This window comes from Neltuma alba, unplaced genomic scaffold (assembly GCF_004799145.2).
Source record: "Neltuma alba isolate B1F8T4 unplaced genomic scaffold, ASM479914v2 tig00010370_pilon, whole genome shotgun sequence".
Lineage (NCBI taxonomy): Eukaryota > Viridiplantae > Streptophyta > Magnoliopsida > Fabales > Fabaceae > Neltuma > Neltuma alba.
In genome coordinates this window covers 687,992-760,080 of record NW_021635275.1, presented here as the reverse complement: position 1 = coordinate 760,080, position 72,089 = coordinate 687,992, and the positions used below count along the sequence as shown (strand labels likewise).

Below are 72,089 nucleotides of genomic sequence, written 5' to 3'. Positions count from 1 at the left end.
GAATGGAATTGCATCTGTCAAAACACAGTGTTAATTAGTAGATTGCTAATAGGTGAGTTTGGTAGGAGTGAACAATGTCAATTAACTTGCTAGTAAGATTGTTATGAGACAAGTTTAGATGGGTAAGATTATGAAGAACTCCTATCTCAATTGGAATGGTACTTATCAAACCCATTGCAGTAAGTGTCAAATCTTCTCGGTTGGGAAATGTAGTGACGTTGAGATCTGCTAGCTGATGGTATTTTGGAGTAATCATTGGTCGATCAATTCCAATAACATTTCCAAATTGATCGCAATATATCTCTTCCCAGTGACAAGGGTCTGAGGAGTTATAGGCACTATGGCTAAAATCCCACCATTTGGTGTGAGGCAGAGTAAGTTTTTCCTCTTCTATCATATTGGCCTTAGCTGCACCATTAATCTGCACGAAGGAAGCTATAGCAAAGCATGATAATAAAATTCACACCCATCTTTCTTTAATTTTGTTTGCACAGAGTGATGATCACACGATGAATGCAGCCGCAGGGTACCTTTATACAGACAAAAGCTTAACTATCATGGCTCTAGAAGTATTGTTTCCGTGTCAATGTTGTCCAATGACAGAATAATAAAGACACAGAAAATGAGTTGTAACGCTTTATTGGAACTATAAGACCAATTTACTTACATGTACGGCTGTAGTACCAAATGTAAGTCACTTACAAGGAGAAGCTTTAGTCCTAAATGTAAGTCACTTAAGTCCTCATTTACTTTCAGATTATTTTGCATAATCTCCTTCCTCCCGGGAAAGGAAAAAAAAAAAAGAAGAGAAAAACTGGCACGCTATCCTTTAAGAAGATGACTTATGCTTAAAAATCTTATCCTTTAATTTGAGTCTTTATATGTAAATGGGAAGAAAGTTGAAAGCAGAGCGTGTCCCAGGACAACCAAAAAACGTGTTTATGCTTTTTTTTAGCATTATTGTGGGTGATTGAGAGAGGGGTGCTTATGTGTTGGTTCTTTTAATTTCATATTAAAGATCATATGCCTTTGCAACTTCTTTTTTAACATTTATAGAAGCTTGTTTCCACTTTTAAAATTTAGTAACTTCTGATATCTCATTCAAGGTAAGAAAAACTTCAAAAAAGTTCCATAGTGGATTATTCTTTGGTGAGTGAAAATCATTGGTGCTAAGAAGCACACATACGCTCTCTCTTTGGTTCTAAATATACACAAAATTATATTGAAGGGTTTGCTTTAATCCTAGATATGATGTAATATCATTATTCATTCTGTCTCACAAATTCATAATTATTTTTCCAAACAATCATATTTACACAAATTTACTGGATGCAAGTGATAATCAAATGCGACAGAGGCAGAGAGTCTTTAATATATATATATATATATATATATATAGACATAAAAGATTGGTATGGAAAGACGAAAGTCGAACGATCTTATCCCACAGCAACCATATAAACATGCTTACACTTTTTCTTTATCATTGTTGTGTGGTTAAACGATATATAGTGCCTTCTTTTAATTTGATAGCAAAAAGCATATAACTTTGCAACCCCTTTTTAATACTTTATTATGAAGACTTTTGCTTTAATAAAATGTAGTAACCTTTTTTTCTATTCTGAAAAATAAGAAAGAATTCAAAAGTTATATTATCAACGTGTAAGATGTCCAAAAGCAAATGCAGTGAACATAAACATAACTTGTGAGTTCGGCACAATTGAATCAATATTCGAAATCATATGTGGAACGCTTTTAATATCATTCAAGCTTGTTGAAGTTTTTTGGTACCTATTACAAAGATAAAGAAAGAGCAGCAAGATCCAGGAACAAGTACAAAAGTTCATCAATTTATGACTATATTTATTTGGGAAAGGAAAAGTTGGCCGAAATGAGTAGTAAAATACTATTTTGATCCTTAATATAAGACCTATTTAACTAATTTGATTAAATTAAGAAAGTAAAGAAAGTCAATTAATTATAAGAAATATGACATATTTTTCCTAAAACACCATAATCATTTTTCTTAATATCCTCCCTTCCTTACTTACTTGATTATGGCTGAGGAAGTATCATAGGGGTAATTTAAGAAAAATTGATAAATGTGATAAATAAGTTTTATATTTAGGACCAAAATTAATTTAACAATTAGGTCCTATATTAAGGACCAGAGGAGTATTATTGGATAATATGCATGGTCAATATTAGAGTCTTCAATCTTTCAAGACACATGACAAATTAAATTAGAGAAATATACTTATCCCTGCTGTTTAAAAATTAAGATAGGATTGAAAATTAAAACTCCATATATCGTTAAGGTCAAAGTTCTTCGAGAATGTTTAAATTGAGATAATTGACTAAAGTATAAGATGTGAGATACCCCAATTGAATAGTACAAGACCAGTTAGATGTTTACTTTGATCCAAGTTATAAAATATCAATCTATTTTATCTCTCGTATTTATTTTTTTTCCCTAAAGTAGTGGTAATTATATTGCATATGCTAAAAGGTTTCATTAAAAGGCAGATCCCATACATGCGATTAACAAGAATAATATAGGAAAGACAATATTTATTTATTATAAACAACTAACTTAACTAATTTTTTTAATATATGTAAATTAGTTATTTGACTTTTAAATTAAGGAGGGGAGGTACTACCACCTGCCTTTAATATGAGAGCTAGTTAACTAATTTGAGTGGAATAAGAAAATTATTTAAATTAGTTGTTTGTAATAAATAGCTGTTATCTTTTTCTAAAATACCCTTGCTAATCATAGGTATTAACTATAACTATCATTTGATGAAACTTTTAACATATGAAACTATTACAAGGACTATATTGGAAAAAATAAATACATATAAGAGACAATATGGATTAGGATTTTGTATTTAAAACAAAATTAAATGTCAAACTAGCTTTTATATCAACTACTGGATATATACTAGTACAAAAATAGTCTATTGGTACCATACAATTGGAGCTGGAATACGTGAACTTTCAAAGATGCATAGTAAATTCGCATAAAATGGATGACAATTAGAAAATGTCTAAATTTTTTCTCCTTCCAATACTAGAAAAAAGACTTTTAACGTCGCAAAATAACGGCGGTTAAGCAGAAAAACGACGTGGAAAAAAAGGCGGTGGTATTTTTGTAAATAAAATGAAGAGGGGCTACACTTTCCACGGCGGTTTTTAATAAAACCGCCGTGGAAAGTCTTTTTAATGACGGTTCTTTGTGTTCTTATCCCTCCCGCGGCGCTCAAGTTGCTTCACTTTCTTTCTCATTTCTTCAGTGCGCCGTGGTCCCCCTCTGCCCCACCACTGAAAAACTGCCATTACCGGCCATTCCCACCACTATCCCACCGTTTAAACTCCTCCATTGAGCTTGTGGTGCCTTGCCGCCGTCCACTACCGTTCGAACGCCTCTCATTTCGCCTCATTCTTGCTCAGTCGTGGTCCCCTCCGTCCCACCACCGAAAACCGGTCATACCCCACACTATCCCACCGTTGAAACTCCTGCATTGAGCTTGTGGTGCGTCCGCCACCGTCGCCGCCGTTCGAAAGCCCTCATTTCGCGTTTGAATCTTCTCTGCTCTCTATGAGTATCCTCTTCTTTCATTCTTTTCAATTTTTCTTGTTTTATTGAATATTTTGGCCATGAAAATCTGTTATATATGAAATGGGTTTGTTAGTTTTACATTATGATTGGCTTGTATTGTTCATTTTGCATTTTTTATGTGGTTGAATTGTTGATTGGTGTTGATTGGTGGGTATTGGATGTGATAAAACCTTAATTCCTTCTTATATACTGTATTAGAAACATGTTTAAATGTTTGGAGTTGACTAGTTGTGAAGTTTTTAAATTTTTTTTATAATTTTTTGATATTTATTTCGAATTTTTGGTAATTTTCTTGTAATAAATATAAGAATTTAGTAATAAATAATATGTTTGTTATTTTGTGTTTTTTTTTCTTCGTTATGAATTTTGATTAATAGTAAAGTGTTGTTTAAATAATCTGTAGAACAATGGATCGTAGTTGAATGAAAGGTAAGAGAATTAGCAAGGAATATGAGAATGGGGTTGAAAAGTTTCTTGAGTTTGCTCAGAGAAATGCCCCTAGTAAAAGAGATGGATTGTACTATTGTCCTTGTGTCAAATGTTTAAATAATAGTCGACGGAGTATTTTTGAGATAAAAGAGCATCTTATCTGTGATGGGATAAATTTGAGGTATACAAATTGGATATGGCATGGAGAAATTAGAAAGACTACACTGTCTGCAAATGAGAAGGTTGTGAATGAAGAATTTGGTGATAGAATTTCGGATATGTTTCGTGATATAAGGTCTGAATCCTTTACACAGTTTTCTTCCACCTTTGAAACTTTGTGTAGTGATGCAGAGACACCTTTATACCCGGAGTGCAAAGATGATTACACAAGATTGACAACCGTATTGAAACTGATGAATTTGAAGGCAAGAAATGGTTGGACCGATGCTAGTTTTACGAAATTGCTTGAATTGCTGAGTGATATTCTTCCCAAAAGGAATTCACTTCCGAAACGAATGTATGAGGCAAAAAAGATTTTGTGTCCGATGGGTTTGGAATATGAGAAGATACATGCGTGTCCTAATGACTGCATATTATTCAGAAATGATTATGAAGGGTTGAATAAGTGCCCTAAATATGGGACTTCAAGATACAAAATGAAGAAAGATGATGGTGATTATAATGAGATGACCAAAGGTTCTCCTTCAAAGGTTCTGTGGTATCTTCCAATAATACCACGATTTAAGCGTCTATTTGCTAATGCCACAGATGCAAAGAACTTGAGATGGCATTTTGATGAGAAAATATGTGATGGAAAGCTTCGTTACCCAGCAGATTCTCCTCAATGGAAAACAATAGATCAAAAATTTTCTCAATTTAGTGGCGAGCCAAGAAACCTTCGGCTAGGGCTTTGTACGGATGGAATTAACCCATATGGTAATCTTAGTAGCACACACAGTGCTTGGCTAGTACTCCTCGTAATTTGCAACTTGCCTCCTTGGTTATGTATGAAAAGAAAGTATATCATGCTATCTTTGATGATCTCGGGGCCAAAACAACCGGGAAACGATATCAATGTGTATTTGGCACCTTTGATTGAGGATCTGAAGAAATTATGGGAGGAAGGTGTTGATGTGTTTGATGTATATAAACAAGAGACCTTCAATTTACGTGCCATGATCTTCACCACGATAAATGACTTTCCAGCATATGGAAATTTGTCAGGATACAGTGTTAAGGGGCATAAAGCATGCTCGATATGCGAAGAAGGCACCCACTATATGCAACTTAAACATGGCAGGAAGACAGTATACCTTGGTCACAGAAGGTTTCTTAGTCGGTATCACCCTTACTGTAGATTGAAAAAGGCATTTAATGTCTCACAAGAATATGAAATGGCTCCAAGACTATTAACTGGAGAAGAAGTTTATCAGCGGGTTGAGGGAATTAATGTGGTCTTCGGTAAGAAGAAGAAGAAGAAGAAGAAGACGGTCGGTGAGAGAAATATATGGAAAAAAGATCTGTCTTTTTTGATCTTCCATATTGGCAAAGTCTTGATGTGTATAGTCTAGATGTGATGCATGTGGAGAAGAATGTATGTGAGAGCCTTGTTGGTACACTTTTGCATATAAGTAGAAAGACTAAAGATGGAATCAATACAAGATGAGACTTAGTCGAAATTGGAATAAGAAATGTCCTTCACCCACAAGAAAGAGATGGTAAGAAGGCTTATTTACATCCAGTTGCGCACACATTATCAAAAGAAGAGAAAAGAAGTTTCTGTGGTTTTGTCAATAGTATTAAGGTGCCACAAGGTTATTCTTCTAACTTAAGCAAACTTATTTCAATGCAAGATTTGAAGATAACGAGAATGAAGTCTCATGATTGTCATGTGTTGATGCAACAATTACTTCCACTTGCTATTCGAGGCATTATGAAAACCGATGTGAGAAATACTATTACAAGACTTTGTATTTTTTAGTGCCATTTGTAGCAAAGTCATTGATCCTGCTGAGTTGGATAAATTAGAAAATGAAGGTTATGTGATCCTCTCTCAATTGGAAATGCATTTTCCTCCATCATTTTTTGATATTATGGTCCACTTGATAGCTCATCTTGTACAAGAGATAAGACTTTGTGGTCCTGTGTGTTTAAGATGGATGTACCCTTTTGAGAGATACATGAAAATCCTAAAAGGGTACTCTAAGAATCCTTATCGGCCTGAAGCATCAATTGTTGAGAGATATGTAGCTGAGGAGGTAGTTGAGTTTTGTAACACATATCTTGATAGGGTAAAGGCAGTTGGTCTTCCTCAATCTCGACATGATCAGGGGAGAAGAAGCAAGGGAACACGGGGTGTCATAGTGAGGTCTATGTCAAGAGAAGTTCTAATGCAGGCACATCTATACATTTTAAACAACACGGATGAAGTTTTGCCTTACTTAAATGCTCACAAGAATATGCTGAGGAACTTGAATCCAAGAAAGAGTGATATGCAATTAGCTAATGAATATAATAAGTCATTTGCAGAGTGGTTCAAGCGAGAAGTGTTAAAAGATGGCAATCCTTTTGAGACAATACAGAGGCTAGCTGTAGGGCCTTCTTTTGAGGTTTTGTGTTGGGGTGGATATGATATAAATGGTTATTCTTTTTACACAAAAATCCAAGACGATAAGAGTACTATGCAGAATAGTGGGGTGATGGTAGTAGTAGAAGCCATGCATTTTGCTAGTTCTAAAGACAGAAACCCAATGTTGGCGGCAATGTCCTATTATGGAATAATAGAAGAGATATGGGAGGTTAGTTATACCAAGTTTAAAGTTCCCGTCTTCAAATGTAAGTGGGTTAGTAATGCTGTGCAAGTGGATGAAGAATTTGGATTTGTTTCGGTCGATCTTGAGAGGTTTGGATATGGAGACGAGCCATTTATTTTGGCAAGTCAAACAAAACAAGTGTTCTTCATTCCCGATCTAGCAAAAAAGAAATTGTTTATCGTGCTTCAAGGTAAAAGGCAAGGAGTTGGTGGAGATGATGGTGACTTAGAGCTTAATCTTGATGAAACCCCGCCTTTCACAGCTACTCGACCTAAAGCAGTTGAATTAATTTGGTAGATGATGACTATGCTGTTAGAGATGATCATTGTGAAGGAATTTGGGAGGATAATCGTTGTAAGCCTCAAATGAATTCTTTGATTTTTTTTTTGCTAAATATACTTAATAATATAATGTTTTATATTAATTGATATTTTTTATTCTTACATTTATTAATTCATTGTTCTTTAAACAGGAAATGGACGGATCCGGTCAACAGGGTTCTGGTGACGACAACTCTTTTACTAGCCGGAGAAAGGGTAGAGGGCCAACCCATATGAGGCATTTAGCTTTACATGATGAGAGCACACAGCCTATGAGGATTACAGTGGAGTTTGATGATGATCTGAAGCCTATAGGAAAGGATGGGGCTCAATTTACTAGTTATGTGGGTTATCTCGCACGCAGTAAGATTAGCATTGACATTCCTAGCTGGAAGAAGGTGGAAAAAGATTTGAAGAAAAACCTTTGGGAGGATATATTGGTATATTGTGCATTATTTTCTCTACTTGTTTCAATTATAGTTGCTTATTTACTTTATAACTCTATGCTATTATTGTATTGCAGCTAACATTTGATATTCCTGCCACTAAGCAAATGAGAGACCGTCTGTTGAAGCAAATTGATGAACGGTGGAGGGATTTTAAGTCCACGCTTACAAAACATTATATTAATGGAAAAAGAAAGGGTGAGCATCCTAAGGAACAATATTCATTTATTAGTGAAGAGGCATAGGAGAATTTTGTGAAGCAATGTGAAGACCCTGCATTTTAGGTTTGGTTTCTTCAAACTTAATTTTTAATCAGGTCATATTTTATTTAACTAAACTAATTTTGTCGATTTGGTTTCATTGTCATAGGCATTGAGTCAGAAGAACGAACAAATATCTGAGCAGAATGTATACCCACATACCATGTCTCAGGGTATGGTGGGTTGGAAAGAAGTATGATAGAGGAACGACTGAAGAATGCACAGATGGCTGCTGCTTCAGATCCTACTGGCTACATGCCACCTATTGAGCGTCCTTCTCGCCAAGAAAAATGGAAGGCGGCAAGGATTAAAAAGGGTCAATACATTACTCCACAGTCTGCTGCTGTTGCTGAGAGGATTGTAAGTAATATTTAAGAATTATGCTTCATTAATTGTTTTTTTTCAATTATCTTAAATTGAATTTGTTGCTTTAATGATATAGGATACACTTGAGGAGCAATTATCTCAAGGTACATTCATCTCTCAAGGACGGATGGATATCTTAGCCACTGCTATTGGAAAGGCTGACCATCCCGAAAGAGTCTGAGGAACCCCTAAAGGGATTGGTATTAAAGAATTTTTTGGCTCTGCTTCATGAAGAAGCACTAGATCATCCTCTGCTAACATGGTATCTAAAGAGGAGCTCGACCAACGACTACAGGAAGAAACAGAGAGAGTTCGAGCTGAACTAAGTCAACAACACATGGCAGAGATGCAAAAGATACATGACGAATTCGATGCCAAGTTTCAACAGACTCTGATGATGATGGGTACGAGTGGATTCCAGATGCCCCGAGTATCTGAACCTTCCCAGGTAATAATCACACATCTTTTAAATCTTCTAAAGATTCATTTGATCCATTTAAACTTATTTAATGTTTCTTAACTAATTTCATATTATGTTTTAGGGTTCACCTGTGATAAAAAGCGGGAAGGGCAGTAATAATCAGACACAGCCACTGACAGTGTCTGACCCTGACCCTAGCCCTGACCCTGTCGAAGACAATGGGATGTCGTGTTCTCTCTATGTGGATTATGAAAATTCACCTGTTCATGTTGCTAGTGGTCGAGCATTTATGGGCACAACGATTCACGGCAACAAAATTCCGAGCAATCAAGCAAGGGTGACAGTAGAGAGGATTGTTCGTGGTCAGGGGGTACACCAGTGCCCAATCCTACTGATGAGGTTCGACTCTTGGCCCAAGCTAAAGGACATTTCATTTTGTGGCCAAAGAGACTTATTGCAAAGCCAATGGTGAAGAAGGCGGCAGCAAAGAAGGCCACAACGAGCGCATCATCTGATCCTGTACTCTTGCCTCTTCCTGGTGATGTTGCGCTTATGTATTCAGTTTGGAGGTTCTTCATTCCATGGTGCCAAACATGGATAAGCCTGTGACTTTCAAGATGCCGTTGGGGGTTGTGGGTTCAGATATAACATACGACTTCACCATTGACAAGAGGGACCTCGTTCAGTTCCTCAACTTTGAGGAGCTTGATATAGCTTTCATGCAGCCGCTATTTTGTAAGTTACAATATCATTTTCTTATTACATATTATACTTCATGCATGTCCTAATGTTTTTTACTTGAACAACAGGCACTTTAATCAAATCTGTCGAAAGAGGACTTGAAGGAACATATGGCTTTATGTGTCCTCAAAGGGTGCAGAAAGAATTTAATACTGTGGAAGCAAGGTCAATCTACATTATGACCACAATGACTCAGACCAGAAAGCTAATATATTTTGCACCTTACGTGGAAGGGTAAGTGTATTATTGTATTTGAGATATACAAGTTGTATGTGTCGGGTTATAATTAACATGGTTTGCCTTTTGCAGTTATCATTGGACTCTAATTGTTTGTGCCCCTTTTGACAACAAAGTTTACTGGTTCGATTCACTCTGTGGAAGTCCATCCGAAGAAACCAAAGATGTCATCGACATGTTAGTTTTTATTTATATATTTATTACTTATGAAGTTTATACAAGCATGCTCTAATATCATTTTCTCTTATAATGTTGATAGGGCTTTTCATACTTTTAATGTTGTGGCGATTAAACAAAATAGACAAGCACCAACATGGATTCTTCCAAAGGTATATGTTGTTTTGAACTAACTTTTAAACATTTTTGGATGAATTAAAGTTAATGTTTATAATCAATAATGTCTAATATTCAAATTTTATATCTTATTTTTTTAGTACCGTTGTCAACAAGGACATGTTGAGTGTGGATATTATGTCATCCGCTACATGAATGACATAATTGAGACAGGAACGACTGAGAAATTAGACGAGGTAAAGATGAGTTACGTTGCATGACGTTCTTCAATTCATTTCATATTTTTGACTAAGTTTACTATGTTATTTTTTATTAACAGATATTTCAAAATACTGCGCCATATCTCATGGATGACATCAACTTGATGAGGGACACTTTGTCAACAACATTGGTAGAAAAAATTGAAATTTAGCTTTCAAATAGATAAGTTATTTCTCAAAAAATTCATTGTTAGATGTTTTCTCTCAGTTCCCTCTCATATGTACATGTTCATGATTTCCATTGTATAGAGAAGTAGTTACTTCTATTTCAGAATTGTTGGACCTAGCCAATACGTGTTCCTTGGTCTTAATTAACCACCTAGTTCTATTATATTGGCCGGTTCCCTATTTTTAAATGGTGTAAAAGAAATTTCAATGCTGTATATATATCAACTAGCTAGTTGATCTTGTTCTGCATGATCTGCACTGCCTACATTTATTTGGAACTATAAACTGCAGGGTGGTAAAAGTGAAAATCAAGCAGAATTTTTTTAAAAAAATGTATTTTTAATGGCGGTTATATATATAACCGCCGTTAAAATAATATTCCACGGCAATTTATTTATAAACTGCCATTGAAAGTCAAATTTCAACGGTGGTTTTTATTTTAACTGCCATGGAAAATTGATTTTCCACGGTAGTCATATGTAAAACCGTCGTGGAAAATCAATTTTCCACGGCGGTTATATAGAAACCCCCGTGGAAAATCACCTTCCACGACGGTTCAAAACCGCCGTGTTTTCTTTACCTTTCAACATCGCCTTTATCAACTTCGCCTTCAAAACCGCCATGAAAAGCCACTTTTAACCGCCGTGAAAAACCTTTTTTCTGGTAGTGTTGCTTTTATAAAATCAACACCCTCCGTTATCTCCATTTTAATATCTACTATTCACAACATAATCTGTCCTTCCCTTTTATAGGTCCATTTGAGCCTGAATTTGACTCTTTACGGGAAAATCTTCGGAGAAGACTGATGATTTTGGCTATGGTGGGATGCTTCTTGAACTAATAATAACTGGACAGAGGGCTTTCCTCTTGCATGATAGAGCTTGTGCACTCATTTGAGTATGAGACTTTTTAAATTAATTGACATGCTCGAACTCTTTCGACATGCTACCACTTAATTTATTTTGAGAAACATCAACTTCTATTAAATTCATCAAATTGAAAATTGAAGAAGGGATAACACCTGTTATAAGTAAATTTGGGTACAAATGAAAGTTGTTGAGATTTGTCACAAAACCTGAGGTTATAGGAGAATAACTGCACCTGTAATGTAAGGCTGTTATAAGATAAGTCTGATTGATTGAGATTCTAAAGAGCTCTTATATGAGTTGGAATGATACCTGTCAAGGACAATCATTTGAGTTGCAAATTACATGTTCTATGTTATTTCTGATCAAATAAAAATTTAAGGTGGTAGGAGTGGAAGGCAACACACCAATAAGCTAAGGTTGTTGTAAGACAAGTCCAATTGATGGAGATTCTGAAGAGCTCCTATCTAAGTTGGAATAATACCTTTCGAAACTAGTCATTTGAGTTGCAAGTTATTTCTAATCAAATAAAAATTAAGGTAGTAAGAGTGGAAGGTAACACACCTGTAAGGTTATTATAAAACAAGTCTAAATGAATGATATTTTGAAGAGCTCCAATCTGAGTTGGAATGATACCTCTAAACCCCATTCCCTAAAAATTGAAATATACTATAGTTTTTGTAATGCAATGAATAAATTTGAGCACACATAAGTTTTTGATATTTGTCATGAAACCCAATGTACAGGGAATGGCTCTAACTAGATTGTTTCTATTCAAATTGAGCATGGTTAGAAGGTAAATAAGATTATTGCAAGGCAAGTGTAAATATTAATTTTGGACTATTAAGTGAAGTGTTCCAACTTGAATTAGAATGGTACCTGTTATCCCTATTCTACCAAGATTCAAATATTCTAGTTTTCTAATGCAATGAAGTTGAGATATGTTAGTCGAGGTTGCTATGAATGGATTCTTGGTCGGTCAATTGAAATTATATTTCCAAAAAGATTGCATGTTATGCCATGCCAATCACAATGGTATTTGGAGCCACTACGGCTGATGTCACACCATTTGCTTGCAAGTAGTGCGTCCTTCTCCTCTACGGAGACCACATAGTGGCGACATTGACGAACAAAATAATGGCATCACAAGATAATAATAATTAATGGAAATGATCATCAAATGAGTGCAAAATTTTTATATATTGGAAGGTTGGCTATTATTATTATTATTATTATTATAGAAGAAAGTTTAATTTAGTTAGGTGTCTCAAGGCTCAAAAAACATTTGCAATGGTATTTACAAATTGTCTACTAACAAGGTATTCACATTAGTAGCGGGATTTGAACTGACATTTGGTTGTTATTATAATCATGTGTTTAAATGATGACAAAAGCTTACCGTCAATTTATAAGTTCCTTGAAAGAGTTTCTCACATTACAACAAAAAGCTTGTTTGTTCTTGATCTTTATTATTTTTGGTTGATTTATGCAGCATTCAATATTATTTTTTATTATATTTGAATTGCTCATATCATAAAGCATAAAAAGGACTTCTGACACTAAGCAAGCTAGGTATTTTAATTTTTTTAAAACATGTCTTTAATTTTAATTTTTTTTCTTTTTGGATGATGAGGATGAAAAGTAACTTACTTGAAAAAATATTGTTACAAGAAAAGTTTAGATAAGTGAGATGTTGAAGATCTTCTATTTGGCTCAGAATAGTACCTATTGAAACAACTTCCTATGAGTCATAAATATATTCTGTTATTTCTGATCAAATAAAAATTGAGGGTAGTAAAAGTGGAAGAGAAGTCACCAATAAGGTTGTTATGAAACAGGTCTAAATGCTTGAGATTTTGAAGAGCTCCTATTTGTGTTGAAATAGTACCTGTCGATAACCTATTCTATTAAGTTATAGAGGTAAATAAAACATTTGAATATTGAATGAATTTGCAAGGTGAGAGTGGAAACTACATATTGACTAGTAAGATTGTTATTAGACAAGTCCAAATCTATAAGATTATGAAGAGCTCCAATTTGATTTTGAATGGTACCTATCAAACCTGTCTTAGAAATTAAAGTCTCAAATATTGTAGGTTGGGAAATGCAGTAAGGTTGAGATTAGCTAGCTGAGGGTGCTGTGCAATGATCACAAGAGGTTAGATTTCAGTGACGCTTCCAAATTCACTGCAAGACATCTCTTCCTAGAGACAAGTTAGGGCCTAAGAAGCTGTGGGCACTATCGCTGAAATTCCACCACTTGGTATGAAGCAGAGCACGTTTTCTCCTCTTCTATCATATTGGCCACAGTTGCACCATTAATATGGAATCAAGTTACGACAAAGCATGATAAAAATACCACTCTCACCATACCCATCTTCAATTCATTTGTTTACAAAAACTGATCACAAAATGAGTGCACCCATAAAGTCTTTATATATATAGAGGAACATCAAAATGACAAGAGCTTAACTACCACATGGCTTTGTAGGTACTGATACGCACTTTTTATTATTAATCACTCTAGTTATTAACTGATAGTGTGTTTATCATCATCATCATATTTAAATTATTCATATAATAGATTTTTAGAAATGAGTTTTAGATGTCCAAAGAACCACACTTAAATCAAGTTTCTTATACCCGTTATGTCAAGTTTTCCAATCACTCATAGTTATGTGTTCTATTTTTGAAATATTAGCATTTGATATTATTTAATCCTAATAAAAATAAAACACATGGCTATGCATGATTGTCATGGATTAAGTACCAGAAGTAGTATATATAATCCTAATGATGTCCCTCCAATTATCATGTTTTGGCTAAAATTGCCAACCAAACAATATGTAAATGGGAAGAAAGTTTAAGCCCTAAATACCCATTTACTTAAAAAAAAACTTATTAAATCAGATTATTTTGGATAATCTCCTATCTTCTAAAAAAAAATAGCGTGTTATTCTTTAAGAAGAGGATTTGTACTTCAAAAAAAAAGTAGCGTGTTATTCTTTAAGGAGAGGATTTGTACTTAAAAATCTTATCCTTTAAATCTTTATATGCGAATGGGAAGAAATTTGATTGATTTTGTCCCATAACAACGAAAAAACATGTTTACGCTTTTTCTTTATCATTGCGGTTGATTGATACAGGGGGCTTATCTATTGGTCCTTTTAATTTCATATTGAAACATACATATAGCTTTGCAAATTATTTCTGTTTGTTTATAAATTTAGTAACTTCTGCTTTTTCTTTCTAAAAAAGTTAAGAAAGAATTCAAAAGTTCCATAGTGGATTTTATGTTTTTTTTTTAATTATAATGGACAATGACAATGCTATCTTTGATTAATTTTGCTTGAGGATTATTCTTGAAACCCTTAAAATATTAATAAATAAGAATCGTTTTGGCCTCCCCTCACACACACAAACACACACATGTAAGTTGCTTCTAATTAATTCACTGGAACCAAGATAAGTTGAAACAATAAAATTTGTCTTAAATTGAATCATTTTCATTATGGCTCCTTACCAACACTATCATTAAATACTACTTCCTTTGATCCTTAGTATAAGAGTTATTTTGGGTTATTGAGTTTGGTCATAAATATATGACCTCAATCAACTTTGCTTTCCAAATCTATAATGTTTTATCTAAAATATCTCTATTGATTATAAGGATTCTCATCAAGAAATAGTTTTGATATACATGATTAAATATGGTATTTTATGGAACTCAGCACATATTTGTTACAATTAACGAACTTAACTAATATTTTTAATTTTCTCAAATCAGTCATGTAACTCTTATATTATGGACTGGAATTAGTATATCTTGAATCATTATGCAAGGCAATAACATATGTTCAACATGAAAGAAAGATATTAAAAACATCTACATCTTGAAATCAAAGTTAACACTATTTTTGGCAATCCATAAGGGGTAGAGCCCACAATTTTACGCCAATGGAAAGATTCTACATACTCTACAATATGAAAACTACTCCATAGGGATACACACCTGTAGTCCCCTTGATATTTTTCACATGCAATTTTATCTTATCAAGTAAAATTTAAAGAGGGGAGTTTTTTTCCCGTCTAATGTATTCTGGGAAATGTGAATAAAAATAAGCTTGCAATAAAAATGATTAATGAGTGGATTTCAAGTCCTGCAAGCAAAGTGTTTCTGCTACAAATTTAAATCATCTTGTGCAAATGTAGACATTAAGTTTCTGTATATCTATAATGAAGTGTAAGCTCATGGTCATTATGGAATCTAGTGATCTTCCAAATAACCATCTAGAAAGAGGCAACCCTGTCAATGGCTCTATTCAATTGTTTACTCCCCTCGGATTGGTGCAAGGGATTTTGTTTATTTCTTATCATTATTGATGAGGGTTTAGGGTTATAATAGTCACTCTGTTAATCACTCTATTTCACTTATAATAGTTTCAGAGATAGTCCTCATTTAAGACCAATAGACCTTACGCCTGGACCAGTTTTGCAACTAGCTGCCAGGTTTATTGATGTCTAGTTTTGATAATAATTTAAATTGTTATAAGAACTACTCTAACTTAAAGCTCTAGTTAGAGAGCAGATCTTCTCATGTCGTGCACAAGCCTATTGAGAGGTTGAAAAGTAAACCGAATAGGTTTACATTACAACTACATTAAATTGTCACTAAACACAACTTTCTCTGAGTTTTCTTGTTACAAGACTGCTTAAGAGGACCTCACATGCTGCAGAGGAGGGCATTGCTTGAAACTTACTTTGGTCAACTTAATTGATGCTTCTTGAACTTGTAACAATATGGACAGAGGGCTTTCGATCTATCACGACTTGCAAATGATGGTGATGATGATGTTATGTTACTTGATTGGGTATGATACTTTTTAACTAAATTAGTCGTGGACAAGTTTGATGAATTCTGATTGAGTTTCTATTCCGCAACTAATGGCTTCAAATTTTGATAATTAAATGTATGGAATCATTATAATTCAATTTCAATATATTATTATTTTAATGCAATAAGGTTATGCAAAACTTGACATGTATAGAATTTTTTAAACGGATAAATATTAGCTACAAGGCATTAAACATACGACAAACTTAAAAACCATACTTCGAAGCAAATCGTTAAAGGATTCCCTTGAGGTACTACTGAAAAAACCTCTTCTCAATTAATACATAATTATAAAACTATTTTTAAGATGATAACCATAGTTAAAAAAGAATTGAATTAGAATGTTAAAGTACTATTATGGTTATAAAGAGTTTGTCTTATTCTGAAAACATTTTAAGAGGCTCAAGATACATAAAATACCTATAAGTTTAACCACACGTACAACAAGGACTCAGGGCATAGTAATTACCCACAAGCCCAATATAAACATTCATCCCACAAAGACTTAGGGTATAAGAAACACAAGGTGATCAGCCCAATCCATAAGTCATACACATAAGAGTAACACATATAGCAAGGTCTTATGGCCTCCAATCATTTTAACAGCATACCATCAAATACAATAATCCAACAACCAAACCAAAAAAAGTATATGTCAATAAAATCATGGGCCCTCATATGGCAATATACATAACATTATATGCCTAAACCAAAAGAGGACTATTAGACTGTACCAGTCTATGCCTTTGGTTGCTTCCCTTCGCTCCAAGCCAAACCAGATGGCTCTCCTAAAAAGCATTAATGAATAATAGGATGAGACATAAAGTCCTAGTAACCAAGCATTAATTTAAGATATATACAAGTAGGATGGCAAGTTGGTAAAGTAGTGCTTAAATATAATTTAAGTAATAAATGATACTTTAATAGATACAATCACATGAAAGGAGTATGTCTAACCTTCCACAACACAATTCATACAAAAGTACACATATGCAATAACACAATGAAATATGCCATTCCATCACCATACTCCTCCTTAAGACTCATTGACAAGGACCTGGGCTTTTTGTGCTAAGTAACCCGGCCGAAGATCATCCCACTCCATCAAGCAACAGGCCCCCTCCTACATCTACACCGCCTAAAAATAGACTATAGTGCAAGAAGTGTCTATCCAAGATCTTGTTCTTAATTCCAAGCCAAGGAAAAGGAAGAACTAAAGGGGTCTCACAAAAAGGCCAAACACTATGATCAATAGTGTAAGCATGTTGCGCAGACTTCAAGAACAATTATCCTCCACATAACATAATTCCAACCTCCACATATGAACCCCATGTATAATCACAATATAAATTAAAAATATCATAGTTCTTTAAAGTAAGATGATATAATTTCAAACAAATTACACCACATTTTCATTTTATTTAATAGCATAATATCAGTATATCAAATTTAGCACCACAAGAAAACATAATTCCCAATAAAATACAACTCAGGTATTATTAAATTGACATACTTCCTACTTCACCAAAATTTGTCATATAAGAAAATACCTTGCTTTATTCATAGACATACTTTCACAAATTAATTTGAGAAAATAAATGTATAGTAAACACCTTACAATCCAAAGCATGTATATAAAATAAATTAACTCTAGTTACTTCTACTCCAAGCTTAATTTCACATCTTGAGAAATAAGAGCACAAATTACAAACTCTAAAATACAAGATAATCTATAAATAATATAGATACAATTTAATATACATACAAATAAATAACTTAAATTACATAGGATTTATTATTATTAATATATCTACATATATTTACTACCCAAAAATTCTTATTTCAAATAACAATTTTTCTCTACCCAAATAACTCATTCAAATTATATATATAACTATTTTTATCTAACATTGTAAAATTCTCAATTTATAACTTAAGTTTCCAAGTTCAAATTTTTTTCTAATAACATATCCTTAACCAATTTCACATCTTAAACTGATTAGAATCTTAATAATATACTAAATAATCTAAATAAGTTATTTAACTTAAATTTAATTGGTCAAAACATTCTATATCTCTTGAATAATGCATTTTTCAACTAAAATCTTAAACAACCTAAATAAATTATTTAACTTAATTTTAATCGGTATAAATATGGTATATATCATAAATAATAGATTTTTCAGCAAAATAAATTTGATTTTAAATACCAAAAGTAATAAATGGACAAATCTAAACCTACTACTTATTTACCTCTAAATTTCTATGGTAATCTATTGTCAAAACTCAATACTTACTCTATACCCAAATCCCAAAATTTTCTTTAAACATTATAATGATACTAGTAATATAAAGCTCTAAATATATAGAAAATATTCATAAAGAAAATTTAATAAAAAGAAGTACTTTTATGTACCTAAATGATCAACAAAGCTTGTACTACCTCTGGTCCTAATTATAAGACCCAGTTGACTTATTTGAGGAGATTAAGGAAGTAAGTTAAGTTAGTTATTTGTAATAAATAAGTGTTATCATTCCTAAAATATCCTTGTTAATTAAGTGTATTGGTTAAAACTATAATTATTAGAAGGACTATCTTGAAAAAAAATGCATAAATATAAGAGACAAAATGGATTGGGGTCTTATAATTAGGACCAAACAAAAAGTCAAATGGGGTCTTATATTAAGGACCGGACGTAGTATTACTTTTCAAAATGCTAGTACTTTTCTACTTATCTCTCATTCTCTGTTTCTCTAATTCTTGTTCTCTCTCTTTCTCTCTGCATACACCTCATTTCTTATCTCATCATCCTTCCTTATTTATCTTTCAACTTCAAACGTTTCCTCTTCATTTTCCTTCTTTAATAAATGACATTTGCCCCAAATTCTTCTTCTTCTTTAATGCTTACAGCTTTTCCATCGAATTCGATGGAATAGATGGATTTTTTTTAATAATAAAATATTATTATTTATAATGATAAAATATCATTTTTTTTGAAATAATAATAATTTTTTATTAAGATATATTTAGGATGTTACAAGTACCAAGCAAACATAAGCTGAATCTTCGAGCTTCATACTACATTATTTACACATCTTGATTCACTAAATGATGGATTGCGATATTATTGAAAGGAATGGCTAATGGTAGGTTAGAGGATGAAAGCCTTTGAGACACTAGTTGCATTGATGGCCGAGATTGGGGAGATGGATTCAAGCATGCTAATGCTATTGCTACCAAAAGAGTTACATCCCGTGCATCTTTTCGTGATGGCAGTGGGATACGTGGGTCTACCACATCTTTTAGCCAAATGCTTTCATAACATGTCTTTGACAAAGACAATATCAAATCTCCAGGATGTCTTCCCATGATTGTTTCCAATGTCATCACTCCGAAACTATAAACATCACATTTTTCAGTTACAACTAAAGTGTATGCAAGCTCTGCAATAGAGAAAAATATAAAGAAGTTATGTAATTGCCTAGAGATAAGTAATTGTAAAAAAAGATACAACACAACAAGAGAAGTAGTACAGAATCAAAAAAGTTGACCTGGAGCAATGTAACCATAAGTACCAACTAGAAGAGTTTGGTTAGATGCATCTGGATCAATGATTCTAGCTGTGCCAAAGTCAGATAGAAAAGCATCCATGTTTGAGTTTAACAACACATTACCACTTGTTATGTCTCGATGGATAATTGGAGGAGCACAACCATGATGCATGTAGAACAAAGCATTTGCTATTCCTTTGATGGCATTCACTCTTTTGCTCCAATCCAACTCTTTAGCATCATCATCATTATTCAACACATAAAAAAGGCTTCCTCTTTCCATGTATTCATAGATGAGGAACATGCATTGATGATGTAAACAAAAACCATGAAGCTTTACAATATTGCGATGTCGAATTTCACTCAACATCTTTACTTCATTGTGAAAACTCTTGGCAAAAGATGTGTTTCCATATTCTCTTCTATGAAGCTTTTTCAATGCTACAATTTTGCCACTTGGAAGTTGTGCCCTATAAACACTTCCATAGGCACCAGTTCCAATACAATATTTAATGTCAAAGTCCTCTGTTGCATCAATTATATCTTCAAATGCAATTTTTCCATCGTAGTTCCATATGGAAAGCAAATCTCTATTTTTGGCTTCTCTTGTCTCACTTATGGATTTCTTGTTCTTTTTTAATGATTTAAATAAGATGAAACCCACAACAAATGTGATCACAAGAAAAATGATCAAAGGAACAATGATTGTCAACAAAGAATTTGAGCCTTTATGTATCTTCTCTGGCCAAAGCAATTCTGTATCACCATTTAAAAAGTCATGAGAAAAAGAACCATAAAATTCACTTGGAACATAGCCACTGAGAAGATTGTATGACAAATTGATGTACTTTAGCACACCAAGTTATCTAGGTATGCTACTAATGATACTATTGTAGCTCAAGTCAATGCGACATAAGGGTGGACAACTACATAAACTAGATAGTAATATTCCATTGGATTTGTTGTGAATAAAGTTACCATCAAAATCAAAGTAATCATTCAAAATATATGATATGTTTCCACTTAGATAATTTTGGAAGACATCTACAATATAAGTGGGATATTTGAAATTGCCTAATTGTTCTAGTATGCCACCACTTAATTGATTTTGAGAAACATCAAAATGTCGCAAATATCCCAAATTGAAAACCAAAGAAGGGATGTCACCTGCAGTTAACAAATTTGACTATAAATAGAAGTTGTGGAGATTTGTTATAAAATCCAAAGTTGAAAGAATGGCTCTAACTATTTTCTTGGTTTTACTCAAATCTAGCGATTCTAAATAAGGATGGCAAGGGTGGAAGGTAGAAAACATGTAAGATAGCTGCAAGACAAGTCCAAATAATTGAAATTTTAAAGAGCTTTTATCTATGATGGAATGATCCCTGTCAATAGAGGTATTAGGTTGTGTGAAGGTAAATACAATATTTCAAAATTTTGTCAATTTGCAAGGTAAGAGTAGAAATGAAAGATAGATAACTCACCAGTAAAATTGTTACAAGACAAGTTCAGATGAATGTGATATTGAAGATCTTCTATCGATGATGGAATGATCCCTGTCAATAGAAGTATTAGATTGTGGGGAGGTAAATACAATATTTCAAAATTTAGTAAATTTACAAGGTAAGAATAGAAATGGAAGATATATAACTCACCAATAAGAATATTAAAAGACAAGCCTAAATAAGTGAGATTTTGAAGAGCTTCTATCTATGATGGAATAATCCCTGAATTTAACATATATCTGTGTCTAAACATAAATTTATCTGAATTTTCTTCTTACAAGACTGCTTAACTAGACCTCACATGTTGCCCAACCATTTGTTTTCATACTCATATATATCATACTAATGCTATAGGAATGATGAGAGTGGGTTGGGAGTTATTCTATCCACATCAATATAATTTCCTTTATTCCTTTTGTGGACGAAAAGTATACAAGGTTGAACAAATATGGGTTAGAAAAGTGATAGGGGAATAATAAAGGAATATACTCACCAATTCTTGATAAAAGCATGGCACCATGTTTACGAGGTATCCTTATTTATCTACTCTAAACCTCTTTATTGAATTTTCCAAGAAGATGAACAAGTTAGCATTGATTGTGTCTTATAACATACACTCTAATTTTTTTTTTTGAATTTACTAGGAAGATGAACTAGTTAGCATTGCTTGTGTCTTGTAACAATTTTAATAGTAAGTTGAACTGCAAATGTGTTGTGCGTTATTTGAAATCTAAATAGAGTAAATTTGAACTGTGAGAGTAGAAGGATCATAACTCACTAATAATATAGTTGTAAGACAAGTCTAGATAAGTGAGATTTGGAAAGCGCCAGTTTGAGTTGGAATGGCACCTATCGAAGCTAGTCATTTGAGTTGTAAAGGTATTGGAGCTTATTTCTTATCAAATAAAAATTAAGGGTGAATTCGCTCTATTAAATTATCAAGGTTAATAAAACTTGAGCAAATTTGCAAGATGAGAGTGAAATGTGCATAACTTACCACTAAGATTGTTGTTAGACAAGTTCAAAGAGATAAGACTATGAAGAAGTCCAATTTGAGTTGGAATGGTACCTGTCAGAGCCAGTTATTTGAGTTCAAATGTGTATTCTACATAATTTCTTATTAAGATTAACATATTATATTAAGTTATAGATGTAATTACAAATCTAAATTGAGCAAATTTGTGAGATGAGAGTGAAAGGTGCATAACATACCAATAATATTGTTGTAAGACAAGTCTAGATATATGAGACTTAAAAGATCTCCAATTTGAGTTGGAATGGTACCTATCAAAGCTAGTCATTTGAGTTGTGGTCTTGGAGCCTATTTCTTCTCAAATAAAAATTGAGGATGAATTTGCTTTATTAAGTTATCGAGGTAAATAAAACTTGAGCAAATTTACAAGATGAGAGTGAAAGGTGCATAACTCACCAATAATATTGTTATGAGACAAGTATAGATGAGTAAGACTTGAAAGAGCTCCAATTTGATGTGGAATTTTACCTATCGAAGCCAATTATTTGAGTTGAAAATGTAATGGAGCTTATTACTTATGAAATAAAAATTGATGATGAATTTGCTCTATTAAGTTATAGATGTAAATAGAACATGAGCAAATTTGCAAGATGAGAGCGAAAGGTGCATAACTCACCAATAATATTGTTGTGAGACAAGTCTAGATAAGTGAGACTTGCAAGAGCTTCAATTTGAGGTGGAATGGTACCTATCGAAGCCAATTATTTGAGTTGAAAATGTATTGGAGCTTATTACTTATGAAATAAAAATTAAGGATGAATTTGCTCTATTAAGTTATAAAGATCAATAGAACTTAAGCAAATTTGCAAGATGAGAGTGAAAGGTGCATAACTCACCACTAAGATTGTTGTTAGACAAGTGCAAAGAGATAAGACTATGAAGAAGTCCAATTTGAGTTGGAATGGTACCTGTCAGAGCCAGTTATTTGAGTTCAAATATGTATTCTACATAATTTCTTATTAAGGTTAACATATTCTATTAAGTTATAGATGTAATTACAAATCTAAATTGAGGAAATTTGTGAGATGAGAGTGAAAGGTGCATAACATACCAATAATATTGTTGCAAGACAAGTATAGATAAGTGAGACTTGCAAGAGCTTCAATTTGAGGTGGAATTGTACCTATCAAAGCCAATTATTTGAGTTGAAAATGCATTGGAGCTTATTACTTATCAAATAAAAATTAAGGATGATTTGCTCTATTAAGTTATAAAGATAAATAGAACTTAAGCAAATTTGCAAGATGAGAGTGAAAGGTGCATAACTCACCACTAAGATTGTTGTTAGACAAGTGCAAAGAGATAAGACTATGAAGAAGTCCAATTTGAGTTGGAATGGTACCTGTCAGAGCCAGTTATTTGAGTTCAAATGTGTATTCTACATAATTTCTTATTAAGGTTAACATATTCTATTAAGTTATAGATGTAATTACAAATCTAAATTGAGGAAATTTGTGAGATGAGAGTGAAAGGTGCATAACATACCAATAATATTGTTGGAAGACAAGTATAGATGTGTGAGACTTGAAAGATCTCCAATTTGAGTTGGAATGGTACCTGTCAAAGCTAGTCATTTGAGTTGTGGTCTTGGAGCCTATTTCTTCTCAAATAAAAATCGAGGTTGAATTTGCTCTATTAAGTTATCGAGGTAAATAAAACTTGAGCAAATTTGCAAGATGAGAGTGAAAGGTGCATAACTCACCACTAAGATTGTTGTTAGACAAGTACAAAGAGATAAGACTTTGAAGAAGTCCAATTTGAGTTGGAATGGTACCTGTCAGAGCCAGTTATTTGAGTTCAAATGTGTATTCTACATAATTTCTTATTAAGGTTAACATATTCTATTAAGTTATAGATGTAATTACAAATCTAAATTGAGGAAATTTGTGAGATGAGAGTGAAAGGTGCATAACATACCAATAATATTGTTGGAAGACAAGTCTAGATATTTGAGACTTGAAAGATCTCCAATTTGAGGTGGAATTGTACCTATCAAAGCCAATTATTTGAGTTGAAAATGCATTGGAGCTTATTACTTATCAAATAAAAATTAAGGATGAATTTGCTCTATTAAGTTATAAAGATAAATAGAACTTAAGCAAATTTGTAAGATGAGAGTGAAAGGTGCATAACTCACCACTAAGATTGTTGTTAGACAAGTGCAAAGAGATAAGACTATGAAGAAGTCCAATTTGAGTTGGAATGGTACCTGTCAGAGCCAGTTATTTGAGTTCAAATGTGTATTCTACATAATTTCTTATTAAGGTTAACATATTCTATTAAGTTATAGATGTAATTACAAATCTAAATTGAGCAAATTTGAGAGATGGGAGTCATAGGTACATAACTCACCAATAATATTATTGTAACACAACTGTAGAAAAAAGAGATTTCTAAGGGCTCCAATTTGAATTGGAATGGTACCTGTCGAAGCTAGTCATTTGAGTTGAAAATATATTGGAACTTATTTCTTATCAAATAAAAATTGAGGATGAATTTGCTTTATTAAGTTGTAGAGGTAAATATAACTTGAGCAAATTTTCAAGATGAGAGTGAAAGGTGCATAACTCACCAGTAATATTATTGCCATATAAGAATAGATATTTGAGATTTGGAAGACGTCCAATTTGAGTTGGAATGGTACCTGTATTGAAGCTTATTTGTTATCAAGTAAAAATTGAGGGTGAATTTGCTTTATTAAGTTATAGAGGTAATCAGAACTTGAGCAAATTTGCAAGAGGGGAATGAGAGGTGCATAACTCACCACTAATATAATTATCAGACAAGTCTAGATAAGTGAGACTTGAAAGAGTTTCAATTTGAGGTGGAATGGTACCTATTGAAACTAATTATTTGAGTTGAAAATGTATTGGAGCTTATTACTTATCAAATAAAAATTGAAGATAAATTTGATCTATCAAGTTATAGAGATAAATAGAACTTGAACAAATTTGCAAGATGAGAGTGATAGGTGCATAACTCACCAGTAATATTGTTTCCACACAAGTCTAGCCAAGTGAGATTTGAAAGACTTTCAATTTGAGTTGGAATGGTACCTGTATTGGAGCTTATTTCTTATCAAATAAAAATTGAAGATGAATTTGATCTATCAAGTTATAGAGGTAAATAGAACCTGAACATATTTACAAGATGAGAGTGAAAGGTGCATAACTCACCATTAATATTGTTTCCACGCAAGATTAGCAAAGTGAGATTTGAAAGACCTTCAATTTGAGTTGGAATACTACCTGTATTGGAGCTTATTTCTTATCAAATAAAAATTGAGGATGAATTTTTTCGACTAAGTTATAGAAGTAAATAGAACTTGAGCAAATTTACAAAATGAGGGTAAAATGTGTACAACTCACCATTCAGATTATTGTTAGACAAGCACAAAGAGATAAGACTATGAAAAAGTCTAATTTGAGTTGGAATGGTACCTATCAAAGCTAGTCATTTGAGTTCAAATGTGTGTTCTATGTAATTTCTTACCAACGTTAGCATATTCTGTTAAGTTATATATGTAAATACAAATATAAATTGAGCAAATTTGTGAGATGAGAGTAAAAGGTGCATAACTCACCAATAATATTGTTGTTAGACAAGTCTACATAAGTGAGACTTGCAAGAGCTTCAATTTGAGGTGGAATGGTACCTATCGAAGCCAATTATTTGAGTTGAAAATATAATGGAGCTTATTACTTATGAAATAAAAATTGATGATGAATTTGCTCTATTAAGTTATTGAGGTAAATAAAACTTGAGCAAATTTGCAAGATGAGAGTGGAAGGTGCATAACTCACCAATAATATTGTTATCAGACAAGTATAGATGAGTAAGACTTGAAAGAGCTCCAATTTGATGTGGAATTTTACCTATCAAAGCCAATTATTTGAGTTGAAAATGTAATGGAGCTTATTATTTATGAAATAAAAATTGATGATGAATTTGCTCTATTAAGTTGTAGATGTAAATAGAACATGAGCAAATTTGCAAGATGAGAGCAAAAGGTGCATAACTCACCAGTAATATTGTTGTGAGACAAGTCTAGATAAGTGAGACTTGCAAGAGCTTCAATTTGAGGTGGAATGGTACCTATCGAAGCCAATTATTTGAGTTGAAAATGTATTGGAGCTTATTACTTATGAAATAAAATTGAGGATGAATTTGCTCTATCGAGTTATAGATGTAAATAGAACATGAACAAATTTTCAAGATGAGAGTAAAAGGTGCATAACTCACCAATAATATTGTTGTGAGACAAGTCTAGATAAGTGAGACTTGCAAGAGCTTCAATTTGAGGTGGAATGGTACCTATCGAAGTCAATTATTTGAGTTGAAAATGTATTGAACCTTATTACTTATGAAATAAAACTTGAGAATGAATTTGCTCTATGAAGTTGTAGATGTAAATAGAACTTGAGCAAATTTGCAAGATGAGAGCGAAAGGTGCATAACTCACTAATAATATTGTTGTTAAACAAGCCTAGATAAGTGAGACTTGCAAGAGCTTCAATTTGAAGTGGAATGGTACCTATCGAAGCCAATTGTTTGAGTTGAAAATATAATGGAGCTTATTACTTATGAAATAAAAATTGATGATGAATTTGCTCTATTAAGTTGTAGATGTAAATAGAACTTGAGCAAATTTGCACGATGAGAGCAAAAGGTGCATAACTCACCAGTAATATTGTTGTCAGACAAGTTAGATAAGTGAGACTTGCAAGAGCTTCAATTTGAGGTGGAATGGTACCTATCGAAGCCAATTATTTGAGTTGAAAATGTGTTGGAGCTTATTACTTATGAAATAAAAATTGAGGATGAATTTGCTCTATCAAGTTATAGATGTAAATAGAACATGAGCAAATTTTCAAGATGAGAGTGAAAGGTGCATAACTCACCAATAATATTGTTGTGAGACAAGTCTAGATAAGTGAGACTTGCAAGAGCTTCAATTTGAGGTGGAATGGTACCTATCGAAGCCAATTATTTGAGTTGAAAATGTATTGGAGCTTATTACTTAAGAAATAATAATTGAGGATGAATTTGCTCTATTAAGTTATAGATGTAAATAGAACATGAGCAATTTTGCAAGATGAGAGTGAAAGGTGCGTAACTCACCATTAAGATTGTTTCTAGACAAGTTCAAAGAGATAAGACTATGAAGAAGTCCAATTTGAGTTGGAATGGTACCTGTCAAAGCTAGTCATTTGAGTTCAAATGTTTGTTCTACGTAATTTCTTACCAAGGTTAACATATTCTATTAAGTTAGAGATGTCAATATAAATATAAATTGAGTAAATTTGCGAGATGAGAGTGATAGGTGCATATCTCACCAATAATCTTGTTGTAAGACAAGTCTACGTAAGTGAGATTTGGAAGAGCTCCAATTTGAGTTGGAATGATACCTATCAAAACCAATTATTTGAGTTGAAAATGTATTGGAGCTTATTACTTATGAAATAAAAATTGAGGATGAATTTACTCTATTAAGTTATAAATGTAAATGGAACATGAGCAAATTTGCAAGATGAGAGTAAAAGTGCATAACTCACCAAGAATATTGTTGTGAGACAAGTCTAGATAAGTGAGACTTGCAAGAGCTTCAATTTGAGGTGGAATGGTACCTATCGAAGCCAATTATTTGAGTTGAAAATGTAATGGAGCTTATTACTTATGAAATAAAAATTGAGAATGAATTTGCTCCATTAAATTATAGATGTAAATAGAACATGAGCAAATTTACAAGATGAGAGTGAAAGGTGCATAACTCACCATTAAGATTGTTTCTAGACAAGTTCAAAGAGATAAGACTATGAAGAAGTCCAATTGGAGTTGGAATGGTACCTGTCAGAACTAGTCATTTGAGTTCAAATGTGTGTTATACGTAATTTCTTACCAAGGTTTACATATTCTATTTAAGTTATAGATGTAAATACAAATCTAAATTCAGCAAATTTGCAAGATGAGAGTGAAAGGTACATAACTCGCTAATAATATTGTTGTAAGACATGTATAGGTAGGTGAGATTTGGAAGAGCTACAATTTGAGTTGGAATGATATGGTCAAAGCTAGTCATTTGAGTTACAAATGTGTTCTACATTATTTCTTATCAAAAAAGGAATTTTAGAGCAATCGTGGATCTCCTCTTTTCCAAGTATTTTTGCATTACCATTAAAAATGTAGTGTGACCATTGAGAAAATTGTATCGCAAACTGATTTATGTATTTCAGCTTTAATTTCCTTGTTTTCTAAGATCCTATTTGAATTGGAATCATACCTATCAATCCTATTTCTCTAAGATCCAATTCTATGAAATTAGTAAATGCAGTGAAGTTGAGATCTACTACCTAGGGCTGGCTTGAAAAATGGGTCCATAGATGGGTGTTATCCAAATAACACTTCCATTATCATTACAATATACTCACAAGGGTCGTCTGAAGAGTTTGTAAATATTCCACCAGTTGATCAGAGGGAGTAATATATATTTTGACCGGTGGTTTTAATTTGATATCACAAAACTCACAACTTTACCACTTCTTTTCTACGTTCTAGACACCTTTTGTAAGCTATCGTCAACGTCAAAGTTGCAGTATGCCTCACGACAAAATGACATAACCATAACGTGTGTGATGGGAAGAGGGGATTTCATTGATTTTTTTTTGTTGACAAAACCATGTCAGGTAATTTTTAAATATTAAAAACTTTAATCAATTTTAAGTAAATTTTTAAATTTAGACAAAGTTGTTAATAAAGCCTTATAAAAAGAATCAAATGTAGCAATACATGCTGGAGAATTAATGGATAAATATAGCTAACCCCTTATGCAGGGCATTCAGTTTGGAAATCTGGGCCGTTCAAAATAAAATTGAACGATCTAAGATTAAATCTAATTTTATTTTTATGTTTTAAATAATTTTATATTTCTATCTGTGCAAAAATTTAAAATAGAAATAATATCTTAATTATTCACATTTTCATGAAAATAATTTAAATCATTGGTTAAAAAACTATAAATTTAAATAGTTAAAACTATAATTGTTCATAATGTCATTGTAGTGATGAGGATAATGGTGATCATCCCTGCAATAGGCACTTAAACTAGTTCTTATTGCAAGTGTCCTGATAAAACTTGCGAGCAAACATTTGGGACATCCAAGACCCGATAGCTTAGCTACAAAAAAATTAGCTTGGTTTAGTCTCTTCTATTAATTTTGCCTCCTCCTATTTTGTATTTTTCTAAAATTCCAGAAAAAGGAAGTGATAGATCATCAATATTTTAAAAACCGGATAACCGAAGTTCACAAACATAGTTCTCCTAATCCAACTGATGCATAAAAGTTCACCGGTAGGAGCTAGAATAAATGTCAACTTGCCAGTATATGAGTGAGTTTTGGTAATTTACTAGCAAGATTGTTTTGAAATAATAATGGAAGATTTTGAAGAGTTTCTATCTATGTTGGAATGGTACTTGTCAATAGATGTATTAAATTGTGTGGAGGTAAAAATAACATTTTAAAATTGACAGAGTTTTGCAAGGTAAGAGTGAAAGCAAAAGCTATATAACTCACCAGTAAGATTATTATTAAGCTTGAGATTATAAAGACTAGCTATCTGAGTTGGAATAGTACCTATCAAACCCATTTCATGAAGACCCAAATGTTGTAGGTTGGGAAATGCAGTGAAGTTTAGATCTGCTAGCCGAGGGTCCTTTGGAGTGATCATTGGCTGACTCATCTCAATAACGCTTCCAAATTCATTGCAATACATGCCTTTCCAATCACAAGGGTCTGAGAAGTTATCACTAAGATCCCACCATTTGGTCTGAAGCAGAGCTCGTTTCTCCTCTTCTATCATATTTATCTGCTGGGAGCAAGATATCTCAAAGCATAGTAACAATACCAATATCATCACACCCATCTTCCTTTAATTATGTTTGCGCAAAGTGGTGATCACACAATAATGAATGCACCCATCATAGAGTCTTTATATAGACAAAAGCTTAATTACCATGGCTTTGCAAGTATGTTGTTTCCACGTCAATGTCGTCCAATGACACCGCGTAATAAAAGACAGAGAAAACCGTTGGCAAAATAAATAATTAAAACAAAGAAAACGAGTTGCACATACGCGGGGCCGCCTTCTTGGGATGAAATTATCATTATATTCTCAACCGCCCAAGTCAATATCAAAGTCTTCCTCACCTGTACTCACCTGTCGGTTTTTTTTTTTTTTTAAAACCAGCACACCTGTCGGTTTACTTATTACGTGCAAATAGATAAAGAGAAATAGAGAAGCAAAATCAAAGTTAACTCATAAATTTACTTAAAAAAATAACAATAATACTTTCCGGCATTGTTCTTATTAAATTGGAAGATATCGATGCTTTAGATTTGCAAGGGACTACATATTTTCAAGCGGGACTAAATTGGAAAAAAAAACATTAATATCCTAAGTGAGCTTATATTTTGGGATGGGAAAGATTAAATAAGTTGTACAGGTTGGATGCCCCCCAGTGATGTGGTAGATACTTATCTGAAGGACTTAGTGAACTTAGTGAACATTTCTTACCCACGTTTTTGTTTTGTTGATGAATATAAGTTTATAAGGCTTTTTGCCCCGTTTCTTACAAGAAAAGAGTATTTGAAATAATTGGAATTGTAATTAGTTGAAAAAACATTCGAATTGTAATTACTGTTAGTAAAATTATAGAATGACAATTAATACAACTAATCATCATTAGTTAATGAAAGATTCAAAATGATAACCAAAATTAGCATCGAAGCCGATTTAGGAAGCTTGTTATTCTAATAAGGAAAGCTGAATGCATTTACTTCCCATAATAAAAAATAGTAGAAGAAAGAAATAAACGTGTTTGAGCTTTTTCTTTTTTTAAAAGGAGTGTTTAGTTTACTTAAAAAACACTTTTAAAAAGTAAGACACAAGTCTATATAAAACTCTTTTCACATTATTACCTCATATATGGTATTGATTTTCACCAAAACACTTTATTAATCAATGTAGTCGGCTCATTCACATGGCCTTTCAATATATATATTGCTGCGTTTTTTAATTAAAAAAAATCTATTTTGGTGCTTTTTATTTTGTTGGCAAAAATTACATAATTTTACGCTTTTTTCCTAGATTTTAAAGACCCCCTTTTGTATATAAGGCACCGTCGACGTCAAAATGGCTTGAGCAGCGTACGCCTCCTCAAGATAAATGGACATAATCATAACGTGTGTGATGAGAAGACTTGATTTGGTTGATATTTTTATTTATTTATTTTTTGACTAAAATTATTTGAGATAATTTTAGAATTTTAAAATCTTCAAGTAATTTTAGGCAATTTTTTTTATTGACACCCTTTGCCACATAATTATTTTTAACGCTATTAAGCCATATCAGCACAGTTAATTATTAGTAGCATGAGTTTAAACTACAAGGATCCAAATCCTAAAAGATAAACTCCAACGACCTTAGTTAAGCTTATTAAGTTTAATTGATACTACAAGGAGTAGTCTGCCCTTAGCATTTATTTTTTGTTTTTTTGTCTTTATACCATGTTATTGATAAAGCCTTATAAAAAGACCATTAAAAGCCCAATAACTCAGCCATCAAATTAGATTAATCTTTACTGTTTGTTTGGAATGGTGATGCTTCATTTAAAAAACATTCTTTTATTAAGATTCACATAATACAAAATAAATATATAAGAAAAGTTTCGTTTCGTCTTACATAAATTTGCTTATAAGTATTTAACCAAACAGGGCATTAGCCTACTCTTCACATCCTCCTGTTTTGCTTTTTTTTTTTTTTTTCAGATTTCCTGTATTTTCTTATTCTTAATGCAGTTTTGATTTTCACTAATGCTAGACAAAATTAAAGATTGTTTTTGTTGTTGTTATTAGTGGCGTCACCTCCTCCTCCTAAATCCTTCATAATCATATTACACACATGCACACACACACACACATATATATATGTATAGGTGCCAAAAGTGTCAAGTATGTCGCAATTTGGCAATCTCTATGCCATTTGAGTATGACATTTTTCTTAATCAGTTATGTACATGCAAGTTTATTAAATTATTATTGAGTTTATATTTGATGCTTCTACGTACAGATTCCATATAATGCCAGAAAGGTTGGAGGCATTCCGCCAGTTGCCCTAATGCAGAGCATGTTTTTGTTTCTCCTCAGCTATCATGGTAGTGGCAATAATGGGGAAGAAAGGAGCAGCATGGCATAATAGTAATATCACAGTGCTCATTGTTTGTGTGGTGCACAAGATAGTGGAGAGGTTCGGCCTTTATATAGGAAGATGGTTTAATAATAAAAAAGTTTGTTTTGATTTGTCCTTTTCAAGACAAATGCTTAAAATAATTACTTTATAAAAAGCAACAGATATTCTTTTATCAATAACTATTCTTTTAATAAAATTTTACAAATTAATTATTTAATTTTTATGTTTAAAAGAAATATAAATTTTTAAAGAGTTAATATACAAATTTGTCTCGGAAGTTTTAACTCATGAACACTAAGCGTCTGAAAGCTTTTTTTTATTATATATTCATCCTGAAAGTTTAAAATCTTAACAAATTTGTCTCATACTGTTAAAAATATTAACGGTCAATATTACTATTTAACCAATCAACATTAGTGTTTTAACAGTGGGAAAAAATTGTTATGATTTTACACTTTCGAGGCAAATTTTATATATAAAAAAAGAAACTTTCTATTGTCTGAAAACTTACTGAACAAATTTGTACTTTATATGACTTTACTAACAAGATGTTAATTGAGGCAGTAGTGGTCTCACTTATTTGAAAAAAATACAAATTCAAATTTCAGAAACTGTACTTATTAAAAAATTATTCCTTATATGACTCTTGGCCCATCTTAAGTGTAATGTAACTTGAGAATATACTAATTCCGCCTAACTTCTTAAATGATTCTAAAGACGTGTGTTAAGTGATAAATTAACTATGAGGGCTATGAAAAAATAAAAACAGGGAAAAAAAATGATAAATAAAACGTGTTGTTGGGACAGCCCGCCCTATTGGCATTCAATGATCAGTCTCAATCAACAAGTCAATGTACAACAAAGTCTTCCCATGTAGGGGCACTCCTCGGTCAGAAAAATTTACTAACCTTTTTCTACGTTTTGTTAAAGACGCATTTAACGAGTCATCGTCAACGTCAAAGTCACCGGAGCGTGTATGGCTCACGAGGAGCGGACGTAATAATCATAACGTGTGCGTTGGTGCTGGGCGGCCCGCCCTATTAGAATTCAATTATCATTCCCACTCACCAAGTCAATGTACTCTTTTTGTTTTTAATATAAAATCTATTTAACTAATTTGATTAGATTAAGAAAGTTAAGTAAGTTAGTTAATTATAAGAAATGTGACATGTTTTTCTTAAAACACCGTAATCATTTTTCTTAATACCTCATTTCTCTCTTCTGTTTGATTATAGTTGAGGGAGTATCTATAAAAATAATTTAAAAAAAATTGATAAATATAAAAAAATGAGTCTTATATTTAATATCAAAATTAAATCAATAATTAAGTTTTATATTAAAAATCACAAGGGTACTATAAAATCTTCCCTTGCAGTGGCACTCCTCTGTCAGAAAAATTTGCTCGCCTTTTTCTACGTTTTGTTAAAGAGGCATTTAATGAGTGATCGTCAACGTCAACGTCACTGTAGCGTGTATGGCTTAGAAGGAGCGGACGTAATAATTATAACGTGGACGTTGGTGCTGGGGCCGCCCACCCTATTGGAATTCAATTATCATTCTCAATCACTAAGGGTCCGTTTGGCTGGGCTTCTAAAGAGCTTATAAGTAGCTTAAAATCAGCATAAGTCTGATTGGTGTTAAGCTCCTGTTTGGTTGGGCTTGGAAAAAAAAGTAGCTTATGGAATTTAAGCTACTGAATGCACGATCTGGCCCAAGCTGATTTTTGTAGCTTATTGAATCAGATAAGCTCTTATTCTCCTCCCATTATTCTCTCACTCCTTTCATTATTCTCTTATTGTTCATTCTCTTTTTTCGACCAGAGCTCATTAAACCCATGACCCATCTTTGCAGTTGGCTCTGTCGCCTCCTTGCCAGAAGCTCCGTCGCGTCTGCCTTGTGAGCTTAAGAGCAAACTCCTCTTCATGATTCAGGGCGTCGATCATGGTTTGGGGGTCGATTGTATTTTTTCTCCCAATTCTGTGATTAAGTTTTTTGACTAGCAGTTCAATGATGAAGTTAAACTGTTAAAAGTCAAGATCTTTTAGAAAAGTTTTTCTCCATATCATGCGATGAATTTTTGTTTGGGGAGAAAATCAATAAAACACGTATTGTCATGTAAGTCACTCAGATGCCACATGGATGATTTTTGTCAAAAGTTTGCCTAGTCAACAAAATACAATAATTTTTTATAATTTCTCTAATATTTGAAAATTTAATTTACTCATTCAATTTCATTTTTTCATATTAAATTAATTTAGATTTATTGTATTATATAAAATTATTTTTTTATTACGTTCCAGTTTATATTTACAAATTTTTTTATGATTTCTCTAAAGTTTTAAAATTTAATTCATTCATTAAATTTGACTTCTTCATATTAAATTATTTTAATTTCATTATATTATGTGAAATCATTTTTTTAATCATGTTTCATTATTTACTAAAACTCATATTTATTTTGTTCATTTTACAGTCAAACCTACTTTTACTCAACCATAATCCAAACACTTTTTTACCAATTTCACTTTTGCAAACTAGCTTTTCTGAACTCTAATCCAAACACAATTCAGCTTATCCAATTTAGCTTTTATCTAATTTCACTTCTCCATAAGCTACTTTTTCAATAAGCTATTTTTCCAATCGCTGATCTAAACGGACCCTAAGTCAATATACTATGAAGTCTTCGCTTATAGTTATACTCATCTTATCTTATTTATTAAAAAAAATCCTATTTATAAAGTATTTTATTAAATTTTTAATATAAATATACTATTTTACTTTTTATTTATTATAGTATAAACAGTTATTTTTTAAAAAATGTATACATTAAATAGAAATAAAATTGAAAAATTATTATATTTTACAAAAATGTTAATGTGATTTAAGATTTTTCTTAATTTGTAAAAAATATACTGAAAATGTCTTGTAAATAAAAATTACCAGCAAACATTTGAAGCATCCAAAACCCGATAACTTAGCTATAAAAAATTAGCTTGGTTTTCAATCTCTTCTATTAATTTTGCCTCCTCTTACTTTGTATTTTTCTGAAATTCTAGAAAAAGGAAGTGATAGATCATCAATATTTTAAAAACCGGATAACCAACATTCAAAAACATAGTTCTCCTAGTCCCACTGATGCACCAAAGGTCGCCGACAGAAGCTAGAATAAAAGTTAACTTGTCAGTACATGAGTGAGTTTTGGTAAGAGTAAGTGTTAATTAATTTACTAGCAAGAATGTTTTGAAACAAATAATGGTAAGATTTTGAAAGGCTCCTATCTACATTAGAATGGTACTTGTCAATAGATGTATTAGATTGTGTGGACATAAATATGACATTTTAAAATTGACTGAGTTTTGCAAGGTAAGAGTGAAAGCATAAGCTATTCAACTTACTAGTAAGATTATTATGAAACAAGTACAAATGCCTGAGATTATGGCGAGTTGCTATCTAAGTTGGAATAGTGCCTATCAAACCCATTTCATGAAGACCCAAATATTGTAGGTTGGGAAATGCAATGAGGTTTAGATCTGCTAGCCGAGGGTCCTTTGAAGTGATCATTGACTAAGTCATCTCAATAACGCTTCCAAATTCATTGCAATATATGCCTTCCCAATGACAAGGGTCGTTAGAGAAGTTATCACTAAAATCCCATCATTTGGTCTGAAGCAGAGCTCATTTCTCCTCTTCTATCATATTAATCTACTGGAAACAGGATATCTCAAAGCATAGTAACAATACCAATATGATCACACCCATCTTGCTTTAATTTTGTTTGCAACCATCATAGAGTCTTTATACAGACAAAAGCTTAATCACCATGGTCCTAGAAGTATTGTTTACACATAAGTGTCATCCAATATAGAGCCGAGAAAATAAGTTGAGTCTGTTGAGCCGGCCTGTTTAAGATTTTTTTAATTTGAGGCCAAGCTTGTAATTTGGAATCTTCAAAAAGAACTTAGACTTAAATGGGTCAGCCCTATAGGACTCGAAAATAAAAAGGCCGGCTCATTTAATCCCACTAACAATATTTTTTTTCTTAATTTATATTTTTTTCTTGACCCTAACCTAAATCCCTAACATTTTAGACACTCCCTAAGTTTCACTTTTAGTTTTCACTGACTCTCAACTCACACCTCAATTTCTAATGATATTAAAATAAATAAAATATATTCTCCATATCCTAAATCAGATTTCAAATTTGTATTTATTTGAACCAACAGTTATATATTAAAATAAACAAAATATATTCCCCATATTAAAACAAATATTTTAATGATTGAACCAACATATACATATCAATTTGTATATATGTTATAAAATTTTGATAAATAAGGTAATGCTTTTTCAATAATGACTATATCATAATTTTTACTGTATATTTAAATAGAGTTAGACAAGTGAGTTAGACAAAACCAAAGAAGACCATATTGAACAGCAAAAAAAAAATGACATAGTTAGTTCATTAAAAACATACTATGGATCAATCCAAAGTGCTAAGATATTTTAGACTTCCTATGAGATTGTGCAGTAAAGTGATTTGCACAATTAAAGCCTGAGAAATCATTGATATTTTTAGAAGTTAAGAAGAGCCTATTACGAGTGAAGCACAATCAAATATTCTTACAATTAATAATAGTGATGATAGTTTTTGTCTACTTTTTTTTTTAGTGATAACATTTGTCAATTTTTAATGGAACTTTTAGATGTTAATGTCATTGACTTGTTATGTCTAATGGATGTTTTAGATTTTTTGTATATTGATAGACATTTAGATATGATGATCTTTTATATTTGTGTCTTAATTTTATTCATATTTATGTCTTTTACTAGTAATTTTATTGGTTTATTTTTATTTTTTGATGAAATATATGAAAAATAATTTTTTTAAAACAGGCTAAAAGCCCGCGGGTGACCCTGAACCTGCTGCTTAAGAGTCAGGTAGTAAATTGAGGTATTTTTTAAAATTCGACTTATAGGACCGATCTTTTTAAGCTTTAATAGGCCGGGCTGTTTTTTTCCAACTCTAGTCTAATGACACAGAATAAAGACAAGGAAAACGAGGGGTGCATACGCGGGGCCACCTTATTGGGATGAATTTATCATTATATTCTCAACCACCCAGGTCAATATTAAAGTCTTCCTCACCTGTACTCCCCTGTCGGATTACTTATTGCGTGCGTATGGATAAAGAGAAATAAAGCAGCAAAATGAAAGTTACCCATAATAATAATAATAATAATAATACTTTCCTGCATTGTTCTTGTTAAATTTAAAGATATCGATGCTTTACATTTGCAAGGGACTACATATTTTCAAGCAGAACTAAATTGGAAAAAAAACATTAATATCCTAAGTGAGCTTATATTTTGGGATGGGAAAGATTAAATGAGTTGCATAGGTTGGATACACCCCCTAGTGACGTGGTGGATACTTATATGAAGGACTTAGTGGATATTTCTTCACCAATCACTGCCAGAAAAAGACTTCTAATGACAGTTAATTAAAGTTTTTCCACGGCTGTTTAGAGGCGATATGGATACTGTCGATGTTGAAATGAGAAAATCAAGATGGTTGTAAACCGCCGTGAAAAATTGCTTTTTCATAACAGTTTTATATTAAACAGCCATGGAAAGTTAAATTTTCATGGCGATTTTATAGAAAATCAATATGGAAATTTTACTTTTCATGGCGATTATTTGAATAACCACCGTTAAAAACTTTTTTTTAAAAAAAAATTCTACGTTTATTTCTTTTAGTACCTCCCTGTAGTTTACAAACCCAAATCAACTAGCAGAGCAGAAGAATATGCAGAATAATTTCAAGATGACCATATGAACACTAACATCCAATTCTTATTAAATCACCTATATATCTAACAAATAATCAATTGGTTAATAGAACTAAAATGTGAAGAATGACCTAACTATTTCACATTTCCAAAATTCTGTAGTAATGTTACTAACAAGTTTCCTCATTAAGTTGATTTCCTCCATGTCATATGGCATAGCATTTTGAAATGCCTGTAAATAAAAAATAACATAGTCATTAGTCAACCTGATCAAAAATGTGAAAAGAATTGAAGAATTACATGCAATAGAACCTATATTTACCTCGTTTAATTTTTCAGTCACCCATGTCTCAATGATGTCATTCATGTAGCGAAGAACATAATATCCATATTCAACGCTCCGGGGTTGACAACGATACTAACAAAATGAAATGTAAATTGAATATCAGACTTTGATTATAAATATTAACTTTGATTATTGAAAAGATTTATAAGCATAAATTGAGCTCAAAACAACATATTTGTGGGAGAATCCATGTTAGTCATTGCATATTTCACTCCTTGGCCACAACATTAAAACTATGAAAAACTCTATCAGCAATAAAAAAAAAGATATTAGAACACGTTTTTATAAACTTTACACGTAATAATATATACATAAACTAACGTGTCGATGGCATCTCTAATTTCTTTGGCTGGACTTTCACGGAGGGAATCGAACCAATAGACTTGTTATCAAAAGAGACAAAAATAATTAAGGTCCAATGATAACTACAAAATATGAACCATGCATATTAATTATAATCCTATATATACAACTTGTGTATCTCAAATATAATATATACTTACCCTCCACGTAAGGTGCAAAATATATTTTCTTTTTCGTCTGAGTCATTGTGGTCATCATGTAGATTGAACTTAGAAACCTTTCAAACCAATCTTTATTCTTTGTTAATTCTCTTAGCTTTAATCCATTACGATCTATTGTTCTACAGAGTCAATGACATAGTTGTAAAATTAGATTAAGTAATTTCTTTCAAAACACTTGCTTCTAATTTAATGTCATAGAAAAATCAAAACTTTTCTTCATAACATATTTCAACATGTATAAAGTTTTATAAAAATTTCAAATTAATTAATATAATTTCTTTTGGAACACTTGTTTCTAATTTAATGTCATAGAAAAAAAAATTAGATTTGTATATAAAATGTAGTTTTTTTGTAAAAATAAATTAAACACATACTTAAAGAAATCAATTTTTGTAAAAATATTATTCCCTTGATTACCCTATTCTAAATATTATTCCCTTTAGGTACTCTATTTCTAATTTTCCTATAAAAAATCCCAAATTATTTAAAAAATAGACAAATCAAGTAATCAACAAACCAACAATATAATAAACAAAGATAGGATAAATTTGAAAAAATATAACAAATAAAACAAAAGTAACATTTAATCTCAAATCAATTCAATGAATAAAGATTCTTAAAGCTAAAACTTCTAAATCCAAAATGGAAACACAAATGATATCTATTTATCATGAAATTCTAAACAAACACTTTACCATCAATCAAAGTTCATAACCAAAAACAAATTCATAAAACACTGAACAGATTCTTTATTAGTAAATTCTCAAGTTTATTACAAAAAAAACCAAAAATTTGAAATAAATATCAAAAAATTATTTAAAAAATCAAAAACTTCAAAAGTAATCAACTTTAATTTAAACATTTAAACATGTTTCTAATGCCGTATAAAGGAAGGAACTGAGGTTTTCTAACTCCAAATGTCATAAATCAACACAATCAAAGCACATAAAAAACGCAAAATAAACAATGCAAGACATCCAAAATGTAAAACCAATCAACCCATTTGAAATACAATAGATTTTTATGGACAAAACATCCAAGAAACCAAGAAAAAAATGAAAAGAATGAAAAAGAGGATACTCACTCAGTGGAGACGATTCAAATGCGAGAAGATGGACGCGAAGATGGCAATAGACGGTGGCAAGCAACCCCAAGTGAAATGGAGTAGTTTAAACAACAACAAAGAGGAGGAAATGGCCAGTAATGGTAGTTCGGTGGTGGTGGGATAGAGGGGGGCCACGGCGCACTGATATGAAACTGTGAAAATATGAAAAGTCGAACCCTATCGCGGTATAATTTAAAACATTCCATGGCGGTTTTTAAAAAAACAGCCGTGGAAAATACTTTTAATGGCGGTTCAAATAAATAACTGCCGTTAAAAATACTTTTCACGACGGTTTTCTTAATAACTGTCATGAAAAGTGAAAAGAGTCACGGGATTTATTTACAAAAATGTCATCGCTTTTTTTAATATGATATTTTTCTCCTTAACTGTCGTTGTTTTGCGTCGTTATATGTATTTTTTCTAGTAGTGCATGTTTTTGTTTTGTTGATGAATATAAGTTTATAAGGTTTTTTGCCCCGTTTCTTACAAGAAAAAAGTGTTTTATACAGTTGGAATTGTAATTAGTTGAAAAAACATACGAATTGTAATTACTGTTATTAAAATTATAGAATGACAATTAATACAAGTATTCATCATTAGTTAATGAAAGATTCAAAATGATAACCAAAATTAGCATCGAAGCCGATTTAGGAAGTTTGTTATTCTAATAAGGAAAGCTAAGTGCGTTTACTTCCTATAATAAAAAATAGTAGAAGAAAGAAATAAACGTGTTTGCTTCTTTTTTTTTTTTTGAAGAAGTGTTTAGTTTACTTTAAAAACACTTTTAAAAAGTAGACGCAAGTTTATATAAAACTTTTTTCACATTATTACCTCATATATGATATTGATTTTCACTAAACACGTATTTAATCAATGTAGTCAGCTCATTAACATGGCTTTTCAATGTACTACCTTCGGTCCTGATAGAAGGCCTCATTTGATTTTATTTTGGTCTTAAATATAAGACCATAATCCACTTTGTCTCTCATATTAATACAACTTTTTCAAGATAGCCTTTCTAATAATGTTATTTCTAGCTAATACACTTGATTAGCAAGAATTTTAGGAAAACAACATTTATTTATTACAATAATAATTAACTTATTTTTTTTAATTTCCTCAAATTAGTTAACTAACTCTTATATTCCTCTGGTCCTAAATATAAAACTTTTTTTAGTGTAATTTACACTACAAAAGGATCTTATATTTATATCTAGGATGGAGTAGTTGGAGTATATATATCTATTTTGCTGCTTTTTTTTAATTAAAAAAATCTATTTTGGTGCTTTTTATTTTGGTAGCAAAAATTACATAATTTACACTTTTTCCCTAGATTTTAAAGACCCCCTTTTGTATATAAGGCACCGTTGACGTCAAAATCGCTGGAGTACGCGTACGCCTCCTCAAGATAAATGGACATAATCATAACGTGTGTGATGAGAAGACTTGATTTGGTTGATATTTTTATTTATTTATTTTTGACTAAAATTATTTTAGATAATTTTAGAATTTTAAAATCTTCAAGTAATTTTAGGCATTTTTTTTATTGAAAACCATTTGCCACATAATTATTTTTAACGCTATTAAGCCATATCAGCACAGTTAATTATTAGCAGCATGAGTTTAAACTACAAGGATCCAAATCCTAAAAGATAAACTCCAATGACCTTAATTAAGCTTACTAAGTTTAATTAATACTACAAGGAGCAGTCTTCCCTTCTATTTTTTTTTTTTTTTTTCCTTTTTATACCATGCTGTTAATAAAGTCTTATAAAAAGAATGGGCCATTAAAAGCCTAATAACTCAGCCACCAAATTAGATTAATCTTTTACTGTTTGTTTGGAATGGTGATCATTAAAAAACAGTTTTTAAATTAAAATTTATAAAATACAAGATAAGTTATAAGGAGAGTTTGTTTCGTTTCACCTTATATAAATTTCCTTATAAGCACTTAACCAAACAGGGCATTAGTCTACTCTTCGCATCCTCCTGTTGTGCCTTTTTTTTTTTCTTTCCTGTATTTTCTTATTCTTAATGCAGTTTTGGTTCTTAACCAGTTTTGCTAGAAAAAATTAAATGCTATTGAAAAAATTTTTTGTTGTTGTTATTGGTGGCGCCACCTCCTCCTCCTAAATCCTTCATAATCAGATTACACACGTGCGCGCGCGCGCGCGCACACATATATATGTATAGGTGCCTAAAGTGCCAAATGCATCACAATTTGGCAATCTCCATGCCATTTCAGTATGACGTTTTTCTTAATCAGTTTTGTACAATGCAAGTTTATTGAATTATTATTGAGTTTTTATTTGATGCTTCTACGTACAGATTCCATATAATGCCAGAAAGGTTGGAGACATTCCACCAGTTGCCCTAACGCAGAGCATGTTTCTGTTTCTTCTCAGCTATAATGGTAGTGGCAATAATGGGGAAGAAAGGAGCGGCATGGCGTAATATTAATATCACAGTGCTTATTGTTTGAGTGGTACACATGATAGTGAAGAGGTTCAGTCTTTATATAGAAAGATAATTTAATTTTTATTAAAAATAATACTCATCTAATTTTAAATATAAGAGCTAATGAAAAAGTTTGTTTTGATTTTAAATGTAAAATCTTAAAAGTCCTTTTCAAGACAAATGCTTAAAATAATTACTTTATAAAAAGCAACAGATATTCTTTTATAAATAACTATTTTTTGATAAAATTTTACGAATTAATTATTCAGAAGAAATATAAATTTTTAAAGAGTTAATGTGCAAATTTATCTTGAAATTTTTAACTCGAGTGCTGAACGTCTGAAAGCTTTTTTTATTGTAAATTTGTCTTGAAAATTTAAAATTGTAGCAAATTTGTCTCCTACTGTTAAAAGTATTAACTATTAATATTACTATTTAACCAAGCAACGTTAGTTTTTTAACCGTAGGAAAAAAATTGCTATGATTTTACGCTTTCAAGGCAAATTTATATTTAAAAAAAAAACAAAAGAAACTTCCTGGTGCCTAGTGTTTATAAGTGAAAGCTTACGAGACAAATTTATACATTGTATGACTTTACTAACAGGCTGTTAATTGAAGTGGTAGTAGTCTCACTCATCTAAAAAATACAAATTCAAATTTCAAAAACTGCACTTATTAAAAGATTATTCCTCATTTGGCTTGTGGCCCGTCTCTGGTCTAATGTAACTTGACAATATGCTGATTCCGCCCAGCTTCTTAAACGATTCTAAAGACATGTGTTAAGTGATAAATTAACTACGAGTGCTATGCAAAAATAAAGACGGGAAAAAATGATAAATAAAACGCGTTGTTGGAGGAGCCCGTCCTATTGGAATTCAATGATCATTCTCAATCACCAGGTCAATGTACCATAAAGTCTTTCCCCATAGCTGCGCTCTTCTTTTTTTTTTTTACCAAGCTGCGCTCCCCTGTCAGAAAAATTTACTCACCTTTTTCTACATTTTATTAAAGGCGTATTTAATGAGTCATCGTCAATGTCAAAGTCACTGGAGCATGCACAGCTGACATAATAATCATGACGTGTGCCATGGTTAGAGGTGAAAATAGGTCAGGTAGCCTGTCAAGATCTGTGACTTAGCCTATTTCTAATATAGGAACAGGCTTAGGCTTCTTTAAAAACCTGTTTATCTTATTAAATCAGGCCTAGGCTTTCTAATAAGCCTAATTATTAAGTCAGGCCTATTAGGCCTATTAGGTGGCCTGAACCTGTTATTATTTTTTTAAAATTATAATGATAAATCTGATATAACTCATGTGAGCCCCTCAATTTTAACCTAGGCGGCGCTAAACACTTCTCATTCCATCTTCGTGTTCGCTTCTTCTTCTTTGCTTCAATCGCTCAACAGTTCAGCAGTAGCAGTCTCGCAGAGGCAAAGCCTTCGACCTTCGACCTTCATTCAATCGCAGCCTTCACCCATCATAGTCAAGTTGCACTTCTCCCTTCATTCACTTCGCACTTTGCGGTTGCATCCTTCGCCCCTCGACTTGCTGCTCTGTCTTTGATCTCCGTGCAGGTATTTTGAAGCAATAATTCATATATATATATATAGAGTCGTGAGCCTATATATATGACCACCTTTCCCCCTTTTTTTAATCATTACTTTAGAGAAATATCAATAAATGTATATTTAATAACCTGAAAATTACAGAAGAGCTGTGCTTGCAGGGGATGAAAAAGATTGAAGACCCTGAGGAATAAAATTAAAAGTTCCTGGTCCAAAGACAAAAGAGTTAGTTATTTTATTATTAGTGTTTGTTTCGTGAATTATTGTTTTCTTGTGATGATTATATGGGCACGCATATGAATAGGCAGGTGCGTGATATATGGTTTTGATTATCAGAAGTCATTTTATTTGACAAACAGGTTTGGTTTTGTGATTAATTTCACTCAATTTGTACAGTTTGATTCTTTTTATTGTTATGCAACTGTTAGAGTTTTGGATCAATTTTAAGAAAGAAAGTCTAATATACATTTGATTTCTTTTGTTGAAGGTCTTCAAACAAGAAGAAGAGATTGTGTTGATGATTTGATACTTTGCAATTTGAAGATTTATTGTAATTGAAACAAGAAAAAATTGTATTGATTTGATTATTTCATATTTTATTTTTGAATTTTAGATAATTTGTATTGAGCTATTGTAATCTTGGATTGATTTATGTATATTTAAAATTTGTTAAAAATACAGGCTTCTTAACACGCTCAGGCCAGGCCAGGCATGGTTATAGGTTAGGCTTAGGCTAAACAAAAAGTCTGTCACAAGCCACATGTCAAGTTCAGGCCAATAAACCTCAACACAGGCTGAGCCTGTTAAGAGTGGAGCCAGGCCTGTTTCCACCCCTAGTGATGGCCATTGCCGACTTCCTTTCCTTCCTTGTTAATAAAGCCAAATGAAAACAACATTAAGAGTAATGTTCCTCTTATTTCATTTATAAGAAACTTTCAATATATTTCATGTAGACATAATAATCATAACGCATGCAGTGGGTATTGCCGACTTCAATTATGTTTTTATTTTTAGTTTTATTTTTATTTTTTGGACAAAATCATCTCAGCAGATTTTGAAATTTTAAAAACTTTAATTAATTTTAACTAGGTTTTTCAGTTTACACACACTTGTTAATAAAGCCATATGAAACAAATATCGATGAGAGTAATATTCCTCTTATTCTATTTATGCGGCATTTCTAACATATTTTATATAGACTAAGAAAAACCTTAAACTACATTAACTCTTTTAAAAAATATAACAATTTTTCAAGTGTACCACTATTTAGTATATACACCTTTTTAAAATATCTATACTATAATAAAAGAAGGACAAAATAATATATTCATATTAAAAATTTAATAAGGTGACTTATAAATAGAATTAAAAAAAAACCTTATCTCTTTACCTTATAAATAGGCCTAGAGGAGTACATGTTAGAGAATCCATGGCAAAACCAAAATACATACTAGAGAATTACTCACTTTGCTCCTTGTTATAAGTTTTAAATAGGAAAAATTTTGATTAAGGACCACAGATAGGAATTAATTTCAAATAACTCCCAGAAAATTCTGAAATATCATTGTAGGATCAAAGGACCAAACTGAAATTAAAATTAGAAGTAAAATTACAATAATACCCCTCATTTTTATTTTTTTAAAAACAAATATTAATGGTCGTCGGAGTTTAGACCACCAAAGGTTAGAGGTCCGACCACCGGCGCTTAGGTGGCTGTCGCCGGAGGTTGGAACTCCAGTGGTCGCTACTGTAGCTCCAGTGGCCTGAATTTTTTTTTTTTAAAAAAATAAGGTGGCCAAAAGAAGATTTGAATCCATGACCCCTTGGCACATTAAAAGTGATCTGACCACCAAGCCAAGCTAACCATTTAGTTATGTGATGCAAATAAAAATATATATAACAAAACAAACGCAAGTGTCCAAGTATAAGTGAACAAGTGAAATTTGACAATTTACAACAAAAATTTGGCAATTTATAAATAACATAATGGAATCCACAACCCCAAATGCAAGTGTTTAAGTGTAAATGAGCAAGTGAATTCACACTTAAACACTTCCATTTGAGGTTGTGAATTTCATTACATTATTTGTAAATTGTCAAATTTTTATTGTAAATTGTCGAATTTCACTTGTTTACTTACACCTAAACACTTGCATTTGGGGTTGTGAATCCCATTATCTTATTTGTAAATTATTAAATTTTTGTTATAAATTACTGAATTTCACTTGTAAATTGTCGAATTTCACTTGTTCACTTACACTTAGATACTTGCGTTTGTTTTGCTATATATATTTTTATTTGCATCAAATGACTAAATGGTTTACTTGGTTTGGTGGTCAAATCACTTTTGGTGTGCCAAGAAGTCATGGATTCAAATCTTCCTTTAGTCACCTTATTTTAAAAAAAAAAAAACTTTAGGCCACCGGTCTACAGTAGCGGCCACCGGAGTTCCAACCTCCAGTGATAGCCACCTGAGCACCGGTGGTTGAAACTCCAGCGACCATTAATATTTATTTTTAAAAAAATAAAAATGAGAGGTATTATTGTAATCTTACTCTTAATTTTAATTTCAATTTGGTCTTTTGGTCCTACAGTGATATTTCAAAATTTTTTAGAATTGTTTGAAATTAATTCCTATTTGTGGTCCTTAATCGAAATTTTCCCTTTTAAATAACTAATTTACGGACAATAAATAATTAGTTAAAATTATTTAAAAATAATAAATTAATTAAAAATATAGTTTTGTTTTTAAATATGCTCTTATAATAAATGAGAAAAAAATGAAAGAGAATATGTGGGAAAATATGAAATAAAAAAACAATTAAGGGTAACATTAAAAAAATTCAAATATTAAGGCAAAACTTAAATTGAAGCTTATAAAATGAATCACACTCCTGCCTAAATTTGAAACTTATAAATACAACTAGAGGAGGTGTTAGGCAAATGCAAATGATCCCATGTTAGGAGGGTTCAGTTTCCAAATCTGAAATGATCAAATTAAAAATTAAACAGTTCATATTTAATCTAACATTTTTTGGTAATTTAATATTTTAATGTGTGTAAAGTCTAAAATAAAAATTATCTTCTGTCAGTTTTAAGAATTATTTTCTTACTTAAAAACCATTAGTTAACAAATTTAAATCAATCGTTAAAAATAAATTTTTATAATGTAAATCTCACCGCAACAGTTATCATAATATTGGTCATAAAATTGATTCCTAGCACAAGCCATTCTGATAAAAGTGGTGGGAGGGTATTTGTGCCATCAAAAGCCCAATAACTTGGCTCCTAGATTAGCTCTCCCTATTTTTTTTTAGTCTCTTTTTCTTTTAATTTTTAGCTTTATGTTCTGAATAAACGCCATCCCATGTTACTTGGTTCTTTATGTATGATTTACAGTTGCCACAGAAAAAGATCATGAAATTTTAGCTTTGAGTGTGCAGTCATTAAAAATAATAATAAGTGCAACCTTACCATTAAAGTTGAGAAAATGGGTCGAGCCTGTCAGGACGGCCCGTTTAAGCTCGTTTAAGTCGAGGGATGAGCTTGTATTTTGGAGTTATGAAAGGAAAGTTGGGCTTAAAAAGGCTAGCCCTCTAAGGCCTAAAAATAAACTGACAAGACTTGTAGGGCCGCAGGCCATCCCTTTTAAGCCCGCCAACCTTTTTTTTAAATTTCTATTTTTTTAACTTAAAAAAGAAAACCCTAACATTTTATGCATAATGCACTATTAGTTTTACTCATTCCAACAGCTCTCATAGATAGCATTCACCAAAAAAAAAAGAAAAAGAAAAAAAGAATGACTATAGTTGTTGGAAAAATAACAAAAAAAAAGGTGAAAATTACAAAATTTAAAACTAGGTATATTCACAAGATGTGTTGCTATTTATAAGCTGTCAAAACCTGTTAAAATATAGTATGTGTAATTTTTACAGTTTTTATTTGTCATTCTCTCATATTTTTTATGCTTGAAATAGAATTAATTAAAAAATTTTTTGAATTAAAGTAAAGATCTATATTATTTTTATAGTTAGAAATGAATTTAGAACAAGGAATGATGGACTCTTTTCTTTTTTGCCGGTAGGATGAATGATTATTCTTTATGTATACTATGTTTGTAGTTAAACTTTTTACTTAATTATTTATAATTAAACCAGGTCATCCATATTGTAATTATTTACTGAACTTAGTGCTTATTTAGTTGTTTACATTTGTCTTCCATTTAGTTTATTTATTCAATAGACTCTATTACATTGTGATAGATGTTTAGACATGATAATGTTTATATTTGTGACTTTAATTTTATTGATATTTATACCCTTTATTAGTAATTTTGTCATTTCATTTTTATTATTTTGATAAAATATATTAAAAAAATTAAAAAATACATTTTAGTTAAACAGGTCAAAAGCTTATGAGCCAGCCCGAGCTTGTTATCTCACGGGTCAGGCTTGAAAAAATTGGTCACTTTTGGGACCTGGGCTTAAACAGGCTAACCCGTAGGCCCGTCCTGTAGGGCTGGGCTGACCCATTTTCCCAATGTTACTTACCATTTGAATGACTTGGGTCTGTACTGGAAGGTGATTAGTTGAGGGAATAAGTTAAGCATCCTTCATCCCGATAGTTTGGTTGAAAAGAGATGCACATATTTTGATTATTACTATTTACACAGGAAAGAAACTTTATAAAATAAAGATAGACCTTTAGAATTCACCCTCATATATTGGAGATTAGACAATATCTTAAGATCAGAGGGGTGGTTCTTGGATGGAGTAAGACACAAGGAACTTCACTTTATCAACCATTATAATCAACAGGACCTTACCAAATTTGGGCTCATATTCTGTGCTACTTGTTGGGACTTTTCTTTTTGCTCAAATCCAAATTTTTGTTATTTTCTATGTCAAGGAATTTTTTAGTGACAATATAATTGGAAAAATCCCTGCTGAATTTGGATATTTGAAAAATTTGTGAGCTTGGATGTGCACATAAATCACATATCTGGTAGCATCTCATAAACATTGAGCAAGCTTCCAAAAGTACTATACGACATTTTGCTTTTTCTTCTTAACATCGGATCGTTATTATTCAAATAGCTATTAAGGCTTCCAGCATGCCTAGTTGAGGGTGAGCAACAAGAGGAAGGAAAAACACATGTAGTCTTCTTGATCTTTTTCAACAATATGAATTTATCTTATCACAGTAAATTGTAAAGGGGGATTTTTGTTTCGTTGTCTGATATATTCTAGGAAGTATGAATGAGTGAGCTTGCAATCAAATGAACATTAATTTTAAGATAAATTAATGGTTGGGTTGCAAGTTCTATTATCTGTTCTCCTCTGCAATGAATAAATTGATTGTCTTCTAACCGCTTTCTATTGCATCCCAAAATTTCATTAGTTGCTTTTGTATAAAGAAACAATATAAGTTATTAATGTTGCATATCGTAACTAAATTTAAAATTTGGGGAATATTTATGATAAGAACTTTCAATTCAATAGTGGATTTTCTTGCTTTAGTAAATTTACTTTCCCAGGAACAAGTCATATGTTACCTGAATTGGAGTAACACATTCTATAGTTTATTAAAGTGTTTGCCCATTACTTTCATATCTCTGTACATTAGCATGCTATTATTCGCAAACTAATCCTCCACGCTCTCTGAAATTGGCGTCTCCACAATAACAGCTTGATAAGAGTCATTTCACGACCTTAACTACTTTTAATTCTGTCACATCTCGAATTTTTAGCCTAGAAGTACCAAAACTAGCCTAAAAAGGGCAGGCTACTAAAACTCTTTTTGGTAGAAGTCCTAGAGGTTCCCTGAAGGCTAGAGGGACAGGGGGATTCCTAGGGATTAAATCGCAAAGTAAAAGTTTTTTGACACTAAGAAAAGAGAAAGTTAAAGACTCTAATAGATTCTCAAGGCCCAAGAATGAGAAATAGAAATGAATGTAGACCAACAGTTATATTGGAGGCTCCAATGAGATGAGTTATGAGGCTAAGCCAACCTAGGGGTAAAATCATAATTTTGCAAAGTTTCAGGCCAGTAACGATAAAAATAGAAATTATGCCCAAAATTCTCAAAAATTCCCCAAAGATGGAAAGAGGCCAAATAATATGTTTTTCAGGCCCATATGATGTTTTGAGAGTGAAAATGGTCCAAAATAAATTATGGTGAAATTTTCCCGGAAATAATTATTTTTGAAAAAAATAGTAAAAATTGAGGAAATATAATTATTTTAATTATATGAGGGCCTCAATAATTCAAGAAAAAATAGGAATAAATTCCTTTGGAATATATTTGAATTTATAAAATTTTTTCCAAGCATTGGAAATGAAGTAAATAATTTATGGGGAATTTAATTCCGAAATTCTATCGATAAAAGCCCAATTTCGAAAAAAATGTGAAATAAATAGTTATAGGTTATGAAAAACCTCCAAAATTTTCAGATCATACTTTTATATTAAATGTGAATTTTTCATGAAAAGAAATGAATTTTTGGAGGCCCTGAGCTATTTTTCCTAATAAAGGCCTAAAAGGAGAAAATCGGGTAAAGGATTGTGGTTGGGATTGAACTAGATTAATCCCATTGCTTTCTAACCAGATTTGGGGCCCTTATTTAGCCCAAAGAATCAGAGAATTTCGTGCTTCCTCAGCCCATGTACATGGTCAAGTTGGTTGGATAAGGTTTAATCATGACTTTGCAAAATATCTCAAGTAAGCTTGTAAAATAAGCTTGCATATGTGGCTGATTGTTTTCCTTCCACTTGGTCCGAAATTTTGAAGATATTTTGGACAGAAAAATGCTGACTAAGAGGAGAGAGGAAGGGCAGCACATGTGGCAAATTTCTTGGCAAGAAAGAAAAGAAATCAAGGGCCAAGATTAAGCCACCCAAAATTGAAATCAATGGCCAAGATTTGTGCAAGATGGTTATAAATAACCACCCTCCCATTCACTTGCAAGGTTCGGCCAAATGTAGAGACAAGAGGGAGAGACCGAACAGCAAGGGAAAAGAAGGAGGAGAGGAAGATCATGTAATCCCAAGCCAATCCAAGGTTCAAAGCAAGGTATGTTTATGGATTTTGATGTAGTGTTTAACCCCCTTGCTATTTTTGAGATTGGATGTTGGTTTGGTTGAGTTTTAAATGGTTGAAAACCTAGGAAAAGGTGCTGCACGAATTTGATTGGGTTAGGATATGATGATATTGATGTTAGGGAATTGTTTAAGGGTTTGAAAACAACAAGAATCAAGTGGTTTTGCATTGTTTTTGCAAGAAATCCAACTTCCTCTTAACTTGTGTAATATTTCAGTTCTGACTGATTCTGGGTGTTAGGATTAGATTTTGATGATTTTGATGCTTCCAATGAGTTTAAATGATGATTTTGTGTAGGGATATATGGAGAAAACATGTTTGGAAGCATTAGAATTGAAAATGAAAATTTTGGATTCCTAACCCATAGTGGTCGGCCAAATCTGTTTAAGGGGGAAGGAGTTGGATTTTGATTGTTTTGAACTTGGAAATAGATTCTACATGTAAATTATGTGGGAATAGCATGTGAAAATGATTTTATAAAGATTGGAATTGAAACTCAAACGTTAAGTTTAAAGTATGTTCGAAAAAGAACCAAGTAAGAATAGGTTAGTGTCCTGGTTCTAATGAATGTTTTGTGTTGGTTTAGGACCTTGAGACATCCAAGAGGATGTTTGGGGACACTAACTGAAGGCTCATGTGATTGAAAGAATAAGGGAGCTAAAAGAAAAGCAAGGGGAAAGCCATGTTGCAAGGTAGTAAACTTACCTATAATGTGTGCTTGATATGTATGCTTGCATGATGTGGTTGTGTTGCCATGATGTGACTAAGATATGATGAAGTGTTTGTAAAGTTATGTTTGCAGGTTTATGTTATGTTTTTCCTTGGCAATATGTTATGAAAGCATGAAATGCTTTAGCTTACTTTCCATGGCATTCATGTGTTAATGTTATAACATGTCATGCATGTGCATTATGTCTTGCATGCTTATGGGTAGTTTTTGCTACTGAGGTTCTCCCGAATCTCACCCTCCCTTAACAACCCCTAATAGGTATAAAGAGCATAAAGAAGAATTCAAGAAGTAAGGAGGCAAACTTGATGGAAGGAAGGAAGAGTTACCATATTATCATAACATGTCATGTTATGTAACCCATAATGTTAATTGATGTTCCATTATGCTATGTATCCTGTATGATATTTATAAATGCTTATGGCATGTAATATGAAGTGAGAAGATGAATGGTAATGTTATGTGCAAAAATAGCATGGCAAATCATAAGGAATGAATTTATTTGAAAATGTTGAATTAAGTTAGGGAGTTAGAGAGTCCCTAAATGAGCCATGAATTTGTGCCAATGATGAGACAAAGAAAATGAACGAATTTTGCCATGAAATTTGGTGAGTATTTAGAGCACATCCTAAGCTTTAAAACAAGTGGCAGATCACATGAAATGGATGTGTATGCTAAGAGTTATGGCTGTTCAAAGTTGAGGCAAGATTTCTGAAAAATACTGTTTTGACCAAATAAACAGTAATATTTGATAAATAAACTGTATGAATTGGCAAGGTTTAAGTCCAAATTGTTATTTTTCCCTTGTAGAGAATTGAAAGAGATTTATGTGAAAATTGGAAACATTCCATTTTGATTTTTCTAGATTTAGTTATGATTTTTCAAAATTAGACCAAAAATCTGAAATTTAATCCGTGAACAGTAACTCAAGAACCTAGTGCAATTTTCAATCTACGGGCTTGTTTCATAAATTGCTTAAACCATAACGCTTCTAAATGCGTACTCTGAGGGGTTTCAAATTTGTTGCAAATCCTGTGAGTATTTCTACTAAATTTCAATGACCTTATGCAAATGTAGAAATTAAGTTATCTATAGATATATATATATATATATATATATATATAATGATGAAGTGTAAGCTCATAGCCATTAATGAGCAGGAACATATCAAAATTCTGCCAATCACTCTATTCTACTTGACAGTATAGTTTATAGGAAGTAGTGCTACTGGAGCTGTTATTGCTCTAAATATTTATTAATGGAAGAGGAGAGAAGATTTTTTTTTCTTTGATGTTCTTGTTAATAAGTTGAATTATGGAAAAGATGTTATATATATTGATTGATGATTTATATGACAGCCATATATGATTTACTAACATTTTCCCCTTATACTGGAAGCTGATCTGAGGAGGCTCTTGAAACTCACTTTGGTCAGCTTGAAAGGTTTCAATTTGCAATAGACAAGTTTAGTAACAAAAACATTCTGTGTAGAAGTAGGTTTGGTGAGGTTGCTTTTGTGTATACATTTCTTGTAATTCAATTTTCATACCTTATTATTTAAACAGAATAAGACAAATATCAGCTGCAAGAAATTAAAGATATGGCAAACTTCAAATCTAGACTTTGAAGCCAGTCTTTAAAGGTTTCATCTCATGTACAAAGGAAACAATAAGCCAAATGTCCAAGCTTTTTACTGCATTATTGGCATATCTTCATTCGCTAAATGTTGGATTGAGATATTGTTGAAAGGAAAGACTAATGGAAGGTTTGTAGATAAAGCCTTTGAAACACTTGTTGCATTGATGGTCGGGATTTAAGAGATGGGTTCAAGCATGCTAATGCTATTGTGACCAGAAAAGTCACGTCTTCTGCATCTTTCCGTGATGGCAAAGGGAGACATGAGTCTAAATTATCCTTTAGCAAAATGCTTCCTGTACATACTTTTTACAAAGATAATATCAAATCTCCAAGATGTCTTTCCATAATTGTTTCTAATGTCACCACCCTAAAACTACAAACATCGCATTTTTCAGTAACAACTAAGGAGTATGCAAGCTCTGCAATAGACCAAAAATTAAATAAATTATGTATTAATCCCAATATAAGTAATATACTATAAAAATAAAATACAACACAGAAGGAGTAGTAGTAGAGAATCAGAAAAGCTCACTTGAAGCAATATAACCATAAGTACCAACTAAAAGAGCTTGATTAGATGTATCTGGATCAATGATTCTAGTTGTGCCAAAGTGAGATAGAAAAGCCTTCATGTTTGAGTTCAACAATATATTATTGCTTGTTATGTCTTGGTGGATAATTGGAGGAGCAAAATCATGATGCATATACGTCAAAGCATTTGTTATTCCTTTGATGGCATTCGCTCTCTTACTCTAATTCAACTCTTTAGCTTCGTCATCATTATTCAACACATAAAAAAGGCTTCTGCTTTCCATGTATTCATAGATGAGAAACATGCATTGATTATGCAAACAAAAACCTTAAAGCTTTATAATATTGCGATAGCAAATTTCACTCAACATTTTCACTTCATTGTGAAAACTCCTGGCAAAAGATGCGTTTCCGTATTCTCTTCTATGAAGTTTTTTCAATACTACAATTTTGCCACTTGGAAGTTGTGCTCTATAAACACTTCCATAGGCATCGGTTCGAATACAATATTTGACGTCAAAGTCCTCTGTTGCGTTAATAATGTCTTCATATGTAATTTTTCCATCATAATTCCATATGGAAAACAAATGCCCATTTTTTGCTTCTCTTGTCTCACTTATGGATTTCTTGTTCTTTTTAAATGACTTAAATAAGATGAAACCCACAACAAATGTGATGACAAGAAAAATTGCCAAAGGAATAATGATTCTCAGGAAAGACTTTGAGCCTTTATGTATCTTCTCTGGACCAAGTAATTCTTTTTTGCCATTTAAAATGTCATGATGAAAAGAGCTATGAACTTCACCTGGAACATAGCCACTAAGAAGATTGTATGACAAGTTGATGTACTGTAGCCCACCAAGTTCTCTAGATTTGCTACCAGAGATACTATTGTAGCTTAAATCAATGCTACACCATGATGGAGCATTGCATATAATAGATGGTAATATTCTAGTGAATTTGTTGTGACTAAAGTTACCATCAAAACGAAAGTAATCATTCAAAATGTATTACATGTTTCCACTTAGATTATTATGGGAGATGTCTGTATGAGAGCGGTAATTGAAATTTTCTAATTTTTCTGGCATGCTACCATTTAATTGATTTTGGAAACAACAAAGTGTTGTAAAACTCTCAAATTGAAGATTGAAGAAGGGATATCACCTGCAGTGAATAAATTTAAGTATATATATAAGTCATGGAAATTTGCCATAAAATCCAAAGTTTAGAAAATGACTTTGGCTATTTTGTTTCTACCCAAATCTAGCAATTCTAGATAAGTTTGGCAACGGTGGAAGGTAGCACACCCACAAGGCTATTACAAGATAAATCTAGAGAAATGAGATTTTGAAGAGCTCCTATTTGAGTTGAAATGATACCTGTCACCATTCCACTAAAATTCAAATATAGTACTAGTTTTTATAATGTAGTGAATAAATTTGTGCACAAATATAAGCCTTTGATATTTGTCATAAGACACAATGCTAAAGGAATGGCTATATTCATATTGAACAATTCCAAACAAATAAGGTCTGCATAGGTGGAAAGTAATTAAGTACAACTATTACAAGTCTATTCCATATTTTTCTGGCATGCTACCACTTAATTGATTTTGAGAATTATCAGTGTTGTAAATCTCTCAAAGCAAAAATTAAAGAAGGGGCATCACTTGCATTAAATAAATTTAAGTATAAATATTAAGGGCTGTTTATTTTTGTTTTTTATTTTCTTATTCTCAAAATAATTTTATAAAATTTTTTTTAAGAACAAGTTTTGGAAACAAAAAACAAAAGACTTTGTTTGGAAAATAATTTAAAAAAAATCACATTTGAAAAAAATATAAAAAATTATACTTTGACAAGTGGTAGTTATCATCGTTAGTGACAAGTAGTAGGTAGTAGAAAAGAAGAGAAGAAGATTTCTCTAATTTTTCAAAACAAAAAATAAAAAACACAAAAACAAAAACAAGAAAACATGTAAAAGTTGTTTTGGTTTTTCAGTTTTTAAAAACATATTATTGTTTTTTTGTTTTTTAAAACAATAAACTAAAACATATTGCTAAACAAGTTTTTTTGTTTTTTTGTTTTTAAAAACAAAAAAATTTTCGACAAGAAACCAGACAAGTTGTGGAGATTTGTCATAAAACCCTAAAGTTAAAAGAATGACTTCAACTATTTTGTTTCTACTCAAATCTAGCAATTCTAAATAAGGTTGACAACGGTGGAAGGTAAGACACCTATAAGGTTTTTGCAATGGATAAATTCTATCACTAATTCTGTCGCTGAATATTTACTAACAAATTTTTTGACAGATTAGCTACTGAATTTGGTGATGGACATAAATTCTTTCACTAATTTAGCGACGGAATTTTCATCAGTAGTTCATCAAAAGTTAGTGACGGAATAATTTTCCATCGCTAATTCCATCGATAATAAGCCATTTTTTTGTATTGTTGTTACTAGACAAATCCAAAAATGTGAGACTTTGAAGTGCTCATATCAATGTTGGAATGGTATCTGTTAAAACTAGCCATTTGAGTTACATGTGTTCTAGATTATTTTTTACCAAATAAAAATTGGAATCCAAATGCTCTCATTTTCTTCTCAAATCTCATTTCTTCTTTTATAAATAATAAAATGAATGGTTTAGATTTACTATTTTATAAAAACATTATTGTAATATTTCATAAATTAATTTTTTCCTATTTTTTCTATATGCAACAATCAACTATGTGTACAAGTCAAATTTTAATAGTTTAAATTTATTTATTTAATTTTATAATAATAGTTTTATGACATAACATTAATTGAAAAAAATGAACGGAGAGAGTATGCAAGGTATGTAAGAGATGGAAGTTACAAAACTTACCAATAAGATTGTTATTATACAAGTCTAGAGAGATGAGACTACGAATAGCTCCTATCTGAGTTGGAATGTTACCTATCAAATTCATTCCTTCAAGTGCCAAATCTTCCAAGTTAGAAAACACAGTGAGGTTGAGATCTGCAAGCCGAGGGTGTTGTGGAGTGATCCTTGGTTGATTCATCCTAACGACCCTTCCAAAATCATTGCAATATATGCCTTTGTCGTCACAAGGGTCGGAGAAGTTGTCAATCCTATTTCTAAAACCCCACATTTGCTCTGAAGCAAAGCATGTTTCTCCTCTTCTATCATGACAGAAGCAGCACCGTCAATCTCAAAGCAAGTTGTGGCAAAGCATAATAAAAATAGCACTCTTATTGTTGCCATCTTTAATTACTTTGCTTAGATAGAGTAATCACTAAATGAGTGCAGCCATAGAGTCATTATATAGATGGAGGAATATTGAAATCACAAAGGCTTAACTATATCATCATGGCTTTGAAGAATTGTTTACGCGTCAAAGTAGGTCCCATGGCAAATAATGGACACAATGGTACCGTATGAGACTGGCAAAGTTGTTAATAGTCTTCGCCAATATTAAAGTCTTCAGTCTTTGGAGTTTCTACAGTGAAACTAATGCTAGGTGACCACCTAATGAGCCCCCCGGAGGGGAGGTCAAGTCTTTGTAGGAGCATAAATTGATTTTTATAAAAACATATTACCAACTTTTAAGTGATATATAAAGAAGCATGTTAAATAACTTTGACTATTATTAAAAAAAAATAAAGTAAGGAAAACAAAGGCTTCTTTGAACAAGTGTGTAGTATTTTTTTGGAATAAGTATTGAAAACAAAAAAATTCAAAAACATATGTTATAGTAATTGTTTTGCAATAAATATATATAATATTAAAGTGGAAAGTGAAAGAGTAATTTACTTGATTACCTTGATTATCATTAATGAAAATATAATATTTTCCACCTCTTTTCTAATTTTGTAGAACAAAAGGGAGCAATGCATAAATGTTCTGATTTTTTTTTATAACAAAAATTAAATTTAACTTTGTTTCTTTATTAGAACACAACCCAAAACATATATATAGTGGTGCCATGAAACTCCTAAAAAGGAGTTAAAGACATGTGAGATGGGCACGCATTAGAGTCAAAAGTCTTTGAAGAACATCCAAAAGGCAGTGGACATAAACATAACGTGTGAGATGGGCACAATTAAATATTACCTTCAGTCCTTAGGGGAGAGTTAAAAATTCAATTTGGTTTTAAATACAAGATTCAAGTTCACTTTGTTTTAAATATTTATTCATTTTGCCAAGTAACTATGAACAAAAAGTTACTGAAAAAAGCTATAGAACAACTATAAGGTGAGAAATATCTACTCGGGTATATGCGGATAACACATTCTATTCAATTATAGAGATAAATTCATTTTCAAAGTGAGTGAATTTGAAAGGTACATACTCACCTATAAGATTATTATGAGACAAGTTCAGATGCCTGAGACAATGAAGAGTTCCTATCTCATTTGGAATGTTACCTCTTAGACCCTTCCCTTGAGTATCAAATATTGTAGGTTGGGAAACGCACGGGTTGAGATCTAGCCGAGGGCGCTGTGCAATGATCCTGGGTTGATTCATCTCAATAAACGCTTCCAAAGTCATCACAATATATGCCTTTCCAGTCACAAGGCTCTGAGAAGTTGTGAGCAATATTGCTAAAATCCCACCATTTGGTCTGAAGCAGAGCATGTTTCTCTTCTTATGTCATATTGGCCGCGGCTATTAATTTGAAAGCAAGATATAGCAAAGCATAATAAAAATACCACTATCACACCCATAGCAATATAGAAATCACGAAAGCTTATCATGGCTTTGCATATATTATATTGTTTATATGCTCTTTATAGGCCTCTTCTAGTAATTTTTAATAATTAATATTTCAAAGTTCTGAATTAGCAATAACGTGAAAGATGGGGTAATGGGTATATAAACTACTACCTCCTACTCTTGATATAAGACCCAACTGATTAATTTAGAGAGATTAAAAAATTTAATTAAATTAGTTATTTGTAGTAAATACTTCAAACTATAGTAATGTTATGATAAAACTTTGTTTGAAATGATATGGTAAAAAACGTGCAACTTGAAAGGCATGATTCCATTAGCCGTGGATTCTTACATCCACCATTTTTCTATAATATAGAAATATTGTCTTCATTAAGATACTCTTATTAATCATGTGTGTTTGAATACCCACAGATACTAATTTATTAACATATGTAATTACTATAGGAATGATTTGAGAATAAAATAGATAAATATTAAAAAAAATTGGAGCTTTATATTTAGAATTAAATTGAATATCAAATTAGTTATTATATTAAGTACTGGAGGTACAATTAGAGAATTCCAGTCTTATTGGTTAATGGAAGGTGATCGCCCATTTGGGTCTTTATTTTGCAAGGTTGACAATTAAATAACCAAAAAAAAAAAGTAGCCCCTCTTTTCTTTCTTTTGTTTTTTTTTATAAAGAATTTGTCAATGCTTTTTCTTTATCGTCCAGGCTTTTTTTCTGGGTCAAATTATCGCCCAGGTTAAGTGATAGGGCAACCAAAATATTGTATGTCATATTGGGCTTTAGAGAGAATGCTATTGGATAGAGGTTTCAATAGATAGCCCAACCTTAAAAAGGCTAGCTCTTGAAGGGCCAAAATATAAAAAAAAAACCGATCCTTTAAAACCAGCATATTATCATATTATTAAAGCTCGGCTCTCGAATATATGGGTTCAGGATTTAAAAAAGCTGGCCCTTTTATATTATTTTTTAAAATTTAAACTCTTTTCAATTGTTTTGAAATAAGAAATAATAAAACATCAAACAAATTTTATTCAAATTATAATATTAGTAAAATGAACTAATGATATATAGAGAAAAACATCAAACACTAATGACTGTTATCCAAATTCAAAAAACAAAACCAAATAAAATAGGGAAAGCAAATAGACAAAAACTAAGTAGCTAAAGATTTACAACATCAACATGATTATTATCTTCATCTTCATCACTATCATCAAGATCAACAATATTTGATTTTTCTTCATTAGAGACGGGCTCTTATCCAGTGATAAAAATATCAAGATTTTTGTTTTCATCACTTTTATCTAAAGCTAAACTATGTAGTAGTTACGAGTATAAATAAAAGCCTAAACATTTGTTAGAATAAGAGAATTTTTATATTTTGTTTAGACATATGAAAGAATAGTAAAAGGAAGATTCAACAGCTACTATAGTGATTGAAATGTTATGAATATCAACTAGTATTCTTGAAAGAATTGAAAATTGATTTTAATTGTACTTTTTCTAGTTCAAAACATCTAATTCTTTTCAATTATCTGGATTAAGTATTAGTTCTTCAAAATAATTTTTTAGTTCAGACTTATCCATAAAAAACTAATATGTAATTGTATAAATATCTTGATATTAAAAAAAAATAGACGGGCTTAAAAGGGTTGGCCTTTTTATTTCTGAATCCTAAAAAGCTAACCCTTTTGAGTCTAATTTTTTTTTGAAACTCTTAAAATACAAGTCCCGTCAATCATTTAAAAAGGCTTGAACGGCTGGCCCAATGGGGTTATCCCGTTTTGACATCTATATTGGAGAGAGATCCACATATGCTTTTTCCGACTTTTACAAACCCCGCGGACGAATTCAAAAAGTTCCATCGTTAATGATCAAAGTTTTTGCGTGAACTTCGAAAACTCCTGGATAGATATTCTACACTTAAGACGCTATTTGGATAGAAACTAAACCATAATTTTAGAAGTGATTTTACGGTATACGAAGTAAATATGTCGATGAGTTTGTTTTGATTTGCGGAAAAGTACTTTTAAAAAACACTTATAGGGGATCCAAACACCCCCTCAAATTAAGACGATGAGGGAGTAATATTTTCAATAAAAATCAGTGGAGAAATTTAACTACTAGCTCTGATCCTTAATATAAGAACTGGTTGGTTAATTTAAAAAAATTAAGAAAACTATTTAAGTTACTTATTTGTAATAAATAAGTATTGTTTTTTCCTAAAATATTCTTGCTAATCAAGTATATTGACTAAAACTATCATTATTACAAGAACTACTTTAGGAAAAAAAAAGATAAATATGAGAGACAAAATAGATTGGAGTCTTATATTTGGGTCCAAAATAAAAATTAAATGATTTTTTATATTAAGGATAGAAGGTAGTAATTAATTAGTAAGATTTATAGTTAGTTAAGAGTATTAGATGAAAAAAAAATAATATTTTAAACAAAATATATTACATTATGAAAAAGTTAAAAATCCTTCCATTGAGGATTGAAGGGAGGATAACTTTTCAAGTACATCTGAAGACACATATCAAACACTTCTTGACTATTAAAAATAAAATGGGTACTTGAATTAAAAAAATTGTTTGAAGGGACTGGATCATAAATTAAAATTATAAAATTAAGCATAAAAGACCAAAAAGCCCTTCTGTATTTTGAAAAACAAAAGAGGCTGACATTGGCGATCAGTTTCCAGGCATTTGCGTTATCATCCCATTAATGAATTTGAGCCCTTCTAGCATCGGTTTAAGACCCCTCAACATGCATCTATTTTTCCGAAAAATATGGTTTTTTTGGGTGATGATCAAGTGTTGCTGGGTGAGCCATTACGTTCTTTGTAACCATGGGATTCCTCGTAATAATATAGGAAAGACAGATAGGGAAGCAGCTGAAGTGTTTCGATATGATTATGGGTTTAACATCACAGCTTCGAGCTTTATGAAAGATTGGGTGCATATCACTTAAGCTTCCAGCTCATGATTAAGACTTTTGAAACATGATTAAGTGCCTGTTTAAAATAACAAAGTAGCTTATTTTTAATTTGATTTATAAAAAAGTTAAATTAGATAAAGGTTAGATTGGATAATACGATTTATATTTGAATTGGTTTTTTAAAAAATTAAATTGGGTAAAAGTAAAAATTGTTCAGATTGTGATTAAATAATTAAACTTAGTTTATAAAATTATCAAAATGGGTGCAACATTTATTAGATAATGTGAAATAAAAAAAACCAATTTACATAATACAATAATTTTAAACTATTTAATGAAATAAATATATTCGGATTAAAAAATTTACAGAACATATTTTTTAACACAAAAATAATTTTCAAATTTAGATTTAATTCAAATAAAAAATTCCTAATATATCAGAGAAGCAAAATGTCAAAAGGAAAAAAAAAATCTCCGCATAACTCCAAGCAAAGAGCGTGTATTCGCTACCTCTTTTATTTAATTATTTTTTATTTTTAATTTTACGGGCCCTAATTTTTTTTTTCCTTTTCTTCATCTCCCTCCACACTACCCAACTCGCAATGGTGCCTTTGCTCTCGATGGTCCCACGACGGCCAGGAGATGGAGATGGCGAGCACAACTTGGCCATGACAAGGACAAGTCAGGCAAGAAGGGGGAAGGAGTGGATGAAGGAGCAAGGAGATGGAACCAAAAAGCGTGAGCGGATAATGGAGAAAAAGAGTGAGAAAATTTTTTTAAGAATAATTATTGTTTTAATAGTACCAATCACCTATAAGCACAATGAAAAAGTAATAAATAGCTCAGAGGTACTTAACCCAATTGTGCTTATGAATCCAATTAAGTAGGATAAGAAAAAAACTTATCCTAACACGCTAGAATTTTTAAAACATACTCATGAGCTGGATAAGTTACTTTTAAACCACTCAAAAACACAAACAGAGCCCAAGAGTCTATTTAGAATGACTTATAAGTAATTTTTTAACCGTAATTTGCAAAATACAAAGTAATTATGTAAAAAAAAATTTATCTCAACTTACCTAAAACGTACTTATAAATTATTTTAGTCGTGATTCCGAACAGGACCTAAAAGTCTCATGTCCCCTGAGCGTGCGGCTCATGATTAATAAGTTTTTTTTTTCTTTTTTATATTTATGAAATTAATCGGGGGAAGTCCGCAAATGGTAACGCATAGCTATATGTAAGGCGTGTAGCCAATAGAAATGCTATTGCACACAAACATGTAATAAAGATAAGTGACACCACACGGGAGGAGTGTGGGACATGTCATGTCATATTCAGTAAGCACGTGGCAAACTTTATTTTAGCTTGAATTACAAATAGAAAATTACAAATATGTACTAAGAAATTATAAGTGGAAAATAGAAAATTATAAGTCTACAATAAGAAATAACAAATCTTAAATAGAAAATTATAAGTCCGAAATAAGAAATTGTAAGCCTATAATAAGAAATAACAAGTTTAGAATAAAAAATTATAAATCCAAAATATAAAATTACAAGTCTATAATAAGATATAACAAGTCTAAAATAAAAAATTATAAGTTTAAAATAGAAAATTGCAAGTGTAAAATAGGAAATAACGAGTCTGAAATAGAAAATTATAAGTCTAAAATAAAAAATACAAGTGTGAAATAGGAAATTATAAGTCTACAATAGGGAATAACAAATCTTCAATAGGAAATTACAAGCTTGAAATGAGGAATTACAAGTTTGCAATAGAAAATAAGAAATTACAAGTTTAAAATATGGAATTACAAGTTTGAAATAGGGAATAACAAGTCTAGAATAGTTACACATATATATATACATATAAAATAATGTGCTTCCTTCCTAAATTTAACTTGTCATTTCCAAGTAAATATTTGTTAGTTCAACAAACCTAACTTGTTGTTTTGAATTACAAACTTATTAAATTCACATACTAAACTTGTTATTTCTGAACCAATATTTATTATTTTAATTGAGTTAACTTATTATTTTTAATTATAAAATTGTTAAATCCACATATAAAACTCGTCACCTACAAATAAATACTTGTTATTTTAACTAACTTGTTACTTTAACTAACTTGTTATTTCTAATTGCAAATTTATTAACTAATAACTCAGTCGAAAGACTTGTATTCCTGTTCCGTTGTTGTACTTGAATGTGTTGCAGCTTGGAGTTGACAGTAAAATGCAGTCAATGTTATTACTATTGTTACTCCTATCTTTCATGTATTTTTTGGACTTTGTGGCGTATTTATGTGAGTGCTTTCTCTGCGTTCTATTGACGCTTAATTTTCCATGCAGGTAAGTTCAAGCTTATGATCAAGAAGGCCATGGTGGAACTAGAAGGTATGTCATTTGAACTTCGTTCAAATAAACTCTTCACCTGATGATGATTGAGGATAGAACGAGTAAAACAGCATGTGAGTATCATTATTCACCTGCATGGAAGGAGGAGCATGAAATTTAAGATAGTAATGTCTACTCCCCTTAACGGATCCATATAATAGCCAAAAATATAATAACCTGTTCTCCCAAACCTTAATAGATGAATCCAAATTGTCAGTCTCTATTCTTCAACTTCGACTTGGATATGGGATCTGCATTTCAAATACTGTAATGATTTCTCATATTTTAAAATACCGAATAACTGAATTTCCTGATAAAATTTTTCAGATGCGCCTTTCAAAAAATTTGCCTCCTTGAGGGAGGAATGGGCGGCCTTAAACATATTAACTGTTCTTTCATTTGTTACTGATTCTTCTCCCTTCATCTAATTCTTTTCACAGCATTAAAATGGAATAGATTAAGAATAACTTAAAAGTCTTCGTTTATCTTGAACTGAAGACTTTCTACGAACGAGACCATATGCTGAATGCTCGTTTCATGATGATCTCCGCTCAAGTCCTACTCAATTTCAGGGCCCAGGCGCAGATGCTGCTAGTTACACCCTGCTCTTGGAGCTCGGTGCTCAATGCTACGGATATATTATGGGGACAAGGAAGGAGTGCTGGAGGAGAAGGAAAAAGAAGAAGAAGAAGAAGAAGGAATGAAAGAAAGAGAAGGAAGAAGACAGGGAGGGGTGTGCGTGCGTGTGTGAAGCCTTCGCGACAGCTGAAAGACAAGATTTATTGTTATACTCCTTCGTTCCAAAATATAAAACTCATTTTACAGTGTAAATTACACTATAAAATGGGTCTTATATTTAGAATTGAAGGAATATATAGGACAGACCAATTCTGATAAATCAATTAACATTCATACCCACGACTGTTTGCCTGAACCCTTCACGCCACGAACGAAACTATAAATGAAATGAAATATATATACAACTTAAAAGTGTTAAATATGTTGCAATTCAGCAATCTCTATGTAAAGCAATCACAGACTACTTACAGATGCCTTCCGCCGTAGAAACTAAAACCATCTTTCATCATAAAACTACCAAACTACTGACCAATGCGATTTGGATCCTCCCATAGTAACATGATGACGACGTGCTGTGTGGAGAAAAATAAATAAAATATCGTACCTTCTCTGCTATGAATGCATCTATTTTTCTGTTCACATGACGATCATATCACGTGAGAGGATCCAAATCTGAGTAATATACATCATATCTGGAACAGAGAATGAAAACAGTAAACAGCAAGTCAAGACCATGCCCCGCATTCGACACTAGTATAAAACATCTATGTGCGTAGAAGGGTAATACAAAACTAGGATAATCCCTACTTTCTCCCAGTTGTTCCAAGTCGAGGATTGCCCTTAAACTCATTTTCCTGCATTGCAGGAGCATATCATATTCGCATGTTGCCAAAAAAAGCCATTAAAGAACATTTAGTTTTACGACCAAATCATTGAATACCTGTGGCAAATGCAGGAAGATTTAAGTCTTTGCTGTCGCAGGATTATGATTTTCAGCCCCTTTACTCCAGTCATAGCAGACCTATAAACAGAAATATGAACATATCATTCACACAAGGTCTAACGACATTCTTTCAGATTTTTCTTTTTGGTATTTTTTCATAATTTCTGTTTCACAAGATGAGTCTGCAATAGCAAAACCCGTGAGTGAACTACGCAAATGCATAACTTCTCAATCATAGCAAAACAGGGTTACAAACACATCACGCACAGCTTCTTATAGCGCTTATCCAGTTTCTCTAATATATATAACTTGTCTTTCTTAGATGACATTGGCAGAAAAGTTCACCCTGAAGAGCCATCAATTAAGTCTCTTTTCTTGCGATTTTTTTGCATGCCTACATTTTTTCCAGTGAAATACCTACATGTTTCTACTTCTTTTTCTATCTTAATTCCAATATTCCAGACGATTCTCTAGCATTTTAGCATCCCCTCAAGCATACTCTGTGCAGAGGAGTTTTTCAAGCCACTCTCATTACAAATTGTAAATTTTTTTTTTTTCTTTTTTTGGGGTGAGCTGGTATATAAATCAAAGATTCTCAACGTTACTTCGTTTGGCACGAAAGAGGATGCCAAAATTTATTTCACAGAGCTGCAAACGTGTGCAGAAACAGGCTGTACCGAGTAAGCAAAGATTGAACCATCATTGTTGAAGGTACTGCAAGGAATAGGTTGACTGCCCCTTTACATGGCCTGAAATTAGAAAAGCTTGCATTAAAATCAGAAAAGCATCTACAGAACTTGATTAAACCAAAAAGAATGGAATTGAAGATTATGCTGAAGACTGAAGTAGAGGATGCAAAGACCAGTAGGTTTCCGCTATTATATCTATATGCAGGTCATGCATTTGATTATGCAAATGAAATTTTCACTGAATTCTTCCTATTTCATTGCAAATACTCATCGGTAGCTTAGCAACTTGCGTAGGATATATTGGAACTCTACTTAAAAACGACTTGGCAAGAGTAATTCTTCCTTTAGTTAAGAGGCAATTCGCCTTTCAAGCATCAACTTTAGATCTGACTCTGTCCGCTATATATTGAAAGGTCTCTGTAGGTCTTCCATTTCCAGAGAGGGAAGCCCCAAGTACACCTACCAATCTCCTCTGCAATCTTCATGCCATGCAGCAAGCTAATTTTCCTCCTTAGAGCCTCGGGAACTTTAGGGGAGAAGAAAATGTGATAACCTGTTCATACAATACAAGACAAACAAGTAGGGTGACTCCTTGGCAGAGTCCCCTCTTCGGAACAAAATAATCAATAAGATGCCCACTCCAAAAAACATTATAAGAAGGGGTGGAAACACACCGCGTGATGAGATTTATGAAATTACTCTCCATTCTTGCCTACAAGAGCACCTTCAGCAAGAAACTCCGTTTGATTATGTCATAGACCTTCTAAAGATTAATCTTTTAGGGACATAAAACCTCTCTTGCCTCTCGCTTACCTCATCGTATGCATTAATGAATGCCAGTAAACTTTTATTATTCCGTGTTTTTATTTGGGGAAAATTTGAGTCTGTCTTTTCTCTATCCCAAGGTTTGGATCAATGAATGCCTACTGAGAGAAAGCCAAACCAGATTGTTTTCTTTTTTAAAAAAAACATTTCGCTTTTTAAAGCCAAATAGAGTCGAATTCATAATATGATTGGTAAATTTTTTAATTTCTAAAAAAAAATTAGTTAATTATTAATTTTAAAAAAAAGAACCTTTACCGATAAATTAAGAATTCCTGTTTTGGCCTAATTTGATTTTGGTTGAGAATTGAGTTAAAAATAAATTTGAGTTCTTTTATAACCAAAAAAAAGGCATTAGATTAAAGTTAAAATATTTTATAACAGTTTTTATAACAGAAAAATTCAATAAAATTAAAAATAAAAAGCTCCAGTTTTAAACCTGTTTCACCTGACAAAAAACCCATTAATGACAGCCGTTGCAACAAATTTTGAGTTGATGACATCTGTCTGTTTGTCATTTTAATTAAGCACCTACCTAAACATGTCGTGATTCTTAGCTGTTTATTACTTGTCATTTCAATTAAGCACCAACTTAAACGTATTGTGATTCTTTCTCTAATGAGCTAATATCTAATGATCATAAGATCTCATTCTCAATACCCAACGGTTATAAGATCATCCCATTGATTCTAAAGTGCTTCTACAGAGTCAGTAATATGGGATGGGCCTACTCAAAACGGCGGTGAGGCAATCTAACTTTTGCATAAAAAGCTATAATAAGCTATAACTAGAAATTAGTTGCTTATGATTTATGGCTTATGACTTTTGACTTTTGACTTTTGACTTTTGAAACACGAAGAGAGAAAACATTAAGCAATTTACTAGCTCCTATAATTCTTATTATAAGCCTCAAAATAACTAATTTGTGGATAATGAAAAATCAGTTAAAATTAGTTGAAAGTAATAAATAAATTAGAAATATAATGTTATTTTCAAATATGCCCTTATAATAAAAAATAAAAAAATATATGAGATCAACAAGAGCTTATAAATAATTTAAAATTATTATATTATGTAAATTTAAAATTTAAAATTTATTATTATTTAATAAAAGTCATACTCATTTTGGTAATTTTGCAAACTAAAATTACTTATTTAATCATAATCCAAACAACTTACTTTCACAAACTAACTTATTTATAAAAGTCAATCCAAATGTAATTTATATTATCCAATCTAATTTTTACTTAATCTTATTTTTCTAAAAGCCAAATTATAAATAAGTTATTTTTTTTACTACTAATCCAAACAGACCCAATATCATTTCAGTGATGAGAATTATGTTAAATGTGATGATCCTTGCAAATGAGTATTGAAAAGTGGGCATTTGGGACATCCAAGGCCCAATAACTTAGCTACCAAATTAGCTTGGTTTTCGGTCTCTTTCATTTTCTTGCCTCCTCCAATTTTTTTCTTTTGAAATTCTAGAAAAAGGAAGTGATAGATCATCAATAGTTTAAAAAATCAAATAACCGGAGTTCACAGACACAATATTCCTTGTCCAACTCATCAACACATAAAATGTCATTGGGCAAAGCTGGAATGGTACCTTACCTATCAAACCTCTTCCCTTGAGTTTCAAATATTCCAAATTAAGATTTGCACCATTAAGAGTAACTGGCAGCTTATACCAGTACATGAGTTGAGTGAGTTTGGTAAGAGTAAATGTTAAGTAACTTACCCATAAGATTGTTGAGATAACTAAAGCCTGGTCAGATTTTGAAGACTTCCTATCAGCATTGGAATGGTACTTGTCAACAGATATATTGGATTATGTGGAGATAAATACAATAATTCTAAATTGAGTGAATTTGCAAGATAGTAATAGTAGAAGTGGAAGGTACATAACTCACCAGTAAGATTGTTATATTATTAGACAAGTCAAGATAAGAGCTAAGTTGAGGATTATTCTTGAAACCCTTAAAAATTAAGAATCGTTTTGTCCTCACCTCACACACAAACACACGTATCTAAGTTGCTTCTAATTAATTCACTGGAATCAAGATAAGTTGAAGCAATAAAAGTTGTCTTAAAATTGATTCATTTTGCATTATTGCCATTCACCAACACTATCATTAAATATTACTACTTCCGGTATTTAATATAAGAGCTAGTTAGGAGTTATTGGATAATTTCGTCTTCCAAATCTATAATGTTTTATCTAAAATATATCTCTACTGATTATAAGAATTCTCACCAGAAAGTAAGAGCTCTTATCTGATTTGGGATGGTGTCTGTAGAAACATTCATTCGGAATGCAAATTAATGTGTTCTAGACACGAGGTCATTTCTAATCGAATAAAAATTCAACGCAGTAAGGGTGGAAGAGAACTCACCTGTAATGCTATTATGAGACAAATCCAGCTCATTGAGGTTTTGAAGAGTTCCTATGTGAGTTGGAATGAAACCTGTCAATAAAAGTTATAGCAGTAATATTCCATGGTGTTCTTTATGGCAAAGCACGTTTTTCCTTTGCTATCATTGCAATAGCAGTAGAATTGTAGCACAAAGCAGGAATGGCATGCCATAATAGTAATACGGACTTTATGCAATTTTGTTTTTGCCTTTTCTTTGGAGAAGTCAAGAAAGAATTCACAAACTTCCATATATAATGGACTTTATGGTTTCCTTAGGGGGTGTTTGGGTGAAAATCAAACTATGGTTTTAAAAGTGTTTTTACAGTTTATGAAGTAAATATGTAGATGAATTTGCTTCGTTTTGCGAAAAAATGCTTTTTAGAAGCACTTTTCAGGGTTTAATTTGATAGTGAAAATCGTATCTTTGGTTAATTAGTTATTTTCACTTGAAGATTATTCTTGAAAACCTTAAAATATTAAGAATGTTTAGTCCTCCCCTCAGTCACGCACATGCACACACAATTATTCCCTAGAGGATAGATATCAATAACGCTTCCAAATTCATTGCAAGATATCTGTTCCCAGAGACAAGTTGTGGGTGCTATCGCTGAAATTCCACCATTTGGTCTGAGGCAGAGCACATTTCTCCTCTTCTATATCATATTGGCCACAGCCACGATCTAGAACAAAGCATAATAAAAATACCACTGTCATCACACCCATCTTCAATTCATATATACATATTTACATGTGTGTGTGTGTTTGTGTGTGTAGAGGAATATCGAAATGACAAGAGCTTAACTATCATGGCTCTATGAGTATTGCTATGCGCTCTTTATTGTTATAATCACTCTGGTTATTAACTGATAGTGCATTTATCATTAGCATCATCATCATATTTAAATCATTCATATCATAAGTTTCACAAATGACTTTTAAATACAATCTCGAGACCTTAATATAAGATTCAGTTGATTAATTTGGATATATTAAGAAAGCTAATTAATAAATTATTTTAAAGTATTTACATTTATCAATTTGGGAGTAAATTTGCCCCAAAAGTTTTAAATCATAACAATATTACCTCCTGTGATTAAAAAATTAGTGTTGACTGTTAAAATAGTAATGTTGCTCATTAATGTTTTTAAGAGCATGGGTCTGCCAGAGTATTTAAATGGACTTTTAAAGGTCTTCCCACTCTTTCTCCCAATCATGCTATACAATGATTGTTATAGCAATGCATGAGAATATGAGGTATTCTAATCCATGTTACAATCCGACCTAAAGGGTTCTTGAAGGGATCAAAGTATGGTGTCCATCTCTGCACCATGACACAGTGTTGAGCAATGACCCATGGTCCCCCATATAGAACCCGTCTGTAGTGCACCTTCCAGAACTCCGGATTCGTGAATTTCACCACAAAATAATTATTGGGTAGGTCTATTAGGTTGAAATTTGAAATTCCCCGCAGTCATGAGAGATGGCTTTTCGGATTATATAGATTGTATCTCCTTCCTAGCACTGTTATTATCAAAGAGAAATTCCACGGCTTGCACCACTCATTATACTCTTCCTCTGAGATAGGCACCACCGGGTAGATTTTCATCAGCCTCTTGACTTCCTCTGTTGGCTCTGGCATCTTCCAAAAGATGTCATTTTCTTCTGCAGGGAGTATTTCTTTTGATTCTGTGTAGGATCCTCCATTAGCCACTCCATTGAATCCTAGGAGCGATTGCTTATAAGATGGGGTTTTTGTATTACTTTCTTCTTTTTCACGTCCTTGATCTGTTGGGTTTTTTCCTTTTCCTAAATCCTCCCGATCACCCTTTTGTTCTGATTCCTTCTCATCCATGTTATCATCCATAATGACTTTAGTTACTCCTTCTACTTTCTTCTTTTTTGTCTGAACATCCCTGGTAGAGTCTGCCGGCCGGTCTAGTGGGTTTTTGCGTTGACCTATGTCTTCCCTATCACGCAAGTCCTTGGCACAAATACCAAGAGAGAGAAAACTAAGTCACTAAGAGCTTTCCTCACAATTAAAACTGGATCATGCATTTTAAACCTATATATAAAAGATAGGATAAAGTATGTACAAAAAAGAAATGGATGGCTCGTAATTTATTTAGGCTTCTTCCAGTTACTTTTAATAATTAATATTTCAAGTTCTGGAATCTGAATTATCAATATAACGTGATAGAGGGGTACTAATTTATTTAGTGGCCAATAATTTATTGCATGAAGTTGCTTGCCACTTACAATTCAAGTAAAAGTTCAAAATTCTACAACTACTACTTATACTATTATGGTCTTGGTCT

General features: G+C 31.9%; 1 protein-coding gene, 1 long non-coding RNA gene and 1 pseudogene across 2 annotated transcripts; all 3 read right to left on the bottom strand.

The window, feature by feature from the left end:
* Positions 1 to 19,225: 19,225 nt before the first annotated feature.
* Positions 19,226 to 30,156, bottom strand: LOC114756061 (probable leucine-rich repeat receptor-like protein kinase At1g35710). Its single transcript, XM_028944972.1, has 12 exons — positions 29,859 to 30,156; positions 27,783 to 27,854; positions 27,564 to 27,635; positions 27,129 to 27,200; positions 24,365 to 24,436; positions 23,279 to 23,350; positions 23,064 to 23,135; positions 22,844 to 22,915; positions 22,192 to 22,263; positions 21,174 to 21,245; positions 19,690 to 20,457; positions 19,226 to 19,581 (listed from the first exon to the last, which is right to left on the bottom strand). The coding sequence occupies exons 1-12, from the start codon at positions 30,145 to 30,147 to the stop codon at positions 19,226 to 19,228; spliced, it is 2,061 nt and encodes a 686-aa protein (XP_028800805.1). The 5' UTR covers positions 30,148 to 30,156.
* A 23,587-nt stretch (positions 30,157 to 53,743) lies between these two features.
* Positions 53,744 to 55,342, bottom strand: LOC114756060 (MDIS1-interacting receptor like kinase 2-like; annotated as a pseudogene).
* A 9,933-nt stretch (positions 55,343 to 65,275) lies between these two features.
* Positions 65,276 to 65,763, bottom strand: LOC114756090 (uncharacterized). Its single transcript, XR_003741407.1, has 2 exons — positions 65,711 to 65,763; positions 65,276 to 65,595 (listed from the first exon to the last, which is right to left on the bottom strand). It is a non-coding gene; the product is annotated as an uncharacterized LOC114756090 (long non-coding RNA).
* Positions 65,764 to 72,089: the final 6,326 nt, after the last annotated feature.

Excerpts from the sequence above, each read along its gene's own strand:
- LOC114756061 (XM_028944972.1), bottom strand. The coding sequence starts at position 30,147 with ATGGGTGTGATGATATTGGTATTGTTACTATGCTTTGAGATATCTTGC. Across the intron at positions 22,916-23,063 it reads GTCTAACAACAATCTTAGTG|GTACCATTCCACCTCAAATT; the intron begins GTGAGTTATGCA and ends TGGCTTCGATAG. Across the intron at positions 20,458-21,173 it reads GTCTTGTAACAATTTTACTG|ATGGTGATACAGAATTGCTT; the intron begins GTGAGTTATCTA and ends ATGACTTTTTAA.